The sequence below is a fragment of the Panicum virgatum genome, chromosome 7K, assembly GCF_016808335.1.
Source record: "Panicum virgatum strain AP13 chromosome 7K, P.virgatum_v5, whole genome shotgun sequence".
NCBI classification, from domain to species: Eukaryota; Viridiplantae; Streptophyta; class Magnoliopsida; order Poales; family Poaceae; genus Panicum; species Panicum virgatum.
Genome location: NC_053142.1, coordinates 51,711,090 through 51,770,450, shown reverse-complemented (window position 1 = coordinate 51,770,450; position 59,361 = coordinate 51,711,090). Strand labels below are relative to the sequence as shown.

General features: G+C 48.8%; 6 protein-coding genes across 12 annotated transcripts; 3 read left to right on the top strand and 3 right to left on the bottom strand.

Annotated features, from left to right (window-relative positions):
* Positions 1–6,424: 6,424 nt before the first annotated feature.
* Positions 6,425–7,560, top strand: LOC120642124 (dof zinc finger protein 1-like). The gene has a single exon (XM_039918534.1). The coding sequence runs from the start codon at positions 6,627–6,629 to the stop codon at positions 7,257–7,259; it is 633 nt and encodes a 210-aa protein (XP_039774468.1). The 5' UTR covers positions 6,425–6,626; the 3' UTR covers positions 7,260–7,560.
* A 390-nt stretch (positions 7,561–7,950) lies between these two features.
* LOC120642123 (WD repeat-containing protein 44-like) lies at positions 7,951–12,403 on the bottom strand. Its single transcript, XM_039918533.1, has 7 exons — positions 10,880–12,403; positions 9,954–10,044; positions 9,600–9,757; positions 9,464–9,515; positions 9,231–9,313; positions 8,961–9,054; positions 7,951–8,783 (listed from the first exon to the last, which is right to left on the bottom strand). The coding sequence occupies exons 1-7, from the start codon at positions 12,185–12,187 to the stop codon at positions 8,197–8,199; spliced, it is 2,373 nt and encodes a 790-aa protein (XP_039774467.1). The 5' UTR covers positions 12,188–12,403; the 3' UTR covers positions 7,951–8,196.
* Positions 12,404–22,328: 9,925 nt separating this feature from the next.
* Positions 22,329–24,406, bottom strand: LOC120642122. Its single transcript, XM_039918532.1, has 3 exons — positions 23,965–24,406; positions 23,561–23,766; positions 22,329–22,848 (listed from the first exon to the last, which is right to left on the bottom strand). The coding sequence occupies exons 1-3, from the start codon at positions 24,052–24,054 to the stop codon at positions 22,590–22,592; spliced, it is 555 nt and encodes a 184-aa protein (XP_039774466.1). The 5' UTR covers positions 24,055–24,406; the 3' UTR covers positions 22,329–22,589.
* Positions 24,407–30,920: 6,514 nt separating this feature from the next.
* On the top strand, positions 30,921–35,963 carry LOC120642120 (HBS1-like protein). Of its 7 annotated transcripts, none has more exons than XM_039918525.1 (12): positions 30,921–31,155; positions 31,739–31,812; positions 31,934–32,111; positions 32,211–32,405; positions 32,886–32,963; positions 33,374–33,699; positions 33,791–33,901; positions 33,980–34,470; positions 34,563–34,731; positions 34,974–35,213; positions 35,308–35,442; positions 35,541–35,963. In XM_039918525.1, the coding sequence occupies exons 2-12, from the start codon at positions 31,810–31,812 to the stop codon at positions 35,667–35,669; spliced, it is 2,055 nt and encodes a 684-aa protein (XP_039774459.1). In that variant the 5' UTR covers positions 30,921–31,155; positions 31,739–31,809; the 3' UTR covers positions 35,670–35,963. The 7 variants fall into 7 exon arrangements, with proteins under 7 accessions (XP_039774459.1, XP_039774464.1, XP_039774463.1 ...); XM_039918530.1 differs by having other exon boundaries at positions 30,930–31,150; positions 31,957–32,111; positions 35,541–35,950; XM_039918529.1 differs by having other exon boundaries at positions 30,930–31,150; positions 31,950–32,111; positions 35,541–35,950.
* Positions 35,964–40,478: 4,515 nt separating this feature from the next.
* On the top strand, positions 40,479–48,928 carry LOC120642118 (katanin p80 WD40 repeat-containing subunit B1 homolog KTN80.3-like). The gene is made up of 18 exons (XM_039918523.1): positions 40,479–41,013; positions 41,435–41,565; positions 41,886–42,003; positions 42,093–42,319; positions 42,459–42,561; positions 43,243–43,313; positions 43,588–43,662; positions 43,751–43,894; positions 44,000–44,228; positions 44,326–45,207; positions 45,873–45,929; positions 46,055–46,167; positions 46,673–46,795; positions 47,135–47,209; positions 47,287–47,399; positions 47,536–47,655; positions 47,732–47,800; positions 48,298–48,928. Exons 1-18 carry the CDS (start codon positions 40,980–40,982, stop codon positions 48,362–48,364), a joined length of 2,751 nt encoding a protein of 916 aa, XP_039774457.1. The 5' UTR covers positions 40,479–40,979; the 3' UTR covers positions 48,365–48,928.
* Positions 48,929–48,985: 57 nt separating this feature from the next.
* LOC120642119 lies at positions 48,986–49,922 on the bottom strand. The gene has a single exon (XM_039918524.1). It carries the CDS (start codon positions 49,739–49,741, stop codon positions 49,274–49,276), a length of 468 nt encoding a protein of 155 aa, XP_039774458.1. The 5' UTR covers positions 49,742–49,922; the 3' UTR covers positions 48,986–49,273.
* Positions 49,923–59,361: the final 9,439 nt, after the last annotated feature.

The following is a 59,361-nucleotide window of genomic DNA, read 5'->3' as shown; positions in this document are numbered from 1 at the left end:
GACCGGAAAGCCCACCTTCGGGACCGAAGGTGGGGGCCGATCACTCAGGAGCACAAGCCTGAAGACCACAACCAGCGAAGCATCGAGGGGATCATCTTCGGGAGGCCGAAGGTGACGATCGATCGCTCAGGAGCACAAGTCTAAGGACCACAACCTGCGAAGCATCGAGGGGATCATCTTCGGGAGGCCGAAGGTGACGATTAATCGCTCAGGAGCACAAGCCTGAAAACCACAACTTGCGAAGCATCGAGGGGATCACCTTCGGGAGGCCGAAGGTGACGATTGAATGCTCAGGAGTACAAGCCTGAAGGCCAGAATCAGCGAAGGCTCTTGAGACCCGAAGGATATTGAGTGTGGAATGCAACCCGGACGAAGGTCTTCAGAACCTTCGTCGGGAGTAGACGTGCGTGTGAAACATGAATATGTGAGAAGGTCGAATTTATGCACCTCTTATCGTGTAATTTTACCCTGAAACCATGAATAAGTGAGCTGTAAATGAGTTGGAGAAGGGCAATTCGGGGATATCTGGCCGAGGACCAAGGGTATAAATAGCACCCTCTCTCCACAGTGTAAAGAGTTGAATTTTCTGTTTATTTACTGGAGAATTAAGTGCTTACTTTCATTATCATTTTCATACTGTTCATGCTCACTGTTTGGGCATCTAAGAAGTAAAGATCCCAACAGCGGCGCCGACCGTGGGGCTCGAACCCACGACCATTCTCGGTGTAAGTAGATTAGCGGTTCATGGCTCGCACTAGGCAAACAACGAGGTTAATTGAAGGTTCGTTTGACCCCTTTTTTCTAATTTGCTTATCTTTACTTTTATATAGATATGACATTCATTAAGAGGGTGGTTTTCTCCGTGCAGACTCTGATCCTGTTGAACACCCCGAAGGGTCCGAGGCCTCGCATCCGCTAGCCCAACAAGAACAAGTCAGTGGCAGCCTTTCGGAGGTTTCAGCGAGTGTTTCTGGCCTAATGGCTCCTGAGAAGCGTAAGACTTTGCTCTTCGAGCCATCTGTCGTCTCTCAGAGTACGGTCGATTTCTATGTTTCAAAAGGATATTTTTTCGAAGGTGTGTGTCGCCCTCCTGGCCTAGAGGTTTTCCCGGTGCCTCGGGCCGGAGAGGTGGTGGTGTTTAAGGATTTTTTTACCGCCGGGTTACACATTCCGATGAATCCAGTAGTTTCGAAGTTGCTGGAGCCATTCAATGTGAAGCTTCACCATTTTACCCCCGAACGGAATAGCAGCAATTACTTCTCGCAATGTTAGCGTCGACGCTGACTTTCACCTTCTTCAGTTACTGAAGAGGACTGCGTGAACGTTGATTCTGTGAAGTTACAGTAACCGGTCGACTTGAAATCTAGGGCTGTGTTTAGTTCTGCGAAAAATTCCCAAAATTTTTTACTAACGCACATCACATCGAATCTTACGATACATGAATAGAGTATTAAATATAGTTAAAAAAATATAACTAATTGCACAGTTTGGTTGTAAATGACGAGACGAATCTTTGAGACCAATTACTCCATGGTTGGACAATAATTGCCAAATAAAATCGAAACGTGCTACACCAACTTTTTCGCAAACTTTTCGTGAACTAAACACACCTGGATGGAGCAGGCACCGTACCCGCGGTGGTTACGTACGTTGTCGCAGCTAGACGGCCACCCATAAGTGGTCAGAGATCGAGATGGAGGAATGCTCCACGCCCACGGCTCACGATCGAGTCAAAGCGAGCAAGCTCGATCGATCGATCGGTAGGGGAGGTTGACATGACAGCCGCCCGGCTCCCGGTTCCTGTCCCTTTTCCTTAGAACCGAAGACACTGCCATTTTTCGCTGGTTGAGTGCTCCAAGTCCTCCAGACCAGGAGCGCATTCAACCGATGGATGGATCATGGTCATGGGGGCCGCATCGCGATCACCGCACTCCCGTGCTTGCACGAATCGAGGCCGCCATCGGCACCAGGAAGACCGTTCTCTCCATCTACCTCGCCGGGGAACCATACGCGCGCGTCCCATGCTGTTGCCTTCCTAGTTCCTATGCGCGAACAGGAACCGCATGGTCACTGTTGCGAAGTACTTATACTCGGTTACTCCTATTAGCAACGTTTTAGAGCAGCACCAGTGTATAAATTATGAGGTACTTTGGGCAGTCATCCAGGTGCTATCTAGAACAAAACTCTCCGACATTTAGCTAAGGGTATCCACAATGTAGCAAAAAATCAAATGTAAGTAATAAATGCTAGCTTATTATCCACAATGTAGTAAGCATTGTGGAAGTTGAATGGAACTACTACCAGGCCACAAGCTTATTATCCAGCCTAAGCAATAAAATAGAATATGTCTTGTTGGAGCTATGTACCAGGCCATCTTCACGGGAGGTTGGAGAGTAAGTTTTTTTTAGAGTTAAATACACCAGCGGTCCTCGAACTTGTCTCCAGGTGCCACTTAGGTCCACGAACTCGCAAAATCGAAATCTAGCACCATGAACTTGTTAAGTTGTGCCACTTAGGTCCATACCCTTTCAAGGGGCATGAATATATGCAAAAATGTCCTTAAGTTTTATCATCTTCCCTTCCATGCGCCCTCCGCCGCTTCCTCCCCTGCGCCCTCCGCCGCGCTCTCCCCCTCCTAGCTCCCTCCGCCGCCCCTACCCCTCCCTGCTCCCTCTGCCGCCCCCTCCCACTCACTGCTCCGGTGGCTCCGCCACCGAGCGCGTGTGCCGGCCCCCGCCGACTCAGCTCCTTCGCTCGATGCCGCGATGCGCCAAGGACGGGGCGGATCCAGGCCGTCGGCGGCTTCTTGGAAGAGACGGGAATGGGGGGCGCCCGCGGGGGCCACGCTCTCGTTCCTCTCCACCGCGGGCTCCATCGCGCAGCTCCACCGGGCGGCCGGCGCCGAGCTCCCGGGAAACCTGCTTTTCGTGGAGGCCGGGCTGCAGGCGGCCCGCGCCGCGGCGGGCGGCGCCAAGGTGAGCTGCGTGGTCGGGGACGCGTTCGTGTGGCCCGCGGTGGAGGTCCCACCGCCCTCCTCGCTCCTCGCTCCTCCCTCCTCTGTGCCGGCGCACCCCTCCTCACGGTGGAGGCCATGGCATGGCGGAGGTGGCGGCGGCGCGCCGCCCCCTCCTTCCTCCCTCCTCCTCCTCCTCCCTCCTCCCTCCGCCGTACCGAGCTCGTCCCATCTCGATCCTCGCGCACGCTACTCCACAACCCGCACGCGGCCGCGGCCGCGAGCCCCGCAGGAGCTTCGGCCCGCCTCGCCGCCCCTCCCTCCTCCGATGTGGCTTCCTCCGAGCAAGCCCCTCCCTCCTCCGGCGCGGCTTCCTTCGAGCAGCGACGACAAGCGGCGGCGGAACCTGAGCCCACTCGCTCGCCGGCGCCCCTCCCTCCCTCCTCCCTCCTCCCTCCTACTCCTTGCCGGAGCTCGAGCGGATCTGGGCATCCCCCCGCCTCCTCGCCGGAGCACGCGCGGACCGCCATGCCCGCCGCGCCTGCCCGCTCGCCGCGCCCGCCGCGGCCACCTCACCCGCCATGCCCGCCGCGTTCGCTATGCGCGCCGTGGCCGCCACGCCCGCCATGCCCGCCGCGCTCCGCGGCGGCCGTGCCGGCCCGCTCGTCGTGCCCCGGCACCCGCAACGGCGGCGGCCTCGCCCGCCATGCACGCTGCGGCTGCCGCGCTCGCTGCGCGCGCCACGACCGCCCCGCGCGCGGAGGACAGGGGCTGCGGGACCGGCTCTGTGCCGGGGAGCTTGAGACCGGGGTCACGACCGGCGGCGGAGGCGGTGGCTGCGGCAGAGAGGCGTGGTCCCCTGGGCGCCGCAGGTGGCCGTGCTGCGCCACGCGTCCGTGGGCGCCTTCGTGACGCACGCCGGGTGGGCTTCGGTGCTGGAGGGCGTGGCCAGCGGCGAGCTCCAAGGCGGCGGCGCACTGACGGAGGAAGCAGGGGAGGCGTGGGGGGAGAGAAAGAGATAGAATGGGAGGGGGAGGGGGTGAATGTAGAAGATAGCAACTTTGGAGGAGTTTTTTGCATATATTCATGCCACGTGGCGCCATATCAAGGGGTATGGACCTAAGTGGCACAACTTAACAAGTTCAGGGTGCAAGATTTCGATTTTGCGAGTTCGTGGACCTAAGTGGCACCTGGAGACAAGTTCGAGGGCCGCTGGTGTATTTAACTCTTTTTTTTATCTCAGTGGGACCTATTTTATTTTATTTTGAACGATCAGGCAGGAGCACTATCGATGCATTTAAGAAAAAAGTAGTTGAGGTTTATAGTTTAAACAAGTAGATAGCTTATACAAAAAAGACCAAAGAAAACTCCTCTTACACCCATTAGAAACAAGATTAGTCCACCGTCGGCTGACCGTAGGCTACCCTTCTCGGTAGCACTTCCTCATTGATAATACTGAAAACATTATGAGGCTGCAAGCTTTTTGAGACGAAGACATGTCTGTTCCTTTCCTTCCATATGTTCCAAGTATGCATTGTGATTTGTGAAGTTTCACTTAGCTATTTACTCTTTGGCTGGACCCAGCTTTACTTACCACTTCAACAATATACATTGCCCATACCCTAAGTATGCTAACTTCTACCTCAAAAATAATATTCATTCATTGTTACCTAATTTTCCTCGTCCTACCATTTTCTTCCCGCGGGGTTACCATAAATTTTATTTGAAGCACCATGTGCAAAATCAAGCTGCACAAATAAAGCTTCACAACACCTTTATCTTCAACATATAGCAATAGAGAATCTTTCTCACCAGCTTTAGAGCATCCAAAAATTCCTATCCTGGAGCTGCTCCTAGAATGAATTTTTACTGCTAGTAAGTAGTAAGCGGTACAGTAACTTCAAATGTTTGACCACTATTTAGGAGTATTCAATATGGACAACTAATAAAACTCATTCCACAACCCCGGATATAATTGCGAAACGAATCTTTTAAGCCCAACTGGACCATGACAATATCATGCTACAATAAACAACCTCTAATGATGGATTAATTAGGCTTAATATATTCGTCTCGTGATTTTCCGTCCATCCGTGTAATTAGTTTACAATTAGATTATTTTTAGTTCTTCTAATTTTTTATTGAAAATATTATAGTGAATTTCGTTCAAATTTTTACTGAATCTAAACACACCAAATCGGCAGCCTGCCAGAGCGTGAACAGGGGCTGGGAGTTCCGACCCTGGTCTGGTAGGATCACGTGGAAGCGAGAAGAGAAGCCAAGCCACGTCGTGGACTCGACAGCAACCATCCCCAAACTGTGCGCCCGCTGCTCCTAGCAAAGCATTGGCCAGGCGGCGGCCGCAGCCCGACCCCGGCGGCCGCACGATCGCGGCGGACGTGTGGACGAAACCAAACGCCCGCCCGCCAGCCGCCGACGGCGACAGCGCTGCCCGATGGACCGTGCTTTCGCGGGCCGCGTAGGAAAGCCACCCACCAGGGCCCACCCCCGTGTCTTTTTCTCTCGCCAAACCACGCGCGCGGGGCCCAGGGGTGTCGCCGCCGACGCGACCCGATCTCTCCGGCCATTGACGCCGCCGGTCGACCGATTCCGTGCCGCCCTGGGCTTGGCCGCGCTCCCAGTGGCGGCGCAAGGCGCCAGAGCTCGGAATTATTGGCTCTGCCTCGGTGCTCGCATCTCTAGCTGCCGAGGATAATGCATGCTTGCGAGTTGCGACGCACACAACTCTCTCGCACGAGACTTGCCGGGATGGCCGAGTGTGTACGCGCGCGGTCGCGTGCGCCGACGACCGGGCCACTGCTCGTGGCTCGTGCCAAGCAAATAGTACGATACGAGCGCGGCGGCGTGGAAGGCAGGCCCGCCCGCACGGACGGTCGCGCGAGGTAGCTTCAGGACCAAGAACAGCATCTTGCTGCAGCGTCAGCCGAGGGGCCCACCGCCCACACTGCATGCGCCGAAACTGCTGCTGTTTCTTCTTGTGCTTTGTACTGTAGGACGGGGTGATCATTCCTGATCCTTGCACAAATTTAAGCGTAAAATCGACAAAGGCCTGTTTAGTTCAGTTTACATGTAAACGCAAAGTTTTTGGACTGTAGCATCACTGTTGCAAATCATGGATTAAGTAGGCTCATTAGATTCGTCTCGCGATTTACAGCCCATCCATGCAAAAAGTTTTATAAATAGACTTCATTTAGTACTTCAAATTAACAAGATTCCTTCGCAAAATTTTGCGTTTACGATTTTTTTGAACTAAACAGGGCCAAAATTCTGCCAAAATTTAGCATGCATCGAGCCGATCCAGCACTGTTTGCGGGAGGGGATGCTACATGGGAGTTTGGACGGGACGGGACGGGACGGGACCCCATCCCAACCCAACCAACCGTTCGCTTCGACCGTCCAGGTCGGACTGACCCTGACGGCTGCGCCTCGCCGGCCGCTGTGCAGTCATGCCACCTGCTACAAATAGCTTGGCCGGCGGCTACCTAGCTAGCCTATATTTCATTCCGCCTCCCCAGATCGATCGATCACCACCCGGAGAAGAGAGCGAGTGGGATCACACGCCCACAGGGCTACCTCTCCGCTCGCGCTGGTTGGCCGGCTGGTTTTAAGGCGACGGCCGCCCTCGGCATGCGCTGTCCTGCTCGCCCGGGAAATGGCGCCCGCAGCTGCAGCTTCCACCCTCTCGGCCACCGCCGCCGCCGCCGATGCTTCCAAGCGTCCGGCCGCTTCCGACGCTGAGCCGATCGGCTCCCCCGTGCTCCACCACCAGGACGGCGACGAGGCCGCGCGCAAGCACCACCCGAGGCGGCAGCAGCAGCAGCAGCTCGAGTGCCCGCGATGCCAGTCCACCAACACCAAGTTCTGCTACTACAACAACTACAGCACGGCGCAGCCGCGCCACTTCTGCCGCGCCTGCCGCCGCTACTGGACGCACGGCGGCACGCTGCGGGACGTGCCCGTCGGCGGCGCCTCCCGCCGCGCCGCCAAGCGCCGCAGGGTCGACGCCGACGCCGAGCCCTCGCCGCCGCAGACCACGGCGCGCGCGGAGGACGGGTACCGCCTGATGCCGGACCTCTCGGCCTTCCCGTTCCTCAGCGACGGCATCTTCCTGCCGCAGCTCGACCTCGGCGCTGCGCCGGCGGCCACGTTCTCGTCGTGGCACCACTCGGGCGTCCCGGACTTTTACGACGGGCTCGCGCCGTGGGACGACGGGACGGCTGGCGTCACGGGCGCGTGGGGTGACATCGCCGGCCTCGAGCTCAGCTGGCCGCCGCCGGGGAACTGATCACGGCAGCCGGGCGCCGTTGTGAGGCTCCGCTTTTAGCAGTGCTTCCGAGTTCCAAGCTAGTATGCAGTGCCGGCAGTATGTTTTGATGAGCTAATATCCAGCTAGGAATGCGAGCAGCTCAATTCTCCCATGGTTTCACCGTTTCTTCTCGTCATTACAACGAAAAAATGAAATCGTGGCCAGTGGTTAGATCAGCGGATCATGATCTGTAGCTGCCTAGGGGAGGATGTAAGGTCTCTGCTGTGATTATTGTGACAATAAAATTAAGTTTATGTCAAGCATACATGCACTAGCACATGCTGCTGATTTCAAATGGACATCGCAAGTACGGAACGGTACTGATAGCTCTAGCAGAACACCAAGGACAGGGAAGAATGGTCCCCCGTTCCAAAAAAGAATGTAAATCTCGTTTCTCGAGAAGTCAAACACTTCTAATTTTCATTAAATTTATACAAAAAAAAATTACTAACATTTGTCTCCGAGTTGATGTAGTATAGAAATATATTACATGATTAATCTAAAGACTTATGTTGTAATACATATATTAATACTATTTTAATACTATTTTGTATAAATTTGGTCAAAGTTAGAATTGTTTGACTCCTCGAAAAACGAGATTTACATTCTTTTTGGAACGGAGGGAGTAAAACTGAAAAATACAAATTCATGAATTTCGAAAATATTTTTGTAATAAATCACTGTATATATGGTAGAAAGCAAACATATGAACACATTGAGGTAATGTGTGCTAACCATACAATTATACAAAGCCTCTTATCAACACATAGTGTTACCCATATGATAGTGTGGTTCTTGGAGTACAATCTTGACACCAGACAGGGAATCGGAACAACATTTCAGTAACACTATCGACGACCTAACGATATCTATACAGTAAAGAACCAAACAACCCTGGGATAGTCTCACGCTAGCTTTACACTTGAACTGGGAAACCAAAATTCTGGAACACCCTGATCTCACCTCCACGACCGGCCGTGATAATCACCAAACCCCACGCGGACCGGCGCTGAACATCCATAGCTCCAATGCAGAGATCAGAGGAGCAGTGACCGGGGCTGCTCTTGGCAGACGGTAATTTTTCGTCAGGCCAGGATGTGGATGCTCCATCACCTGGATGCTTGCTGCCGCTTCTGCTTGCCGCACCTTCACAAACTGGGCTCTCATTGCCTCTGTTATCAGCTGAATCAGAATTGTGCTCAGTGTTCTCTACAGGGGCGTCTCGGCCAGAGTTCCCTGCTCCATCTGAATCACTGTGCCTGCTGCTGCGAGATCCAAATGAGCCTCGGGCTTCGGCACCTGGCCATGTGATAGCCACGGTCACACCATGGCAGTGGAAATGTTCATATGAGTTGGTTACATCGACTGTACTCCTGCTTCTGCTGGGGTGGGAACTGTTGTCATGTCTCCATACATAGACGTGAGAATCCTCACTGGCACAGATGACATATTTCCCGTTCGGAGCTACAGAAGCTGAGATTTGGCTACTTGTGTTTCGAAACCCTGATGAAAGGATTAAAGTTAAACTCCAAGTACATGCTAAATCCCTGAACTAGCACACTAGCTTATACAGCTCATAAGGCAAGTAAACCTCCTTTATATTTGCAAAAAAATAATACATGTAACTATACGAAAAATGAACAATATTTGATTTAAGATGATGGGAGAATGAGGCATTACCTTTAAACTTGTGAACCAATTCATCCCCATTAACAACCCGTATTCTTGAATCTGCAGAGGTAATCAGAACTTCCAAGGAGCTTCCAGGAGCAAACTGTTGCATGAAACACAGATATTCAACTAAGTAATAGACAAACAATACCATGCTGGAGGCTGGAGGCAACAGATTAATGTACGCCTACTAGAGTCCCCGCCCAAAAAAAAGAATGTGTCTTTCTTTATTATCAAAAAAGGAATTGGCCGGGAAATGCACGCTCTGTGCTACATTACCTGGAAGCCAGTGATCTTCTTCTGTCCAGACTTCTTTTTTCTAATTCTTAAATCTATGTGACTTTTATACTGAAGCTTCTTCTCTGCAATGATTAAACCAATGTGTGAATTCATCATTTGAGGAACTGGAGTTCTCAAGGTTATCGGTGCATAACAGATACAGAATCTTTAGTAAACATTGAAAAAGAATAAATGCACATGAGTCGGAATGTGTGGGAGTAAGACTGCCATACCAGATGTATCAAATATATGACAGCCTCCCTTGTGAGAGCCCACCAGAGCAACCTTCAAAGACCGCAGAGATTAAAATGTAAGCATGTCTCGTTTTGTGGTAAAAAGAAATATGTACCAGAAGGGAACTGCATCAACCTGTCCATCAGGGGAATAACAAGCAGCGGTAACCATCTCATGAAGATCATTCCAATCCTCAATCTTACGATCTCGGACGTTCCAGATGCGAACTTTCTCATCGAGTGATCCACTAATGAAGAAGTTATCATCTACAGGATTGAACTGGATGCAAGTTACTGCAAAAAGGTTGATTGCAAAGAAGCAAAATCAATTATAATGTTGGTCTGTTTTCCCAAAAAATGTATAATGCTGGTCATAAGGCCAAACAAATAGAACTGAGGAACATAAGGGAATGCCCCTTTACTTCGATGAAAAAATAAAAGACCATAACAAATGGACAGAAGTATCCTGTGAGGCTGTGACCAAACTCACCGTAGTCTGTATGTGAGAATGTTTTCAAACAGGTACTGGTAGTGATGTCCCAAAGTTTAACGGTTTTGTCCATGGATGACGAGATCAGGTACTGCAAGAGAACATTAAAATCATTAACTATTTTGTCATAGTAATGGCAATTAACAAGTCATTTATTATCTAACTGTTTTCTGATTGGACAATAACAAGAGCTGAAGTGCCAAAAAGAAGCAGGCTTAAAAGAGCAGAGCAATGACCTATTTATGACCATTCACAAGGTTTGTAAAAAAAAATGCAAATACGCTATTCCTTAATGCTGCATGGACAACACCCAAGTCGAAATTTGAAACCAGTCAGGAAGATGCAGTGCATGATCAGCTAAATTACAATATCTGAACTATACTAAATGCGTCCCACAAATCTTCCAGCTAAACTACCATGAGTACTGCAACAACAAATGGACGAAAACTGTTTTAAACATAGTCATTTAGCTGAAAATGTGAAGCATGTCATTATGTCTGTACTATGTTGTCTGAAAAATAATTAGTTATAATCTTTCTTTATTGCCTGAAGAAGTGATTTAAGGTTTTCCCAGATAAGTAATAGGCAAAGCAATGCAAAATAAATTCACCCGGTACTGTTGGAAAATTACTGTAGTGCTTCTGTAGGCAACATGCAGTCTAAGCCCATTTTCTCACGAGGCAAAATGCCAAACATGTCTTGTTTGCCACATTGCACATTTCATTTGGTTTTTAGCCATTTTGACAAGCATAGTCCTTATTAAAGCCATACTAGAAGCCTAGAACTCATCAGAAACAGTCATAAGTAATGTTTAAATAACACAGAGATGCACAATTATTGAATGACGTTTCACAGTTACTGCAAAAAAAACCCACAAAATGTGCTTGAGCAGTTGAAAGATTCAATCGAAGATCACAAATCCATACCTGAGATTTGGACCATGAGAGGTCAAGGACGTCAGCAGCATGCCCCAGGAGCGAGCAAACTGGCTTATCTCTGAAGCCAAAGACGCACTCCGGCACAACTAGATGATCAGAACCTACAGACTTTCGATTGCTCTGCTTCCTCGGCCTCCTCTTCTTCTCCACATAGCCTCCATCAGCACAGGTCAGTGACAATGCAGCGATCTCCGGTGAATCATTCCCAACAACTGCAAGAAACGGGCTGCAGCCACCGCCATTCTCCTTTGTCACCGAAGCTTCCCCAAGCAACTCACCCTCTCTCTCTCCCTCCGACACCTCCCACACATGGATGACACGGTCCTCTCCAGCAGTTGCAAGGTATCGTCCATCCAGGCTGAAGTTGATGCACCACACGGAGCCCGAGTGGGCAGCCAATTCCTGCGTCATGAACAGCCCGGTGAGCTCCTTGCACGCCTTGCCGTACTGGCGCACCCGGACCCTTCCCGCATTTCGCGAGCCGGCGCCGTCAAGGCTGTCGTCGGTGGCGGAGCTCAGGCGGCGCGCTTCCCTCTCCTTCTCCTTGTCCCCCTCTTCGGTGCTGCGGCGGCCGTACGCGACACTGCCAGCCAGCTGCCTGATGCCGCGCAGCCACCCTCCCCCAGGCTTCCTCCGGGGCTTGGACGCGGGGGCGGCATGATCGGAGGCGGACGAGGACGCGGCGGTCGTCGTCCGCTTCATGAGCTCGTGCACGATCGGGGAGCGGCCGACGCAGAGGTCGAACTCCTCGAGGGTGAGCTGGCGGCCGGTGCCCACCTCCCGGACCACCTCCTCGTGCACCTCCCCGACCTCGAACTCGGTGCCGTCGTCGAGGTTCCGGATCCGGCATTGCTCCCCGCCGCTGGAGCTGGGGTTCCGCGCCAGCGGCGGCTTCCCGAGGCCCCCGGATCTGGGCTCCTCGGCGGGCGGCTCCGGCCGCGGCGGAGGCGAGGCCGGGGGAGACGCTGGAGGGGACGGCGAACGAGGCGAGCGGCGCGGCGAGGGAGGCTGCGCTGGGTCGGAGGAGAGGCCGAGGCGCTGGAGCAGGAGGCGGCGGCGCTCCTCGACGGAGGTGGGCTCGGAGATCCAGACGTCGTAGGCGGAGGGGACGGGGGCGGGCGGGGGCGGAGGCTGCAGGTGGCGGTGGGAGCGCCTGCGGCGGCGGTGGTCGGCGTCGTCGTCGGAGGCGGAGGTGGAGGAGCAGGAGGAGGAGAGGATCCGATCCAGCGACTCGTAGAACTCCTCCTCCTGCTCCGCGTCCTCGCCCGGCGGATCCGGGCCCGCCGCCTCCGGCATTGCGGCTCCCCTCGGCCCCGTGAACCGACAAACCAACCACCTATTCTCGCGCGGCGCGGCGCGGCCGGGCGGGGCGGGGCGGGTCGGCGACGAGCGGGGGGCAAGGGAAGCGCCGGCCCGCCCAAATGGCGAGCGATTTAGAGTATATGGGAGGTTTTGGTTCCGTGTTGCTCACAGAGGCACAATCACAATCACAATCACAATCACAGGGGGGGCTTGTTTGTTACTGCTGCTGCTGCTGCTGCTGCGTGCGCGGGGCGTCGTCGTCTCTCACCTCCACCAGCACCACCACCACTCCAGCTCGCTGAGCTGAGCTGGTGGAATGGAAGGGGGAAGAAGGAAGACAAGCCGAGCCGACACCTCTACAGCTCTACATCATCAGCGACGGCGGCTGCTCCTGCTCGGCACGTCGATCGATCCGGGTGCGCCACCGGCACCGTGCCAGGTGCTGATCCCCAGTATCGCGCCGAGGAAAGTCCGACGATGACAGGTGGGGCCCGGGGGAAATATCCTGCTAAAATAGTGGTTCTCGTACGACCACTAGCGCTTGGAAAAAAGGCCAAAATGTGTTGGATCGGATCACGCTAATCGTGCGTCCCAGCAGCGCCTCCGATCCCGGCTATTCTGACATTTGCACGGGCAAACGGGAAATGCTGTCCCTCCCGTTTCGTGTCATGGGCAGTGGGCACAGCCAAACATGTTTGATCCTAGCTAGGTCAGTTCGTTGCTTGTAAGATTTTATTTTTTTTAATTTTTTTTATTCGCAGAAACCTGTACACATGTAGGATTAGTTTGATTTTGCCGTGTTAGTGTTACGTGCATCCATTTCCCAATGGTTTTGCAGTAACACTGAACCTTGAAGTCTTGAAAGTAACTTTATAGATGTCACAACTCACAGGGATGGAGTCTGGTGGCTCACGAATTGAAGGTGAAAAACGGATGACACAACGTGGAGAGACTGCTTAGCGCAAGCAACCTCTCAAAGAAATACTAGTGGTAATATATAATACATCAGCAGCTTGTGTCACAAAGATACTGAAGAAAGAGTGGCGTCCAGGGCAAGTACTGTAAAAAAAAAAGATGAGATGCAGAGAAGAGAGTCAACCAGGAGTGAATTTTGAATTTCCCCGCGTCGTGTTCGTTTCACTGTCTCGCAACTACGTCATGTACCGCTTCGTTCCTAGTTTGTCAATTAGTAGCAAGTCATCATATAATTACACAGTCTGTAACTTTTTCCTTTACTGATTTATACGCAGGAGTTTCTGTGTTAGATTATTACGGAGAAAGTTACTGGTAACGTGTGCTTAGAACGCGTATAGTGTTGATCACTTTGTTTATTGCTTTGTAGCCGGTTGTTCTGTTTGGTGGTCGACTGTGATGGAGTGAGAAAGGTGCTAGCATAAGTGCATAACGCTCACAATGTTTTTTTTGAATGAACAACACTCGACGAGTGCGTTTCTATTAATATAACAGAAAAATACAAGGTTACGTCCTTGGGAGGTCATAACCAGACAACACAAACAAAAATAAAAACCACAGGCAACACTGGCGGGTTGGATTGAGACATCAACACACGCCGAACTCAACACTCCTCGATGGCTCAGGCCGGTCTGATTGGGGCATCGACACAAGCCAAACCAACTCATCTCTGAAAGGCAAACTTTGCCATGTCGGGAAAAAAATTTTGCGTGGCAAACGTAGCAGAACCGGAGCCTGCGGCACCCCCCAAAACAACCACACTCATGTAGTAGCCGAGAACCTCCCGATGCCACCCTGCATCGAACTCCCAACGTCACTCAGCATCGATAGGGAATCGAAGGATGCAGACAGCACCGCACCGGGAAGACCACCGCCATGCGAGATCCTCCGCCGCCGCGCCGCTGCAACACCACCCACCTCCTGGCGGAGTGAAAAACCACCAAAACTGGACCTCTCGTAGGCTGCCTCGCAGTCGCCACCATGAGAAACACAACGCGCGAGGGCCTTGCCACTTCCGCCATTGGACCTCACTCTCGTCGCCTCAAAGAATCACGACGCGCGGGGACCTCGCCACACCCGCCACAGTACTCCAGGCCACGGTTCTGTTTCCTTAGTCGCCGTCGGGTGGTGAGCAATGTTGCTCCACAACCCCAGATCTCCATCAATGCCGAGCCACCGCCGTAGGCCGACCTCACCTACTTGCTCCGCTCCCGCACTTGACTTCCATTGCCGTGCTAGCAAGCCGAAGAAGTCGCTTGCGCCATCTTCTGACGATGTTCCGCACCGGGAAGGCCAACCAAACTGACCATCCCGCCGCAGTCCGCTGCAAGCCAAGTTGTCCCATGAAGCCAATGCCACAGGCGCCGACAATGTTGCTGCTTGAGCTGGCTGCTGTGCCCGACAGGTGGCGCTAAACTTGCAGTAGTAAATCTACACGCCGCGTTACTAAACTAAGACAGAGAGGGTTAAGTATGGACTAGGCAATGCAACGAGCAGCATCAAATGTGTGCCAATGATTGGCCTTGGTGGTGGTGAGGCTTTAATTAATTTGGACTTAACCTCCCAGCTACGAGAAGAAATCACCTCACGCGTTAATTAAGCTGTGGAATGCAAGGCCCATCAGCTTCCCTTCATGGTTGGGCTTTATTTGTGAGTCAGCTATCCCATTCCCATCCCAGGAAAACGAAGCCATGGATGAATTAGTAATATTTTAACTTGGGAGCTTTCGCTAGGCGCACGTCCATGGATCACTATTCCTCCGCATGTGATCACCCAGCTGGTTGCTGCATCCCGTGGCTGTGTCCAGCTAAAGAAAACTTTGGTTTTGTTTAGGAACCACATACACTTTCTTAATTACACCAGGACATAGAATTTTTACCTAAAATCACCTGCTAAATTTTAACAGCTAACCGTGTATCTTTTGTCGGTACCTAGAATTAGGTCAAAGTAAATTCAGCACAAGGGTTTCCTAGCTCTTTCATCAGATGAGGACGGAGCGATAGCTCAGTTGGTCCGCTCCCCAGGTGAGCGAGCGGCCGGGCGCGGATTCCTGGAATCGCAACTCGCGTGCCTCACCAGGGGTACTGTACATATAGTGTACAATATCTTAAATAATCTCCGTTGTCTTTCACGTGTGGAGCTACAAAGGGACTGCGACGCGCCCGAAGCCTACAGAGCCTTGGAGGTTTCTGGTGATCTCTGGAAGAACGCGGTCTTCGTATCTGTGTGCAGTTGTAGGTCTGATTGTACACGTGTGGTGTGAGTATGATGTGTGTAGGGTGGTGCGTGCGTGCGTGTATGAACAGATGCTACAGCTATACCTGTTGGATATGTTCTAAATTCATATTGGGCTGGCCGACTTCTGCCGTAGCGAAGCGGAGGCCCGAGCAAAGCCAACGGCAACGCAGTACATATACCCTCGATTAGGGTTTACTCCATTACTCTCTTGTAAGCCGCCATACGGCGTTGTAACCCAAACTCTTGATAATAATGAAAAGTGTTGCTGGCTGGTGCCCGTGGTTTTTTCCCTTCGCATTGGAGAGGTTTTTCACGTAAAATCTTGTGTCTCCGCTGTGATCGATCTTACTTGTTTCATCGTTTAGTCGCCGTTACTTGTAACAGTACCCAAATGAGAGGCGTCAAAAAAAACTCTTTCATCAGATTAACCCCTTCTTAGTAGTACATTGCTTACACACGGCCATGTTTTAATTTTCTGTACTATTTTGATGATGGGAAGGATAGATATGTACAACGGCGATCCTCATATCTTCATAAGCGTACCGCTCATATATATCTTCTTGTTCTGGACACTGCTGATAGATGCATGCAGGGCAGGAGTGTCGTTCTTGCACCGACCGCATCCAAAGTTGGTGGGCATGCATGTTGCTGCAGGCGAGGCGATGGAGGGATCGAAATGGCCGCTGCTGGCGTGCAATAATGGAGGAGTCTGAGGCACGTTGCGGCGCTTTTCGTCAGGTCAATGGCTGCTTGCTGGCCTGCTGCTTAGAGTATACTAGTCAGGTTGGCGCGCGTAGCGCGCCTGTAAAAAAACGTGGACATAAAATATTAATAGAAAGATATTATTTGTTACTATGTTCGAAGCAATATCGTATCGATGTATTGAGTTAGATCAAAAAATTACAGTAAGGCGGCATAGTAGTTTTGTGTCTGAGAGCGTGCTAATCTCAAGCATTGTAGTATAGAGGTACATGTAATTTTTCCTTAGAATTTTTTTTGTGTCAGGAGGTATAGTTTAATTACTTTAGTAGGGAAAAAAGTAAGATTATAAATGAATGAACAGTTTAATTATATTTTGTGGGTTTACGGAGGAAAATCAAAACCTAAGAAGTAGTACAACTACCACATGTAGATGTAGTATACAAAGTTTAGTTATTGTTTTTGTATGTAGGAAGTAGTTAAATATATTTTGTATTGTCAAATAATGGAAGGAATAAAGAGACTAACTTAATAGAATCGTTGGGCCCACGGGTTTACGGAGGCAAATCGAAACCCAAAAAGTAGTACAACTACCACATGTAGATGTAGTATACAAAGTTGAGTTATTATTTTTGTATGTAGGAAGTAGTTAAATATATTTTGTATTGTCAAATAATAGAAGGAAATTATTTTTTTTAAGATAAAGAGACTAACTTAATAGAATCGTGGGCCCCATGTGGATCCCACCTGAATAATACATGGGTCCCGCCTGAATAGTACGTGGGTCCCACGTGGGTCCCGCCTGAATAGTACGTGGGTCCCACATGGGTCCCGCCTGAATAGTACGTGGGTCCCGCCTGAATAGTACGTGGGTCCCACGTGGGTCCCGCCTGAATAGTACAAGGGGCCCACGTGATTAGTGTGTGGGACCCGCATGAACAGTATGCGGGCCCCACGTGGGGCCAGAACTCACGGGAGGCCAGCATTTCTTGGCCCGATAGTATAGTTACTCACCCCACGTGGGGCCAGAACTCACGGGAGGCCAGCATTTCTTGGCCCGATAGTATAGTTACTCAATTAATTAATTAGTCGTCCCAGCAGCAGCTAGCTCCTCCGACTGACAGCTTTGTTAGCGCGCAGGACGTACCCTAGCTAGCTCCCGTGCATCGACCATCCTGCGATCCTCTCTGCTAGCTGCTAATCGCTTTCCAAATTCTTAATTAATCCTCGCCCAGCTGCACACCAACCACGCACACGGCGGACGGCGCTAATTAATAGAAATTCCATCAGGGAGGGCACGTTCCAGGATCTCGTTTGGCTGGGCTGCACGTAGTTTTATTTTATTTATACCTGGATGGCCTGATTAGATTCCAGCCTAGATCATTCGCCGATCGATCCATCAGCGCGTTGGTTGATCATATGCATGCCTGTGTTAGAAGCAGGCAATGCAAATGGCACCCCAGCATCCGAAAAGGAAGCAAAGCTAAGCAACGAAGGAAGAATAATCCCAAGACGAAGAGCTAGGATGAGAGGCGCACGGCCGGGGCAGCCGATCTTAGCTGTTGGTATACACGTACGCATGTTCGCCTAATTGCATTGGCTTGGTCATCGATAGATCTTCGTTGCCACGCTGTGCATGCATGTTGTGCCATATAGAACGTAACGAACGAAAGAACGAACATGATCCCCTGAACTGAACGAAAGAATGTTCATCAAAAAAACCAAAAAGAAAGATGATGATGCCGTGGCACCGTGTTTTGCATTGGTTAGCGTCCAAGTGACGCAAAACTAAAGCTACAGAAAGACAGGTAGACAAATACACAAGCAGGGGCCGGGCCTTTTATTTGGTATGTAATAATAATAATATAATTAAGCCGCGTCCTGACATGCCTGCACGTACACTAACTATAGTATATGTGTGTGAGGCTGATGAGGACGACTTTATCAACACGGTTACATGTACTCCTATATAGCAAATGGCCAAGCAAGCATATAAGTATATATGTTCTGCTGACGGTTACAATATAACTACAGAAAAATACTGTTGATGGTTGCCAGCAGAATAGAGTGTAAACAGTATTTTTCTCTCATATCAAATCAGCATCAACCACCTGTTATCAGCCAATCAGCAGTATTTTTCTCCCGCAGTAAATCAGCCACAGCCAGCAGAACAGAGTGAGTTGTGTTGATATATACATGCATGCAGGCATGTTGGAAATGGCAAGTGCGTAGCTGGAAATGCATGCTGCCTGGACACGGAGCGGCGCCGGCCGGCCGCCGGTGCTTGTTGCCGCATGTTGCTAGGAGAATCTTTACTGATCCCAGCTAGGATTCTTGCTTCTAGCTACTAATTAATTAGCTGCTTCATCTATCCACTCAGATGATTAAAAAGAAGGATTTGCATCAGCGCCGAGAGATATTTATCTATCATTGCCATAATAAGCTAGTTTAAAATTAATCTTTTTATGGAAAAGGTAAAAAAGAGCGTCCACACACAAACCCACGAGATATAGAATCCGTTTGTCATAAGCTTCCTGGGCAGCTTCACACGAAGCTATGCTAAATGATCATTTTGTAACTAGCTTCAAGCTTGAAGTCATCCATGTACTTCCACTAGCAGGGTTATGAAGCCATAAAAACGTCGCTTCACCTAGCTTCATCAAAAAAAAACTCTTTCGCTAAACTTTTTTCACAAAGAAAAAGCTCTTTCGTTAAACTTTTTTTCAAAATAGCTTTAGCTTTAGCGGAGAAGCTGCTTCACCAATTGTTTTCGAGAGAATCTAAAGCTATGTCAAGGTACCATATATTGTTTGTGTTTACAGTGCGATGACCTAGTCAAGAAGGTAGGCATGTGGGTTTGGTTGCTCCCTAGCTAGGAGGAATCCATTCAGGCCCTACAAGGTAGGCCGGTCGGTAGAGCAGGCGTTGGCCTCGCCCAACCCAATGCAAGCCCTACTTCCACCATTTTTCTGGTCCGTCAGAGAGCAACAGAGAGAGAGAGAGGTCAGGTGAAGCAGCATGTCGCTTGTCTTATTTTCTGACCTACGTTTACCTAGCTACGTCGTCCCAATCACCGTCACGTCCAGGCTACCGGCCGCGGCCGGGAATCATGTGCGCGCTGCTGCAACAGAGCAGAATGGCAATGGGGCGAAGCAAGAATTGCACGCATGCCATTCCGATGGGGCAGGGCAGATGCCGCCTGTTTTGCTTTTTTTTTCCTTCGCGCGAAAACATTTCATAAATAGACTCCTGACGAAATGATTTCTGTTTCTGGACTCTGAGGTCGGCGCCACAGCCTCAACGTCTCGGCGCCGTGGGCCATGGTGCCGAGATGGGCACACCAATTCCACCTTTGTGCTGTCATGGTAGCTGACGTGGCCGACCTCGGCGCCATGGATCTGGGCGCCGACCTCGGCGCCAAGGACGCTGGCGCTGAGCTCGGCGCCGAGGTAGAATACTTATACAACCCCCACCTTTTTTCCTCGAACTTCCATCCACTTTCACCATCTTCTCGGTTATTTTCTCAACTCCCACTCGCCGAACCATCTCAATCGAGAAATTGGACCTTGAAAACTCCGATTGGAACCACAGATTTGCAAGAGCAAGGTATCCTCTATCCCCTCCTAAATTTTTACGCATGGATTTAGTATACAATAGGTGCATTATTGAAATCATTGTTAGTCATTTGGCACACCACACTATAGCACCAATAGCACCAATGTGTTCCTCAGGATCAACTTTCATTCCATGGAGCAAGCGTAAAACAACCATACCCGAAGGAATTGATGTGCCAATGTGCTTCTACGGTTCGTTGTGCAAGCTCATGCAATCAGAGATTTTAGGATATGACTTCGGCATGCAAGTTCATGCAACCGTATCTTGCACATTTCCCGGACAGTTTACTATTGTGGGGTCAGGAGGTGAATGCCAATGAATCCCGGGGGGAGAATGCATACGAGTGCTTGAATCACTTGACAACTTGCGCACAACCAAATCAATTAATGGAATTTCATTTTTCATGTCACCATTTACGTAATTCTCCCAATCATCCTGGCATGCTATTGGGAGCAGCCGTCTATGCTATGTTAAGTCCGATTTACCATAGTAAAGTACCCCTTCAACTTTGAGTTCACCCTCATTTGAATTGCAATAAATATGATCACAAGCCCTTGCAAGCATCTCATCAAACAACAGTCGTTGAACAAACAACAAAGGGAGCCTTTGCGTTCCAACAAATCTAATATTTCCAAAATCATCTTCCTCGATACTTCCTCTATGATAAACAGTGACTACATTGTTCATCTATTTGTGTGCACAACACGAGAGTAATTACATGTGCAATGTAGATAAATGAAATTGTTCAAGTTATGCAGACTTGCAAAATTAATTTCTAAATTTCTAATTTCTACAATGCTAGCTACTTCACTATACAAATGTACTAACTGAATTACATTGCTAGCTCCATCCCACCTAAAATTATCTCAAATTCATGGAAAAGTACTAATTGAATTCAATACAAAAGAACCAACTAAATTTCTACATTGCTAGCTAATTCGCTACCGAAATTGCTAAATCTCTAACTAAATTATGAAACCAAGAACAAACTAAATTTCTATATATAGTTTTGCTAATTAATTACTAACCAATTTTTCACTTCTAAGCTAAACTAGCATATTTGAATTGATGGAAAAATTTCTCACCTTCAATAGACGGCAGCCGGTTTGCAGAGCCCGGGGCAGGACGTGGCGCAGGACGCCGGGAACGCTGCGGCCGGCCCCCACGCCGCCGAGCAGAGGCGGTCCTCCACCGCCCTGCGGACGGGCACCACGCCGGTGAGTAGAGGCGGGCCTCTGCCGTGGCCGGCCCCCACGCGGCGGCGGGCCGCGCAGGAAGGCGTCCCGCGGGCGGGGGGGGGACGCTGCTAGCCAAGACGAGCTGGGGTGGGCGCCCCGCCCACCCAGGACCAGGCTGGGCTGCCGCGCCGCGCGCGAGCCTCGGCGGGGCAGGCACGGTGGACGGCGAGGGCGGGTGGCGGCTTTGGCAGCGCAGAAGGGGAGCGAGGCGAGAGAGAGAAGAGAGAGACAGAAGAAAGAAATGGCGGCCCCAGTATAGTGGACCTCGGCGCCAGGGATCATGGCGCCGAGGTCGGCGCCAAGATCTAGGGCGCCGATCTCGGCCACGTCGACCGCCAAGCTGGCGCAGACGTGGAATTGAGCGTGCACCTCAGCGCCATGGGCCACGGCGGCGAGACGTGAAACCTCGGCGTGCCAGGGGCTGTGGCGCCTACTCCTAGGGTCCAGAAACAAGAATGGTTTCGCCGGGATCTATTTATGAATTTTTTCTCGCGAAGGGCAAAAAAAAAGCAAAAAAGGCGGGGGGCAGATGAGCCACCTATCTTTTCGTTGTTCTGGCCACGTCGGTCCATGGCGATCGAGGACGAATCTGGCCGCTAGCTAGCTTGTCTGAACCAGATCGACATGTCACTAGGCCTAGCTTGCCCTTGACCACGCATCACGACCGAGATCAGATCCATCATCCCTGGAGTGTCGAGAGTCAAGAAGACCAGCCACGACGTGACGGGGCGACGCCGACCAAGGACCACCAAAGCTAGCACAATCAGCATCGAGACATCGAGGACGATACAGCGAGACAAGATTATCCCCGACCGATGGATTGTCCGTCCGTGCAATCGAGCAGAGCAGACACGGGAGGAATTAGGCATGCTATGCTCCCCCAATCAGGCCGCAACCGCCGCCGGCAGACACGCGCGCATGCTACGCTAGTACAGTAGCAGGGTAGTAGTGCACCGGCCTACTAGCACTCCACTAGAATACTCCTGCAGGCCTGCAGCTAGCAGAGACGACGGCGAGGCAGCACCGCCTGGCGCCATTGCTGCAGTAGTTAGGAGCAGCGGCCTTGCCGGACCGCACAGGAACAGCCGGAGATGCGGCCCGGCGGTGCAGGGACAGCCGAGGAGATCTTTACTCGGCGACGTCGACGACCGGTGCCGCCGACCACGCCTCGGTCCCCCGGCACCCGAACCGGATCCACGGAGTCGTGTCCTGCCAAGTGCAGCGAGCATAAACAAAGCTCCTCTGCTCGCCGGGAGCAGGACCAGCGCGGAGCAGCTCCAGCCTGATGGTTCACGGGCCCGTACGGACACGCATGATTTCCATTATTCCGTGCAGATCGTGATTAGCCAAAGGTTATCTTGACTGTCGGGTAGTTACCAGGCACAGCAACAGAGTTTAATTAGTCCTTCCTGAATGTGTATGCACTGCGCAGGAAAATGCATTTCAGCTGGCAATGCATCATCAGGTCGTATGAATGTTCCTGAATCCGATACACACGCACACCACGCAGGCAGCCCAAGGGGCAGGGCAACACGTCACACTACTACCACACGCTGCAGGTCAATCACACGCATCATGTACAGAAGCAGCAGCAGCTAGCAGTGTCAATCACCACTCGGTCACGCAGGCAGCAGTCACATGCGGGTCATGCCGATGCCGCCGACGATGGGCGGCGGCACGGCGGCGGCGGCGCGCGACCTGGCGTAGAAGAGGTAGTGCAGCTCGGTGAAGAGCGCGGTGAGGAAGGTGAAGGCGGCGCCGGCGGCGAAGACGCCCTTGCGGAGCATCGCGCACGAAGGCGGGCTGTCGCTCGGCCGCGGGATGTACTTGGTGTGGTACGCGTTCCGGACCGACCCCGCCAGCAGGCACAGCTCCGCGATCACGAACGTGATGCTGCACCAATATAATTAATCATCCACACACACAACTGTCAGAGAAATGTATTTGTAATAGTTTTCAAGTCTGCATAAAACTAAACTGCACTGGTACTGTATTATTGTTGACTCTTGTTGCTGTTGGCCAAACATAGTGTGTTTCCTAGCAGAGATGTTCTCCCAGAGTGGCTCGAGTTTGAATACCTATCTAAACTAACTCTTGCCGATTTGATCTCTCTCCTTTATTCAAAAAGAATTTGGTGGTAGCTAAGAAGAGTTGGGCAGGGACAGGGCAACCACAACCATATAAATCTGCCAGGTGATGAACTGTCCGGATACCGACTTGCAAATAAACCAGCAGCCAGATGAGCCCATCTGCCCATGGTATACAGCCAACCAAGACATACTACTACACATGTACTGGTACTAATCTACTATGTATATTCAGATTGCAAGCTCACATAAGTCAATGGGCCAAATTGTGCTGTTTGCTGTGCAACTAGCTGAGATTAGGTGCCAGCACCGGGGTGTACGACTTCAAAAACCCAAATCCCAGGGGGGCCGGGCGTAATCGCACAGGTAAGGTAACACCGTGACAAATGAGAGACGGACAAAACAAAACAATAATACTGCCGAGGTTTCCCTAGCTTAAGCTTGCTGATTCACCAATGCAAGGTTGTTGTGGTTAGGCAGGAAATTAATTAATTAATCAGCTAGCAATAATTAATTACCAGCAAACGACGAAGCAGATGCCGGACCATGCCCGCCAGCGCCCCGGCGAGAGCGCGCGGCCGCAGCAGAAGCAGCGGGTGGCGACCATGGCGACCGTCTGGCCGGCGAGCAGCAGCAGCAGGGCGCTGACGCCGTAGGCCGTGGACGCGTCGGAGCTGTACACGCAGTAGGCCCGCCCGTACGTGTCCACGTTCACGTAGGTCACCTGCAGCACAGCAACCTTTATTTGAGCGGCGGTTTCGAACGAATACTACTTGGTTCCCCTCCATGGCTGGCTGTCTAGCTCCATCATCGATAGCAATTAGCAATCGCACAGAGATAAGAGTCGATACGATCGAATCAGAAGAAAGAAGAGGATTTATTACTATTAGCAAGCAGCATAGACGATATCTATCTCACGTACGTAGCTCCGCCGGCGTTCGGCGCCGACGGCGAGGACGAAGGCGAGGACATCCAGGACGAACACCACGGCGATGATGATTATGGACGCCATGGGTCTGACGGAGCGAGCCGATGCCGATCACGGCCTGGGGATTTTGATTATTTTGTGCTTGATTGACGGAGGAGCGAGACTGATCGATGATGCCGCAGCTGCTAGTAGCACGGGGAGCTCTCGCTTTCCCCTCCGACTCTCGCTCCGTCGTTGGCACAAAAGACTAAAGAGAGATTAGCTAGCTAGGTCCAATGCAAGGGGGGGCGACGATGATAGCAGAAAGGCACAAAGCTGCCGGCCGGATAAGCTGAGCTTAGCGGGGAGGTGAGGTGTGGTGAGGCGATGCGATGCGGCACTAGCTCTGATGTTGACGTGTTAGCTTAGCGCCCGCTCGATCGTCTGATACCCACACCACCTGCCTCGATCGCCTCCGACTCCGATCTTTCTAGCTGGTTGACGGGCGGTCCCAGCGGCCCCAGATTCGTTCATGATCGATTGCTTGGGATGTTATTGCTGTGCAGCTGTTAGCTGCATGCTTTAGTAAATTTCCTTACTTCCGGGCGAAGAATTTGCTTGCCAAAGCAGAGCGACTAGCTAGTGGCAGATGCTTTAGCTAGTTTTCCGCTATGCGGGTGGCCAAGCCAACTGGGCGATCGAGATGGTGGTGAGCCTTTTCTTTCTTCTTTGGCACCAACGGTACGACGTGTCAACCAAAGATGGAGGCTCCTCCTCCTTGCACGAATCCATGAGGTACTAGTGTTTGCTTGCAACGCGTGCAATTTGTATTTGATGAGCAGCATGCTTGAAAGGGACACATGAACATCGGGACAGCTGACCAGACTGCACGTAGTATCTTTTTTTTTCAGCTTTTGTTACGACGACAGCTCGGGTTTTTCATCCGTGAGGGTGTAAACCGGACTTTTGTCCAAGTATCGCTGCGATTCGTGCTAAATTAGGTTTCAGTTTTGGATGCAACCCAACACGTTTGCCGCAGTTTGTTTGCTTATTATCGATGTTTTTCGGTTTATCTGGTGCCCGAGTTTTGGATGCAACCCAACATGGATGGATGCAGTGCATATCGGATTCAGGCGGCCTCTCAAGAACCTACTAGTGTTTGGGCCAATAACCCAACAGAACCGGCAAAATTGATTAGGCCCGCACAACCACGCTCCTCAAGCCCTTCCAAGAAGCCTAGTCGGACACTATTTTCTGACCTTTTGGTCCAGGCTGCGAGACAGCCCGGAAAATTGGGGTCGCGCGCGCTGCTGCGCGTGATGGCGCTTTTTTCATTTTTATATTTAACAAAAAACAAAATTTCAAAAATATATGTCGAATATGAAATTTTTCAAAAATGGGTGCCTGTCGCCCCCCTAATGGGCGACAGGGTGCCTGTCGCCTGTCGGACCTAAATGTAAAAAAAATTTACATTTAGGTCTTGGCGCCCAGGGCGCATTAAACAGTAAATTTGTAAAATTGATATAAAATTATAGAAAAATCAGAAAAATACAAACTCAACTGTTATGGATTCTATGAAACAATATCTACAACTTTTGTTACATAAAGTTTTTCATTTGATCAATGTATCTTGCTCTATTTTAAATACCAGTTTAACACACTTTTATTTAAATCTCAAAATCCATCCTTTGGATGCATGTCATTTTTGGCCAGAGTGTTATATATGGTGAGCATATGCTTTTACAAAATTGGTAGGCCCAGAAAACATTTCTAGTATGAGTTTTTAAATTAGATCTTGCAATATATCTAGTTTAAATGGGTTATTTATCCATGCTGCTATACTGAGTATTAAAAGCCATAACTTTTATAGTACCATTATTTTATTTCCTAAGAGATATAAAAAAAGTTTGGTAAATTTTAGATAAACACAACTAGACCAAATGAATTATTTTAGATTTTTTTAGGTACAAGAACTATTTTTCTTGATTTATATACATTGATCAAATGAAAACTTTATGTAACAAAAGTTGTAAATATTATTCCATAGAATCCAGAACAGTTGAGTATGTATTTTTTCGATTTTTCTATAATTTTATATCGATTTTACAAGTTCACTATTTAATGCGCCCTAGGCGCCAGGACCTAAATGTAATTTTTTTTACATTTAGGTCATGTCGCCCCCTAGATGGGCGACAGGAACCCATTTTTGAAAATTTCCCTATTCGACATATATTTTTGAAATTTTGTTTTTTAATATAAAAATAAAAAACCCGCGCGCGTGATGACGTCGCGAAAGTGCTTCCGGCAGCACGCATTCGATCCTGGGCCCATTTAGCAGATAGCAGGAGTATTAATGTAATTGGAAAAAGGTATCTGACGACCTGTCGCTCTCACGCGGAGGGCGTAACCTGCGGCGTTTTTTTATTTTTATATTTTTCAAAATCGTTTTTTATAGAAATATATTTTCGGTTTCACAATTTTAATTACATATACCTGCCGCCCATCTGCGGGGCGGCAGGCCCCCTGCTGCCCCCTGCCTGGCGGTAGGGGTACAAACCTGTAAATTGTGAAACCGAAAATATATTTCTGTAAAAAATGATTTTGAAAAATATAAAAGTGAAAAAAAAACGCGCGACCTGCGCGGTGCGGCCTGCTGCGGTCCCTCGTCGAATGAAATTGGGCTGCCGTGGTCCATCTCTTTTTCTCTTTAAAAAATATTTTATCTCACTTATATGAGCTCCGTTTTGAGAACCGATTGCACCACAGTGTTCTACTCGACGAGCCGAACAAAACTAGATCCCACTTACATATGTTTCAACGACATTTTGTAACAGTATCAAATTACTATATAATATAACATAAGTTGCACAATGTTGCATACATAGATTGTCACACTTATACTATACAAGTTGCCATAAAAAATATCATTTCATTTATACGAGTTTGTCATAAAAGCAGATTGTCCACCAACAACTCATGTGACAACTTATATGTAGGACATCCTTCTGTATTGTGTGGCAAATTATATGTTATATGTGTAGCAACTTATGTTTACGACCCCCTTCTGTGTTTGTGGTAACTTATGTGTTATATGTATGACAACTTATGTGTAAGACACCTCCTGTTTTCTGTCAACTTCTATATTACAAGTGTGGCAACTTAGTATAAGATTTTTTTGGCAACTCGTGTGCATGACACTTTTTCTGGTCTTTTGTGACAACTCCTGTGCATAACAAAGTATGATTTGATGGTAAATTTCTTTTTTCTTGACAACTTACACAAAAAAATACTATTTTTTGTTGCAACTCTTACTTTACAAGTGTAGCAAGTTATGTATAGAAATTTTGGCAACTTATGTAACAGTATATAGCAACTTGGAACAAGTGAAAAACGTCATCAAAATATATGCAAGTGGGATCTAGTTTTGTTCCCCTCATCACACAGAATGCAATGGTACAATCGGTTTCAAAAAACAGAGATCGTATGGTGAAGATAAATTATTTTTTTTTCTAAAAAAATACATGGACCCCACTTTTTTTGGACAACGCACCACCGCTGCTCTCCCGACAGCGACGGGTCGCGTGCTCCCACCCATGTGCCTCCTCTCAAGCCGCCACCACCTCTGTTCCTCACTGTCACGATCAGACCAGCAGGCAGATGAAACACGAGCTCTTTCCGTCCTCTGAAAATATTGAAGAACCAGCTAGCCTGGACCGGCCGCCCAGCTGCCGGGCGGCCTGAGGGGCCGGCCACCCCGCTGCCGGGCGGCCGGTCCTTCAGGGACCGGAACGCAATTTTTTTACGAAAATTTTTACAGATAAGCTCCTGTCACCCGGCAGCGGGGCGACCAGGTGCCGGCCGCCCGGTAGCTGGGCGGCCGGGGTATATTCTTATAAATTTCGAAAATAGAAATATATTTTTGTAAAAAATGAAAAAAAATAAAAATAAAAAAACCACAGAAAACTGCTCAGTGGTGGACGAACGATGAGAGCCCATGTGGCCATGCCTACTAAGGACTACATGAGGAGTTGCAAAAGGACTCATAGAATCAGGTTGGTACTCTTTGCAAATCGCCAATAGGTATTTGATTTGTTTGTATGAGCAGCTGGTAGGTAAGGCAGGGCACGTCAATTCAATAAAATTCTAAGAGCAGATACATTGCTACATGTCAGCGGTCTCGTAGGTCGTCTCATGCAATACTACATAGAATTTTTGGTGATATGAAGAGAGAGTAAGGTGAGAGAAAGAGGTGGTTGCCTCACGAAACAATCATATCATAGGCTAAAATTTAAGAGTATAAGACTACTTCCCACCATTGTATGAGTTTGCAACTCAAAATAATTACAAAAATTTAGAAATAAAAAACATGGTGTCAACCGAGAGCATATCCCTTACACTTTTTTCAAATAATTTCATATTATAACATTTTTATAAAATCACAAAAATAGTAGATGAACTAAAAATTCTGAACTAAGTATAGAATTAAAGATTCATAGTAAGCGCAAGCAAACAATGGAATTAATATTAGCAACTTGGTTTTTCATATAACTTAGAAATCAAATTAGCCAAAAAATACTACGTGTCAAATAGATATAAATAAATATCTAAGTTTCTAGTAACAAAAAAGGCCAACCAAACAAATATTATAAAAATCCTAAACAAATAACTCATATAAAATCTAATGCATAATTAACTAAATTTAGCAAATGATGACACATGTAGCAGTCCAAGGATTCATTTGAAAATATTGTACCAAAAGGGGCTTTTGAGTTTTTTGCTCACTACTCCCTCCTTCTATATAAGAAATGACCAAGGGGTCATGAGAAATCATTCACTCTAAACTCTCACTACTTCTCTCTAATTTCTGATTTCTGCTCTACATTTTATCACATCTTGCAGGAGTACAAAGTTGAACTACCACTTTACTTCTATATTTTTCTTTTTAGTATGTTCACAAAGAGGACATAGAATCATAGTAATGAATAGATAAATTTGAGAAGGAAAAAATAACCAATCTAACCATATTAGTTGTGTGGGTCAACATGCTATTTGTATATATTTACACTGAGTTTTTCATACTCGACGGTCAACTTATTACACCAGTGCCCTATAGAGTAGGCGTTTTGCGATTTCTATGTACTCGTGTTTTGTGTTAGATCTATGATTCGTCTACATCTGTTTTAATTTGTTTTAGAAAGTTTGGGTTTGTTCTCGTAAGGGTTTAACATCTTTTTGTATGTGATGCATTAAATATTTCTAGAGCAAGTTACAGAAAATGTCGTCTAGATTTGTGTGCCCCCTGTTCTGGCTTAACGCCCCAAAAAGGATGTCATGGAACTCGCCATGGTGGCCAAGAGTATCAAGGGCGTCCTTATAGCCACTCCCCAGGCTGCGGCTCGTTCTGGGCCAAGAATGGTGTGGTGGAACTCACCCCGGCAGCCAAGAGCATCAAGGGTGTGCTTGAAGCCGCCATAGTGGATCCATTGCCAGTACTGCCCCTCGCCGCCGCCGACCCAGTCCCTGTCGCCACTCCCGGAGGCATGGGCGCTGCGCCAGCGGTCGCGCCGGCCCATCCAGGCGGTAATTACCCTGTGCTGCCTGCAGGGGAGAACTAGATGGGTTTGTGCAGCTTCTGGCTGTTGGGAGAGACTTCTGCCAACACGCTACTATGCACGGTTATCCTAAATCGATTTGATGCTTTTTCAGTTTAGTAGTGTTCACCAAGAGGTTTACATGTAGTACCAGTTTGATGTGTGTTGGATCTGCACATGTGAACATTTTTAGTTTGGGTGATGATTTGGTTAGTTGATACCATGGTAGGAATAGCTAGTTATTAGTGTGTGTGCACATGAGAACTTTTTTAAGTTTTGTGATGATCTGTGGCTAGTATGTCGGAAGAGTTGATGTATGATAGTCATGCATGTCTGTTTATCTAAATCTCTTTTGGAATTCTTCTGTATTGATTAGAAGGGATAACAGCAACTCTGTTGGGATTCATATTGATCATTTCGTTGCGTTGGCGTCTCCCTCCGTAGGTGGCCCGAATGGAAGGAGCAAACACCGACTACATGAGCACTGCATGGCAGCAGCGGCATTTGCCAAGCCAAAGCCACAACTAGCTAGCTAGGCTAACCACTCGATGCACAACCCATCCCGCAATCTGCTTGTGCTGGATCTGAGCATGCAGTGCATCAACTCGCCAAGCGATCGGCAGGTGGCGTGGGTAGCGCTAGCTAGTGGGTTGGTCTGGTGGGATACCTTACAGCATGCAGCTCATGCTCAGGAGAAGCATGGTGGGCGGCGGCATGGACCAGGCCGAATGCCGGGTACCAACACCAGAGAACGTATATGGTGTTACCACCGGATTAGAGTGTTACCGTATTGCCAATTTTAATTACACTTAAATTTGTGTATCTAAAATTCTAACAAAAATATAAATGGATAGAGCACGCAAGCATCTATCATCATGCAAAGTTTGAAGTTGAACAAAAATTTGTACAAGAAGAAACAAAAAAGAGAAACTTATACTGAAATAGTTGCAGGTTCAAATGTTCATCTCAAACCCCTTAACCCACTACTATTCATAGGCTGATTTCTCTTTTTTCTCATTGTACAATCAGTTTCAAATCAAATTTTGCATGATGGTAGATGCTTACATACTCTATCCATTCATATTTTTATTAGAATTTTGGATGCGCAAATTTAAGTATAATTAAAGTTAATAACAGGGGAACACCTAACCCGCTCGTAATACCGGAGATGTTCTCACCAACACCAACATTGAAAGAAAGCGTGCCTCCATGGGCCAAACCGTACGAACGGGCTTTGCTGTATGTGCCTCCCAAGCAAAGAGTAGCGACGGGCCGAAGGACCAACTGTCGACAGAATAAGGTGGGCCGGCCCGATACGAATCGATTGGCTCTAGGAGCAAAAGCAGAGAGAGAGAGAGAGAGAGAGAGAGAGAGAGAGAGAGAGAGAGAGAGAGAGAGAGATCAGATCAACACCAGTCGCCGTTTCCTTCCCTTCCTACATGGCGCTGTTTCCTGCTTCTCTCCCCACGCTCCCCTTTGCTTGTGTCCAGACGCATCCCCCGCAGAGAACAACAAAGCCATCTCCTCGATTCGATTGAGTTCGCGTGAGCGCGCGCTTTAGAGCTTCCGTGTCTGTTGGGATCCGGGCCGATTGAAGTCGGACACACTCGGTAAGGTAAGCGCGTTGGTTTCTGATTTATCGATGCTTTCCTTCGGGCAACCGTGATTGTATGGATTCGGGAGCCGTCGCTGCATAGTTGGTTCGCCGTATAATGTAGCTGGGAATTTGGAATTTGTATACACACGGATTCACACTGTCAATTGCGCGATCGGGGTGGTTTCTGGAACTCCAGGGGCGCTGTGCCGAATTAGGTTTCAGCTCTGGATGCAACAGAACGCATTCGCCGCAGTTTGTTTGCTTAGGATGTTTTGGTTTATCTGGTTCGGGAGCTCTGATGCTGGTTAGGTGTTCCCCTCTGAATCACACTCTCATTTGATTCTGTCTCAGTGTCCAATAGCTTTCAATTTCCGGGGCCTATAGCAGCTATTCCTATGCTTGATCTGAAAGAGAATGATGCTAATGTTTTATTCGATCTAAGTCTCCAGTTTATATGCTCTTCTCACCCACTTTCTGTAATCTATGGTGCTGATTTGGCCCCTGGAGGGAATCATCCATGAGTCTACTGTTTACCTCTTTCCACCCATCAAAATTTTCTTATGTGTTTACCAAAAGCCTTACATGTTTGGTATGAACCCAGACTCGAAGATACATGTGGAAGGAGTGGCAGCCACAGATATAGTACTGCTGCAACAGGTCTGGGCATAAGAGATGGTAAGTTCACAGCTGTCACTTGCTAAATTAACATGATGGGCTCCAATTTTTTCAGAACCACAGGAACTATTTATTCAATGCCATTCCGAAGGTTGCTAATTACTCACTAACTACTCTTTAGTTTGTTCCCATGTTAGATAACAGGTCTGATCTTGAGAAGCCCTTTACAGATCCTGGGATGTGGCAATGCTCAATTTGCACTCATGAAAATGATACGGGTAATTTATCCTGTGAGCTATGCGGTGTACTTCGTGATCTGTCGCTGTATTTCAATAATACCAGTGAAGCTGAAGCTGGAGGTATATAATAATGTTTTACATTATGTTCTGCTACTGTGATGTAGTATAATTACTTCCTTCTAGCCTGTTAATTTAGTTACTTTCCCTCCTGAACTCTAGCTAAGCGCAGAAACAAATATTCTGGAGTATCTGTACTGGCAAGATCTCTTTTTACAACATCTAATACAAAGTCAAAGGCTATTATTTTCTCTGATGGCTCCCAAGAGAATACAAATGCAACAGAGAATAAGCAAGCTACCATGGATGCTCTGCATAAGACATACATGCCCAGCAAAAAGCGCCACAGTAACATAGGTACGCTACATTGCTACGGCTACACTCAGCAGTTCTACTTTGTGTAAGTTAGTTTTCTTAGTGAAATATGTAAACCAAATTCTTATTGCATATAAGAGTTGCGGATTGAGCTTATAAACTAGCAATAAATAAATTTGTGGATTGAGCTTAAAAACAACCCTTCCCCAGACCCCGCACAGTGCGGGAAGCCTACGGCACTGGGTACGCCCTTTTTTTGAGCTTATAAGAGTCCAGTATATCAGCATTGAAATGTGCTTTATCTAGGTCTATCTTGAGTTCCTGTCCCTTATAATTTGGACAAATCTATGTTGTATTGACTTGTTTGTTGTTCCTAAGGGGTCCAATACGTAGTAGTTCTATGGTGTGTGTTCATACAGTCTTTTTTTTTTCCTTACTGCCCACCACATATCTGTTTCATTTGCCAATTTGTTTTCAGAGTATATTACCTGGAACATGACTGCATTATGTTGATATTGACAGTGCCCTTCAAGTTTGATACGCCATCTCCTGATGACATGGTTACTACAGGCTTAAAATCATCAATAAATCTTAGAAAAGGTACTTGTTGCCCTGCTGTTCCCTCCATTTACAGGACTGACTACTGAAAATGCATGTACATTTAATCTAGTGCAGATCCCTTTCTTTTCATCTTTTATTTTGAAGTCATGTGGATTTCTCCTAGTTAATTTGGATTTGATTAGCTTATATGTAGCTGAAGAACGAGTATGGTCAGACAGAGGGCATATTGGTGTCAATATGATAGTGAACCATGAACTGGCCCGTGGCATAATATCTCTTGCCTCTTTGTTTTCTTGCTCCCTTGAGAAATTGCTATAAGCACTAACGTGTAATATGTTAGAGCTTCCAGGCTGTTTTTCTTTCTTTTTTGGTTAAAGTGAAGACTGTCTGAATCTTTTGTTATGTATATCGTTCTATTGTTGTATATTAATTTATACCAATTGATACAGAGGTTCAAATAAAAGATTCAGTTGATGCCACCGGAAAGAAGTTAATGGATAGTGGTATTCTTCAAACTGAAAAGGATACAAGTATGGATCCAAGTACATCAGCTGGGGTGGATAAACTTGGCGGAACTAGTAGCAGTGTTCTTTCCAGTAATCAACATGTAACTCCTATTTTGGACCATGAGCTACAGCATTTGAGTTTGGAGAGCAAGCCGAAGAGCAGTAAACCCAAGATTAAGAAACCAGCTTCTATTTCAGAGTACAAGCCAGAACCATGGATGCTCCAGAGTGACGATCAAGAAATACGTAGACAAATAAATCTTGCCGTTGTAAGCAACAATTGCATATTTTCTTTTCAATCGTTTACATACAGATATTTCATTTGTTCTGCTCTAAGCCTGTCAGAAAATGTTATGCTAGGTTGGTCATGTTGATTCTGGGAAATCAACTTTATGCGGTCGATTACTACATGCTCTGGGATTGATTTCAAAAAAGCAAATGCATAAATATGAGAAAGAAGCTAAAGAAAAGGTCAGTTCTGTTATTCGGGTTGCTAGCGCATCTCAGCCTGCAATAGCTGCTTATATTGTTAAAATGCTTCTTTATCAGGGGAAAGGATCATTTGCATATGCTTGGGCCATGGATGAGGGCCCTGATGAGAGGGAGCGTGGAATTACAATGACTGTGGCTGTGAAATACTTTGACACTGAAAAATACCATGTAGTTTTGCTCGACTCCCCTGGTCATAAAGATTTTGTTCCTAATATGATATCTGGTGCTACACAAGCTGATGCAGCTGTCCTAGTTGTTGATGCATCCATAGGCTCATTTGAAGCAGGCATGGGTGTTAATGGGATTGGTCAGACAAAGGAGCACTCACAACTTATTAGGAGCTTTGGTGTTGAGAACTTGATAGTTGCTGTTAATAAGATGGATATGGTGGAATATTCGAAAGACCGGTTTAATTTTGTTAAATCGCAACTTGGAATCTTTCTTCGATCATGTGGGTTCAAAGACTCTTCAATCACCTGGGTTCCTTTGAGTGCAATGGCGAACGAAAACTTAATGACCACTGCCTCAGATTCTCGTCTTTTGTCATGGTAAGACATTTCTACTGGTGGGCCTATTTACGCTTCACTTGTTTTCGTGGACTTTTTAGTTGATTATCATTTTATTTGATGCTCAATGTCAGGTACAATGGAAATTGTCTGCTAAAATCCATTGACTCATTGCCTCCTCCTCAACGTGATGTTTCAAGGCCACTACGCCTTCCAATCTGTGATGTTATTGCATCTATCACACTGGGACAGATGGCATTTTGTGGTAAAGTTGAGGCTGGGGGAATCCGAACTGGTTCTAAGGTACCATTCTGATGTTATTCGTGGCAAAGTATGAGCTTTGATTTGTAAATTGTAATGCTTGCTATCACTTGCTGTGCAAAAGATTTCCCTATGATTGTACATCACATTATAGTTATCCACTTCATTCCGTTCCTGTCATGTCTGATAATTACCTGTTAAACAGATATGGTATCTGCATTTCGCTTGCTTTATTTACAACCTGCTTAAGTTGTTATCTTTTATCTTCAATATTCTGTTGCCAGGTTCTTGTCATGCCATCCGGAGACTTGGCTACAGTTAAAACCATCGAGCGGGATTCCTCTAGTTGCAACTTGGCAAGAGCCGGGGACAACATTGCTGTTGGTCTGCAAGGGATGGACCCTAGTCACCTAGTGTCAGGTGGAGTTATATGCCATCCAGATTTCCCCGTGCACGTTGCTTCTCGCTTGGAGCTGAAAATTTTGGTTCTAGAAATCACCACACCAATACTGGTTGGCCTGCAGGTTAGTGGAGCAGCACCACGGAGTGGATAACAAACATCAAGTTTACCTTTAATAATGATCATCTGACATATGGTTTCGATCAAAATTATTCCAGTTTGAACTGCACATACATCATGCGAGGGTGTCTGCAAGCTTGGTTAAAATACTGTCGTTGTTGGACCAGAAGACCGGCAAGGCCTCAAAGAAAATGCCACGCTTGCTCACCACGAGGCAGGCTGCTGTAGTTGAAGTAAGCTTGCGTCGCATGTAGTCAAAACATTGTTGCTACAGTTGAAGTAAGAGATTTTATTACTGTTTTTTTTTGTAATTTTGATGTTTGTGTTTCAGGTAAAGCTGGACAAGGAAGTCTGCGTGGAAGAGTTCTCAGCTCTGAAGGCCCTTGGTCGAGTGTTCCTGCGGTCTCGCGGCAACACCGTTGCAGTGGGCATTGTGACCCGAATTCTGGACGAGGCTTAAGAGACCCCTCGACTGATATCCAGACATCTCACGTACACGGTGTGTGTATAATTATGTTGCCAGTTGCAGTCAATAGCTTAGTTCTGTATTCTGTAGCTTGGCAAAGTTAGGATGTGGTGGTCGTGTAGCAGCTTAGCTACACGCGGCTGTACTGGCCGTAACCGATGGCAGTAGCTTGAGATTTCAGAAGATTCATGAGTTGAGAGTCTTGAGTTGTCTAGGATGACCCCGGGGGGCAATGGCGGTCAGCCTGCCCGTTTTTGCAGTTGTTTACATGCCCAGTCAACTTGTGTAGCGCCGCACCCCAACGGCAATCTAGTTTTGTGTATCGAATCGAAGTTCCCGTGCTGCCGTGCCCTGGCCGTATGGATTGGCGGCCATGTGCGAGGTTTGGCGACAAGTTGGCACCCAATGCGGGCGCCTGGCTGCCTCCTCGTACGCGGGCGCGGCTGCTCCCGCTGCGCGCTGCCCACAAATCGTTGCCCGGCGCGCCTAGAATTTATGAACGTCACGCGCGGGGTCAACAAGTAGGTGCCGGTGAGGCGCCCTCGCAGCACCCCCCGGGCCGGGACCGAGAGGGGACCGTTGCCTTTCGGCGCCCCTGCCTGCCCTCCGAGCCCGGTGCGCCAATTCAATTTCAGGCAGCCGCCGGCTCTGCCCGTACGTGCAGTGCATCCATCCACCGATCATCCACAGTGTCCACACCGAAAGCAGGAAGGAAGCTGCTGCTAGCGCTGGTAGGTGGGCCTCGCCGGCCCGGCCGGTCAAAGGCGACGGGAACAGGAGGAGGATCCTCGTCGCGACCGCACCGGGCGGCCGGTGGCGCGTCGGCGTCACGGAATCCGATGCGCCGTGAGAGCAGAGCACCCCGTGCAGGTGCCCGGTGGACGCGTCGCCGTCGCTCCGGCCTCCTCCTCCTCCGGCTGCTTGCTTCTTTTCTGGCCGGTCGTTCGCTGGTTGCAATCCGCGGCGTCGCTACTAGTACTGCTCTGCTCCTCGTTTTCAAAGGACGCCGCACCGACACACGACACGCGCGTGCTCGTTCGTCTATGCTGTTGCTGGCAGCAGCAGCAGCCAGTATTGTAGGACTCTGCAGAGAGTACGGTCACATTGTGTCCTGAACTTTCTGATAGCATGCATGTGTGCAGTGGCCAGGTGCATGACTTGTGATTTCTGCCGGATTAGCCTTGGCCTGGCCAGCGGCAGCGATTTTGTGTTTGGGTGGGAGTGGGAGCTCCGTCACCGTCACATGGGAGATTGGGAGCGGAGCTGAGAGCGCGCACACAATCATCGGCATCGGCATCGGCATCGGCATCGGCATGTGGCGGCTGCTGCGTGCATTATGCAGCCAGCAACTCCCATCTGTTAAAGGATGGAATTGGATGATGGCACTTGGCACGCACGCATCATTGGTCCCGGATGGGCGGCCCCTGCAATGCATTCCCTCCCTCCCTCTCCGTTGAGACTTGAGACGACGACGCCTCATCCTCTGCTGGTATTCCATTTTACTTGCAACAACTGCCTGCTGCCGCTGGTACTTGTGTTAGCTACTACTTGATGCTCATATTCTCAGCTTTCTGATGTCCATTTGTGTGCTTATTACTACTTGATGCTCATGTTCTCAACTTTTTCATGTCCGTGTACTCCCAACGCCCGGTTGCCTTTCCCTTTCGATCTCGCTCCAGACTATGCATAGATCAGCTCGCTGATGCTGCAGCTCCGGCGGCAGGATACCTGCGCGTCCCCTGAGGTCGTTGTACTTGCCGGTCGCTTTTCTGCGTCAGGCCGTTAGGGTCAGGGCTGCTGCTGTTTTTCTTTCCCTGGAGCTGGAGCTGGAGGCGAAGCGATGCAGCCGGAGAGAGAGAGAGAGAGAGAGAGAGCAGATCGACGATGCAGCCGGCGTTACGTAGTCGTGTATGTTGGACGGAGACGCTTTGTCCCCAGTAGCGGGCCAGGGCCCGGCGACCCCGGGCCATGCCTACTTTGTTTCCATTAGATCCATATAATAGCAGCCTATACACTATAAATGTTAGATATAATTTATAGCTTACACTACTAAATCTAAATGGCCCAGGATCCTAAATTTTTTTGGGTCCGCCATTGTTTGTCCTGTACTGTTACGTCAGCAGCTAGCTCCGAGCAGACAGTCGGTGACAGCGTCTAGCCCACCAGACATCACCATCGAGCATTGAAGCTCACATAGTATGACACATCAAATTAAGTTAGAACCGGGCGCCTGCCTATACCAGCACGTTGCTCGAGTTGTTTTTTTTTTAAAAAAAGTGGAGTTGATTTTAAGCTTTCAAAAAAGAAAAGAAAAGTTGAGTTGATTTTTATTAGCAAGATGAAAAGCGAGGCCATGCTCATCTGTCGGCCTGATTGGTTTTAACGCAAAAGGAAATGCGCGAATGCTATTACTAGCAGTCGTCCGGGACGGCGCCATGCTGGCAGCAGCTGCTACCAGCAAGGTGAATGAATGGGTCATGGGTGGCAATAAGTAAACCATCAGATTCAGAAGCTGACAATTTGCGATCTCGGGTGTCGCAGGTGACAGGACATACCACAACTGTGTGCATCAAATCAATGCAGCCGAGGTAAACAAGTACGGGACTTCCGAGATTCCACCTGCAGCGTGCGTGTACCTCCTTGCGGCTAAGCAGTGTGGGCATGGCTCATGGCAGCATGTGTGGATTCTCATTTGTAAGACTGACCACAGCGGAGGGAGCAAGAACAAATTTACTCCTTCTTTGTTTTCCACGTCCTCTCTGTCTACAGTGCCAAACAGTACATCTACAGTGTCAAACAGTGTATTTGCTTCTTCATTTGCTCCCTCCACTGTGGACGGTAAGGGACAGAGAAGCACGACAGGGGGGCGCCCGCGACCACATCGAAACGGAAGGTCGTCGCTGCTTGGATTGGATTGGATGGGAGTTGGACCCGGCCGACCGCCGCGCCGCCTGGACATGGAGGTGGGAGTGGCAACCAACACAAGGATGTAGGCAGGCTGGCCTCAATTGCCTTGCCCGCCGGATGGATGGACCCATCTCAACGCACCATCGCTCTCTCTCCTCCTTGCTCCTATGCATACAATACTCCTGCAACAGTAGTAGTGGTCCGACCATGATCCGTGTACACGCATCGTGCGTCCTCTACGGTCTTCTCTTCCACACGGCTACCCAGTTCGCATCTCCTTCGTCGCTCGTTTCCCCCCTCATTTTTTTAATTAAAAGACAGCAAGGAATGCGCCTAGCTGCTAAGCCATGCATTATTATTTTTTTAGAGTAAGAGGCGGCAAGCCATGCATTATTCTGGCAGCATATTCTTCTACCGTAGTCTCTGCCACGTTTTGCTGGCTTGAAGGGTATTATGGAAATTGGCTACATTTAATATATTATATATATATATATATATATATATATATATATATATATATATATATATATATATATATATATATATATATATATAAACCTGAAACTAGTGTGTTATGATGAGAGGGGATCTGTTGGGTCTTTGTATCTTCTTTTCATCCACAGCTACTTTTCTTCTATCTTTTTTATTTTTACATTCTTCAGCGATGTTTTTTTGCCGCTCCTGCTCCACTACCTTCTCAACGGATTTCGATACGAATCAGCATCGTTTTCGACCTGAGCGAATAAAAAGGAGAGGAGACGGGCCAACAGACAGTTTTATCGGATCTTTCATCCGGAGCCCCACGAATGCGATCCCATTTTCCTCGACAAGCCAACTGAACCACTGCTAATCATGAGGTCACCAAGCTGGTGGCCATATTTAATAATTAGCTATCACAGCTTCGGCTAATCTGAAACATCTCTCTACTCCTTTTTTTTTAAAAAAAACTGTCTCTACACGGTCGGCGTACTTGGAAATTAATTACAACCATGATTAAGGCCCTGTTTAGATCACACCTATAAACCAAAAAAACGTCACATCGAATGTTTCGACACATGCATGGAGTACTAAATGAAGTCTATTTACAATTTTTTTTGCATGGATGGGCTGTAAATCGCGAGACGAATCTAATGAGCCTACTTAATCCATAATTTGCAACAGTGATGCTACAGTAACCATCCGCTAGTTATTAATTAATCATGAATTAATTAGCATCATTAGATTCGTCTCGCGATTTACAATCCATCAGTACAAAAAGTTTTATAAATAGATTTCATTTAATACTTTAAATTAATAAGATTTCAACGCAAAAAATTTTACGCGTAGAATTAAACAGGGCCTAACTTCGAGATGAGGTGCACGCAAGTATATATGTGCATTCTCCTCCACTTCACTCAACGGATCGGGAGAATCCTCTCTTTACGCATCAACCTACACTTGGAGAGCACAACAAAAACGATGACATGTGCTGGAGGCTTTGACAACAATTCAACAAACTAGCCATGGCACCCGTGAACATAAAGGAAGCATTTGTGAATCCCTGCACAGGACACTGCGTTCAACCGAGTGCAGGACATTTGTCCTTATCTGGTTAGACATTTGCCTAATTGTTGCTGATGGTGGTGTATAGTCTTAGCGCGCAACTAATAACCCGAGAAACAAGTTATCGTTGCGTGTTTACCACATTGATGCGTTAGGTGGTTCCATAGTTTGGAGTTTCCATAGTTTGCATACAAAGACACTAGCAACAATTTCAGGTTAGCGAAATGGCTAGGCTGCCCTCTCATGAGGAGAGCAGAGCAGAGCGAGCTGGAAAGGATCCACCTCCACCTCCATACCCCCACTGCCCAACGCCTCAGCTCCATTTTTAATCGGCGAGCCCTCCAACCCCGAGCTTTTGTTAATTCGAAAATTTTCGAACCAAACCACCTCTCTCTCTCTCTCTCTCTCTCGTCTTCCTCCTCCTGCGCCTGCCTCCCTTCCCCACCCCACCGCACAGCGCCCGGCCCGGCCCCAACCAGACAGCTCCGTTTCCCCTCCCCGTCCTCCCTCTCCCTCCACCTCGACCGCGCACCAAACCCAAAAGCGCACCCACATTCCCTCCACCCCCCGCTCTCGCGCCCCTCCCCTCCGCGTCACCCGGAGCGCCGGCTACGGCCGTGGTGGCGGCGCCCTCCCCACCCCCCGGGCAGTGGCGGCGGCGGCGGCGGAAGGGTCTGTCCCTGGAACAGGGAGGGCTCTGGCGGGAGTGTGTACGGCCGCTTCGTGCTAGGGGCAGGCGCTGCGCGAGATCCGGGCCGGAAGGCGCGGGGGGTCTCGGGGTGGCGCCGTGCCGTCGGCGTGATCTGAAATGAGATTGGGCCCGGCGGCGCGGTATTCGCAGCGGAGGTGCCGGCCATGACCACCAACACCAAGCGCGCCTACAAGCTCCGTATCCTTGTCAATTTCGCTAACTTTTTTGAATTTCAATTCGGGGTGGCGCATAGTTGCTTTCCGAGTGACCGATCCATCGCTGCTGCCGCTGTCGTTCAACCAGCTGGGCGATTTGATTTACCAAATTTCAGGGGGAGCTTCTGAGTCTCAGTTTTCTGCTTCTATTCCCCCCCTCCGCCCCCAGTTAAGATGGACATGGATTTGGTGGTTGTGAGATTGGGTGGGTCACACTTTTAGCTGCTGGCGACTCTCGAGAAGCCACTACTGATTTATTGTTGACTATTATTTGAGAAGTGCAATTGCGGGCATCCTGTGTTTGTGAAATGTCTCAAGTGGTACATTGACATAACATCTGTTTTTGGGGTGATTGGGTTGCTAAAGTTGCGACATTGGAATGCCTTGACTTGCATTTGGTGCAGAGGAGTTTGTGGCGCACTCGTCCAATGTTAACTGCCTCAAGATTGGGAGGAAGACCTCACGGGTTCTTCTCACAGGAGGAGAGGATCATAAGGTCAATCTTTGGGCTATTGGGAAGCCCAATTCAATATTGGTAAGACTGATTTGTCTAGTGCTGTTCCGGACTGAATGTGAATGTGGTTCTACAGCTCAGTAGGAAAGCAAAACCCTAACTCACTCAGCAAAACTCTTGCTGATCCTTGAAGTGGTTACAAGATAAAAATTTCACCATTCCAACTGCTGCTAGCTTATCTAACATAGTTCTCTTTGTGCTGGTATTCAATTAATACAAAGATAGCTAACAACCTACTGCACAATAATGTGTTTGAGCATTGTGGGTTTTGTTAACATAGTTGGGATGCAAATGCAATACTTTATTTTATCCACACTTTTAACTTTTTGGTGGCTGTGCAGAGTTTATCTGGGCATACAAGTGCTGTGGAGTCGGTTGGTTTTGATTCCACAGAAGTTTTTGTGGCTGCAGGAGCAGCTAGTGGAACAATAAAATTATGGGATTTGCAGGAGGCAAAGAGTATGTTTTAATATGTATATTTAACTTACTAATATAAATATTGATGAATCTTTCAGTAATTATTATCTCTTGGTTCATTTCTTGTGCAGTTGTCCGCACTCTTACCGGACATAGGTCAAACTGTATGTCAGTTGATTTCCATCCCTTTGGGGAATTCTTTGCCTCTGGGTCATTGGACACTAATCTGAAGATATGGGATATAAGAAGGAAGAATTGCATCCATACTTACAAAGGTCACACACGAGGGGTGAATGCTATTAGATTCACACCTGATGGCCGGTGGGTTGTATCTGGTGGTGAAGATAATACAGTGAAGGTAAGAATTTGCCAGTAAGCTTGCGCTATGTGTTTCAATTGCTAGTTCTTGTGCTGTCATTCCATTTTTCTTTTGTCTTAATCCTTCCAATGGCAAATCCTTATCTCTGTGGAACTTATAATAAGTTTTGCCTTGGCAGCTCTGGGATCTGACAGCTGGAAAGTTATTACATGAATTCAAGTGCCATGAGGGTCAGATTCAGTGCATAGATTTCCATCCCCATGAGTTCCTTCTGGCAACAGGTTAGGTTAAGGTTTTACAATGCTGACCTATCTCTTAATTGTTAATGTTCCTTTGGCCCTTTTTATTGTACTATGCACTATGTACTTGTTTATGGTTAACTCTTCGACTTCTGTCTTGGCCTTTGGTTGAGGAAAAGACTTGTTTGTTTATAGAGTTGCTAAATTAATTTACGCAGATACATGCTTTTTAAAAGCAAGGTTTGACATTTGTCCGTGAAGTGGAGAAATTGTGTAAGAATGACATCCTAACTGAAACAAGAACCCTGGCAAAGTGTAAATAACCGTTCCTTTGACGCTATAACCAGTAAAGTGTAATGCACCATATTATAGTTGTCTATGTGCTGTACCTGTACATGTGCTGATTGTAAATAACTGTTCCATTGTTTGCCAAAATTTCCAAATAGTCATGTCCTGGCGTAATTTAGCTTGTTGTATGTAAACCAGTAATTCATGTACTGTCTTAATTTTATTGTGGGATGTCATGCTTATTTCCATTTATAAGCTCCTCACTGTTCATCGCTGACATTTGTGAGATGCATCTCAAACTGTGTATTTATCGGCATTGATTAATAAATTCCATTTTTGCTCCTGCGGAGATGCATATGTTTCCGTGGGAACTCAAAAGAGTAATCTTTTTTAAACTAAATCTCTCTTACATATAAAACCTGTTGCTTCACTCAGGTTCAGCTGATAAAACTGTCAAGTTCTGGGATTTGGAGACCTTTGAGTTGATTGGATCTACTGGACCTGAGGTATATTATTATAAGCATTCATTGTTCTTTCCATTGTTTTTTGCCTTTGTAACATGAGATATTTTGGCATCATGTCCTTAATGAGTTACTTAGGTGTTGGTGACCTTTCTCTGTTCCACAAAAAAAATGATCAGAAAGAAACTAATATCACCTGTTGATGCTACTTTATACCACAAAGAACCATATACGAATATTTTACAGCAAAATCCAGTTAAGTTGTATACTTATTTAATTCATTTGAATTACTGTTTCATATCTCCGTCAAAACTATCAGACAACAGGTGTTCGATCCATGACATTCAATCCTGACGGAAGATCTCTGTTATGTGGGTTGCACGAAAGCTTAAAGGTAGTGCTATTACCTTTTCAAGTGATCATGCCATGACAGCTTCTTGCACCCCTTCACTTCCAGAAATAATCTTTTCTCAATTGAGCAGGTTTTCTCTTGGGAGCCAATAAGATGCCATGATACTGTGGATGTGGGATGGTCTAGACTTGCCGATTTGAATGTTCATGAGGGAAAACTTCTTGGTTGTTCTTTCAATCAAAGTTGTGTTGGAATATGGGTTGTTGATCTGACGGTATGTTTGCCCTAGCAGCAATTTTAACACTCATCTGTTACAGTCAATTGAAGTCTTCCTTTTTTGTTTTTTCTTGAGCGCACTAACAAAGCAATCAATTTGCAGCGTCTTGAGCCATATGCAACTGGTACATCAACAAAAGTAAATGGGCATTCTGAATTGAAGACTGTGTTAAGCGGCACTATGCCTCTACAAAATGACAGTGGTTCGAGGGCTAACATTGGGCGATCATCTGTTTTGCAAAATTCAGAGAATAACTTAAAAGCTTCTTCAGGAAGACTGTCGGTTTCTCAGAACACAGATTCTGCACTGAAAGAGACTAAATCAACAGCCTGTATGTTCCTGCTCATCTTGATATACACATTTTTACATTTAATGGTTAAGTATTTCATATGCCTTATCTGTATTTTACTGTTCTTACCATACTGAAGCAAGCGGATTGGTCCCAAGCACACCACAAAGGGCTGGAGTTGGCTCCAATAATAGATCTTTTGGAAATTCAGCTTTTGCATCTGGTGGTACCACCTTGAAGAGAAGTTCATTGAGGAGTCACAATGCCTCTAGTGTTAGCAATTTCAGTAAAGCTGATATAGTGCCTGTGATTGTTCCAAGAACTAGCTCAGGAGGCGAGCTGACCACTGATTCTAGAAGTGATGCTGCTGATGTGGCACCTGTTCTTTCTAAGGCAACCAGAAGGGCTGATCCTGCTACTGAGTCTAGAAAAGAAAGTACTGATGTGGAACCTATTATTCCTAGAGCAAGCCCAAGAATGGAAATATCCTCTGATTCAGCACCTGTTATTATTTCCAAGTCAGGCAGAAGGCTGGAGTCTGGCGCTGATTCAAAAAAGGAAAGCCCCGATGCAGCACCTGTTGTTCCTAGGTCAAATACAAAAATGGAAATGGCCTTTGAGTCTGCACCTATTCTTTCAAAGGCAAACAGAAAGGTAGATTCCGGTACCGATTCAAAGAAAGAAAGTGCTGATGCGACACCTGTCATCGCCCCCAGAACAAGTTCAAGAACAGAAATGTCCTCTGATTCTAGGAGAGAACCTTCTGCTGGAAGAGTATCGCCATTCAGAATCCAGTCAAGATATGCTGAGCTACGCAAGTTAACACATGCGAAAGTTGATAGCGGAATTAAAAATACTGAAACAGATGACTTCAATTGCCAAATATTTCTTCCCCGGAGAAATGGAGTTTTTCAAACAATAAGTTCTGAAGAAACTCGTGAAGATATGAAGCATGGTGCTGTTGACAGGATGCCATTTTCAAATTCAGCAGAACCGAGTTCAAGTGTGCGCAGTGAGAATTGTATGATATATACCCACTTATCTGTTTTATGTGCCACTACATTTTGATTCGGACGCTCTTTCACAATTGTTAGTGGTGCTTGATTTCCTTCACCCTGCGCTTAATGGACTAACAAGTTGAAATACCTCTATTGCTTGCTATGTATGTTGTGTTCCATGCACATGCACATTTTTGCATGTATATGTCCCCACATGTATGTAATTAGCTGATTGCGAATTTTGTTGTTGTGCATTCATTTGCACATACTAGTAAAATATGCATATAGCAGTGTTGTGCAGTAAGGTGCTCACCCTCATAAAAAGGTTTATATTCTTCGGAATTGTGGGTTTCAATCCAAAGGATTTAGTCATGTTTCCATTTTTTACATTGAATCAAATATTAATGAGCAAACGATTTCCTTCTTAAAGAATTGACATGCTTATTTCTTCAGGGTGCTGGGTAATTTGTAGAGCCATAGTTGTTCCGCATGTCTTGTAGTTTTCATCTGGATTTAATTAAGTAATATCCTGTTTTCTCAGTATTAATGGATGAAGCATGGGTTTTCAGAACTTACATTCTGAATTGTATGGAAAACACATCGTCTCTTCTCTTGGTTAACTATTAGCTATATGTGCTTTGACCAAAAAAACGTTTTGGGTAATCGTGCCATTTGATTCTGTTTTCAGATGTTTCTAGAATGCGGAAACCAAGAGATAACTGCTATGTTGAAGTTTCAAGAGCAGGTATAGTTATGCTATTTTTTTTAATGGAAGATGCTACTATCTTCTTTTTTTTTTTGCGGGTAAGATGCTACTATCTTTGTGCTTCCGATAATATGTTCTGTGGATCCTAATAATTTATCATGCAGGTAGAGCAAGATCAAGTGTCTCTAATTGGGAAGGGAGGGATCAATCCCCTAGTCATGAAGAACCAACAACAAGCAGTTCTTCGCTGGCTCCTACAGGCCGTTCATATTCATCTGTATGTCTGAGACGAACATTTATTCATTCCATACCTTTTATTTTCTATTTTTTCCCTGAAGCTTGTAAAATGTCGTTGCAATGTTCATCTTGCATCCATTTTCCCTCTTTTCTCCAGCAATTAGAACATACTGTGCTTTATTCACCTTTTCCCTTTTATTCATGTTTCTTGGTGGTTGCTACTGCCCCATTCATTCATTTGATAGATCATGGACCAAAGATAGTGTATGACTTAGCCATTGCATCAATCATACCTTGCCCCAGTCTCAGCCTAGACCTACTATATTTCCCATTTGAAACATGGTAAAATTTAACCAATTCCTGTGAAATCATTGCAGCCCTCATGCTTGCTTAGCTTGTGCTTACTCTATTGAAAAGTTTCAGATCTTAAACTTTGTTTGGCATCTCAGTTTATACCTTGAACTAGAAAGTATTGTATCTCTCCAGCATGTTTGGTCGTCTTTTTTTTCTTATGCTGAGATTTACGAGACATTTGTCTTCTGCAGAGAGGAAGCAGTCAAGCTTCTGAAACTCCAACCATTGCTAGTGATGAGGATGTTCTATCCCTTCTAATGGAGCAACATGAGCTATTTCTGAGCTCAACACGGCCTCGCCTGACAAAATTGCAGGTCAGTGCAGTGCTTGACCAGTTAGTCTTATTTGTTGTGTAATATGTCAGTGCTGGTGAAGAAAAGCAATTTTATGATTTAACTTTTAATCCTACCAATTAATTAGATAGTGTAACTTCCCCACGGTATTGATGAATTGTATTTCAGTGTTCAAGATTATATTAGGGCCTATTTGATAATTTATCCAGAAATGTGTTGGTATGTGACTTGCCAAGTGTGGTGCAATCACATACTATTATAAATCACTGTTTTGCTCAGTGGTGTAAAGAACCCATTTGAATTGATGCTAGGCTTTTAAAGTGTAACTTCTCAAATGCTTCTTTTTTTGTTGACATGCAGATTATTCATCAAATGTGGGTAAGAAACGACATCAGAGGTGTTCTCTCTGCGATGGAGAAGATGTGTGATCATGCTGTCAGTACTTTGGCTACTATTTCTTATGCCTGCAATAATCACCATGTTACTGATTATATGGTTTTTCTTAATTGCAGGTCTCTGCCGATATGGCAAGTGTTCTGATGGAGAAAAGTGAAACAATCACACTAGATTTATGTACCTCTATCCTGCCTGTTGTCACTGACCTTCTGGAGAGTAAAACTGACAGGTACTTTTGCTATGACTTTTGTGAGCGATTTTGATGTTTTTTCAGGGATTATATAAATCGATCATGGCTGGACCAAATTTTTACTGATCCATGTACATTGAGTGCCATCCGAGTGACTTGAATCAAATATATGCAGACATTTAGGTGTTTCATTGGAATTGTTGGTGAAGCTTGTCAGGACCTTTGGTCCAATGATACATTCGACAGTATCAGCAGGTCCTTTTTCTGTTGGTGTAGATCTTGAGGCAGAGCAAAGGTATTGTTTCAGATAGTTTCTTCTATTAAAGGCCATTACTAGAGTACATGATGTGATTTACTTGTTTTCACTGTAGGCGGGAGCGCTGCAACTTATGCTTCATTGAATTGGAGAAAGTAAAAAATAAGCTTCCTTTTCTTACAAGGTATTGGACAATCTAAATATTAATACCTTAAGGGAATTTATAATTTTGACCTGTAATGGCCATGAAGAGGTAGCTTTGGATAGGAGCGCTTGGAGACTAGCTATCAGCGTGCCTGAACCGTGACCTTTGTGTCTTTTGGGTTTCATCTCTAGCCTACCCCAACTCGCTTGGGACAAAAGGCTATGTTGTTGTTGTTGTAATGGCCATGCAACTAGATAGCAATGGCCTGCATTTACTTCTTGGGTCGTCAAGTCAAAGAGCACCATCGTTTCATTATTGACACAAAAATTGGGAAGAAGCTTCATTGCTATAATTAAACTGCTATAAACCTTTAGGAAAATGTTATAGCCTACTTGATTCAGTTGAGCAGATTGTCTTAAGTCTTAACTAAATGTGTAGCTTTCAGTCATATAGTCAGCGCATCAAGCTCTTTACAATTTGCATTCCATAATATCCACATCATCCATGTCCTGATCTTTTCTGTTAAACTTCAACAGAAGAAAAGGGGCAGTTGCAAATGCGGCACAGGAGCTCACTCTTGTCTTCCAGGAAGTTATGAGTTGACAATTAGATGGGAAATGCTTCCCCCTGATGGCACGTTGATATCAGCAGCTGCTGAGCGCTAGCTGTTCAATCTTGGGCTGCCATCAATCTCCAAGGCCACACCAGCAGCAGAAATATTTTTGTTTCTGCTGTTCGTGCCATTTGTACACATGCTAACAGCGGGACTGACATCCATATCATTTGGGGAGAGAAGCAGCCATGGACAATGACTTCAGCCACAATATTATGTGGACGTGGTTTCATGGCTGCTGAAGATGGTGTGCTTTTCGAGCACTTCTAGTACTTTGCCGTCTATACCGTGTGGTGTGGTCGATTTAGTTACAAGATGGACGAGTGAAGCAAGCAAGGCATGTATATCATTTTTGAATGTTTGATATCTATTCTCTGGATGACTCTTTGTTCTACTTGAAGCGTGGAAATGATTTCACATTGTTGTTCAATGTAAGCTTGCGATGAACTTGTGCTCTTCTTGGTCCGGCAACAATCACTCTGTTTCTAGTGTTAGGCAAACTACGTGTCTGTCTTGCATGGTATAAAAGGTGATATCTGATTGATTTTGGATTACCTTTCTCTGGTTGCAAGCATCTCGAATGTTTGGTTTCAGATGAATGCCAAGTTGTATGCAACAAACAGGTCGAACTTCCATTCAGATTAAAATTGCCACCAAGATTATCCACTAATCTCGACACCAAGAACCTTCACACAAACTGTAACCCAAACAGATGATAGACACCAGAGAGGTACGCATGCAGGCAGCAAGTGCCCCTCCTTATTCCCCACTCCATCTACTACTTCAGAATTGGCACTCCCAGACCTAATCAAGAGTTCGACCTTATCGAGAGTTCAAGACTAAGACACACAACGCCACGCTCAAACTGAAGACTAAGATCTCGGCCATGGCTTCTAGTCCTAGCAGGTGGGGACACAGGACTTGGTGCACTTGGCGGCGCACTTGCTGTGCGCCGAGAGCGTGCAGCCCTTGCCGCAGAGCAGCTTCTTCTTGTGGCACTCCTCCTTGGTGAGGCAGCTCTTGCCCTGCTTCTCGCCCTCCTTGCTGTTCCCTTCCTCCTTGCCGTGCTCGCCGCTTCCCGACGAGCTCTGGTCGTCGCCCTGCGTGGCCACGCCGCCGCCCGGCTGCTGCTCAAGCGGCTGCGCCAGCGTGTTCTTCTTCTCCGCCCAGATGGCCGCCAGCGTCGCGCCCTCCGCGGCCAGCAGGCGCGTGGCCTCCTCGAGGTGCGCGTCGCTCGGGATGCTCCGCTCGTCCTGCTGGTGCGCCTCGAACGGTGAGGCCGCCGGCGAGGCCGAGGAGGCGCTGGCCGCCGCCACGGCGAGCGCGAGGAGTAGTACTGACGCCGAGAGGCAGCGTGAGCGAGGCATCGCTGCAGCTAGAGCTAGCTCTCGATCAATACAAATCTTCTTTCTAGTGTGGTTTTGGCTGCGAGATTCGGTTCGTGCGTATTTATAGTGGCTACGTTTATGATCTGGGCAGCAACCAGGGCATGCCTCAACTAATTATGCCCGTTGGGTAAGAGGCGCCAACTGCGTGCTCATGAAGTCGTCGTGATCGAGGGAGCATGGATAGATGACGTGGTTCAGAATTACAGCCTTCCTAATTTTTAGTAGCATAGGGATAATGAAGGGAATATAAAGCAAATAATCGGGGTCACAAGCGCCCGCGCGCGGCCTGCTTGCTGGTGGTGGGTGGTTTGCCAACCCACTAGTAGGTTGAATAATCTCAAAAAAAAAACTAGTAGGTTGAAGGCCTCTTTTTATTTTTTTCCTCTTGAAGGTTTCAATGAAACATTTTTTCCTATTTTGTTTCAACGAAACAATTTGTTATAGTAGAATATTTGTTTCTAACTGAACAATTTTTTTTCTAATGGAACTCTTTTTTTTCAAATGGAACAATTTAGTTCCAGTCATCGAGAAGAGCTGTGGGCTGGCTGTCCAAGAAAAATCACGGCCCGATTCCCTAGGCCCTTCTACGATGGGTCTGCTGAAACGCTTTCCGCTCGTTCCAGCTCGCGGCGACTTACTGCCTCACCTGCTCCGAGGACTCCAGTGAGGGGATTACGATCCCACTCGGGAGTGCTTCATGGTCCAGCTCGCGGACGGGCAAGAGGACAACGCTCCGGGTGATGACGGGAACGGCGGGGTAGACGCGCAGGCAAACCAACCGGTGGTGCCGGCTGCGGCCCCTTCTTCTTCGTCAAGCTCGGCGGCGCGGCAGGCACAGCTGGCGTAGCTCAAGGAGCTTCAAGCCAAGCTCGACGAGCAGCGTCGGCAGACTCAGGAGCTGCGCACCGCACTCGAGCAACAGCGCAACGCGCGTGGCGCACATGCCCAGGCGGTGGCACGCGTTGCCCGAGAGTGGATCCTAGTCGACGACAACATCGACAAACCTCCGGAACTAAAAACGGCCGGCGAAAAACTCGTCGCTGCGGCCTACCTAGTCCAAGCAATGCCCGAGTCGTCGACGACTTTGGGTTGCAACCTGCGCCGCGAGGCACAAGCGCTCATCGAGCAAGCTGCTGTGCAGCAGGCCAAGAGCTCTGCGTCTCGCATGCGCTCGATAGTCCCGAAGCAGCCCGGTGGGACTGCACGGTAGGACCACGAGGTTTCGGTGCACACTCCACCAGGAGGGAAGGGAAAGGCAGCCGCAGCGCATGATGCGAAGGCACCCTCGGTGCACGACCGTATCGGAAAGGCTCCCGCAAGGGAACGACTCCACGACACGCGCGGACATGCCAACGACGGCGACGGCCGCTACATCATCAACGGCAGGAAGTACACCCCTCGACGGGGTGGACGCTTCGACCCCGAGCACGACAGGGGCGAGTCACCGGAGCCTCCGGGCACCCGTGTGTTCAGCCGGGATATTCGAACCGCTCCTTTTCCCCCACGCTTTCGACAGCCCACCACCGCCGTCAAGTACTCAGGCGAGACTGATCCCACAGTCTGGCTCAACGACTACCGCCTAGCATGCCAGCTGGGCAGTGCGACGGAAGACGCGGTCATCATCCGCAACCTTCCCCTTCACCTTGCTGACGTCACACGAACGTGGCTCAAGCACTTGCCCGCGGACTAGATCCACAACTGGGCCGACTTAGTCCAGATCTTCGTGGGCAACTTCCAGGGCACGTATGTGCGCCCTGGGAACTCCTGGGACCTCAAAGGGTGTCGGCAGAAGCCCAATGAGTCCCTACGTGACTACGTGTGGCGCTTCTCCAAGCAATGCACCAAGCTCCCCAGCGTCACCCACGTCGAGGTCATCAATGCCTTCCTCGAGGGCACGACGTGCAGGAACCTGGTGCACGAGCTTGCGCGAAGCCGTCCCGCCAACACCAACGAGTTGTTCGACGCTGCCACCAACTACGCCGTCGGCGACGAGGCTGTTGGTGCCATTTTCGACGACAAGTCGAACAAGCGCAAGGAAGATGCGCCCGCAGAGGGCGGCAACGCCAAGATTAAAGCCTTCGCCAAGAAATAAAAGCGGGGGAAAAAAGGGAAGAAGCAGGCCCCACCAAACCAACGTGGACCGGGGCAGGCGGAAGACTCCGACGAGGCCTTCGTCGCCGCCCCAAACCGCAAAGGACCTCGAGGCCCCCCTCGAGGTGGCGGCGGCCTATTCGACGACATGCTCAAGAAGCCGTGCCCTTACCACAAGGGCTTGGTCAACCACACCCTCGAGCAGTGCGAAATGCTCAGGAAGTACTACAACCGCGTCGCGCATCGCGACGAGTACAAGAAGAAGGATGCTGGCGACAAAGGTGGAGATGACGAGTTCCCCCCGGTGGAGAACGACTTCTTCATCTTTGGAGGGCCAACGACGAACATGACCTCTCGGCAGCGCAAGCGTGAGTGCCGGGAAGTCTTCTCCGTCACCAAGGCCACGACATCCTACCTCGACTGGTCGGAGGACACCATTTCCTTCGGCCGCGAGGACCACCCCGACTACGTCCCACACCCGGGACGGTACCCGCTCGTTGTCGACCCCATCATCGGCAACACCCGCTTCTCCAAGGTGCTCATGGACGGAGGCAGCAGCCTCAACATCATGTACGCCCACACCTTGGAGCTCATGGGGATCGGATTGAACAAGCTCCGCCCCAGCAAGTCGCCATTCCATGGCGTTGCGCCGGGGAGGCGAGTCCAACCCCTCGGCCAGATCGACCTACCCGTCTATTTCGGTACGGCAGCCAACATCCGCAAGGAAGTGCTCACCTTCAAGGTGGCGGGGTTTCGGGGAGCCTACCACGCCATCCTTGGCCATCCCTGCTACGCCAAGTTCATGGCCGTCCCCAACTACACCTACCTCAAGCTGAAGATGCCGGGTCCAAGGGGCGTCATCACCGTCGGCTCCTCGTTCTAGCACGCCTATGAGTGCGACGTCGAGTGTGTTGAGCACGCGGAGGCTCAAGCGGAGGACGAGGCCCTTGCAGCCACTCTCGATAAGATGGTGAGCGAGGCCTTGGACTCCACGCACTGGCACGCGGGCAGCTTCGAACCCGCCGAAGGTACCAAGAAGGTGCCCCTCGACCCGAATTGCTCCGACGACAAGGCGTTGCAGGTCAGCGCCATCCTCGACAGCAAATAGGAAGTGGTGCTCATCGACTTTCTCCTCGCCAACGCAGACATCTTCGCGTGGAGCCCCTCGGACATGCCTGGCATTCCGAGGGAGGTCACCGAGCGCTCCCTTGATATCTGACCCAACTCCAAGCCGGTGAAGCAGCGCCTGCGACGCTTCGACGAGCTCAAGTGCCGGGCGATCGGCGAGGAGCTGCAGAAACTTCTGGCGGCCGGGTTCATCAAGGAAGCATTCGATCCCGAGTGGCTAGCTAATCTTGTGTTAGTGAAGAAAAAGAATGGGAGTTGGAGGATGTGCGTAGACTACACTAGTTTAAATATGGCATGTCCGAAGGTTCCCTTTCCTTTGCCGCGCATTGATCAAATCGTATATTCAACTGCGGGATGTGAACTTTTGTCCTTTCTTGATGCTTATTCCAGTTACCACCAAATCAAGATGAAAGAGTCCGACCAGCTCGCGACCTCTTTTATCACACCTTTCGGCATGTACTGCTACGTCACGATGCCCTTTGGCCTCCGAAACGCCGGAGCTATATATCAGCGGTGTATGCTCCACGTATTCGGGGACCATCTTGGGCGGATCATAGAAGCATAAGTCGACGACATCGTCATAAAATCCAGGAAGCCGGACGACCTGGTAGCCGATCTCAGGATCGCATTCGATTGCCTAAGGGCCAAAGGGGTAAAACTCAACCCCGAGAAGTGTGTGTTCGGAGTCCCTCGAGGCATGCTCTTGGGTTTCATTGTCTCCCAACGGGGCATCGAACCCAACCCTGAGAAAGTCTTGGCCATCACTCGGATGGGACCGATCCGAGACCTAAAGGGGGTACAAAGGGTCATGGGATGCCTAGCGTCCCTCAGCCGATTCATCTCGCATCTCGGCGAGAAATGCTTGCCCCTATATCGACTCCCGAGAAAAACCGAGCGCTTCACGTGGACCCCCGAAGCTCAAGAAGCCCTCGACTAGCTGAAGGCATCACTCACTCATGCACATATTCTCACACCACCCGTAGATGGCGAGCCCCTCTATCTGTACGTAGCTGCGACGACCCAAGTGGTCAGTGCGGTGGTCGTTGTCGAAAGACAAGAGTAGGGCCATGCTCTGCCTATCCAACGGCCGGTGTACTACATCAGCGAGGTGTTGTTTGGAACCAAGACACGCTATCCGTAGATTCAGAAGCTGCTATACGCAGTGGTTTTGGTTCGGCGCAAGCTGCGCCACTACTTCGAGGCCCATCCCATCACCATGGTCTCGTCTTTCCCTCTGGGAGAGATAGTCCGCAACAGGGAAGCCGAGGGTAGAATTGCCAAATGGTCCGTGGAGCTGATGGGAGAAACTCTCACCTACGCCCCCCGCAAAGCGATCAAGTCCCAAGTCTTGGCTGACTTCGTGGCTGAGTGGACGGACACTCAGCTACCCCCACCACAAATCCAGGCTGAATGCTGGACCGTGTACTTTGACGGGTCGGTGATGAAAACCGGCGCCGGCGCTGGCCTCGTCTTCATCTCACCCCTCGGAGATCACATATGATACTTAATACTTTTGCACTTCCCTGCGTCTAACAATATGGCGGAGTACGAGGCCCTCCTCAGTGGCCTCCGCATCGCCATCGAGCTCGGTGTCAAGCGCCTCGATGGCGACTCTCAACTCGTCATTGACCAAGTGATGAAGGAGTCTAGCTGCCACGATCCGAAGATGGAGGCATACTGCAATGCAGTACGCCGCCTCGAAGACAAGTTCGACGGCCTAGAACTCAATCATGTCCCGCGTAAGTACAACGAAGATGCCGATGAACTAGCCAAGATCGCGTCAGGGTGGACCACCGTCCCCCGAACATCTTCGCTCGCGACATCACCAAGCCCTCCATCAAATTCAAGGATCCGGCGGAACCGGGCCTCTCGAACGCCGGGCCCTCCGGCGGGAACCCCCCGGCGGACGAGGCCGAGCCCATGGACGCTGACTTCGAGACATCCTCCATGGACGAGGCCGAAGCAATGGAGATCGACGAGGCCCTAACTTCGCAAGATTGGCTCACCCAGTACCTCGACTGGATGATTCGAGGGATCCTACCCTCGGACCGTGCTCAGGCGCGGCGCCTCGCTAGGCGGGCCAAGTCCTCTATACTAATCGACGACGAGCTATACAAGCGCAGTCCCTCGGGCGTCTTGCAGCGATGCATCCCCATCCCCGAGGGCAAGGAGCTGATCCGTGACATCCACGCTGGCACCTGCGGTCATCACACCGCGTCGTGCACCCTCGTGGGTAACGCGTTTCGACAAGGCTTTTACTAGCCCACCGCGATCGCCGACGCCACCGACGTCGTGTGGACCTGCGAGGGTTGCCAGTTCTACGCTCGAAAGACGCACCTCCCGGCCCACGCTCTGCAGACCATCCCCATCACGAGGGCGTTTGCCGTGTGGGGGCTGGACCTCGTCGGCCCGCTGCAGAAGGCACCCGGGGGCTTCACCCACTTGTTGGTAGCAATCGACAAATTCTTCAAGTGGATCGAGGCTCGACCCATCGGCAAGATTAGATCCGAGCAAGCCGTTCTGTTCTTTACTGACATTGTCTTCAGGTTTGGGGTCCCGAACTCGATCATCACCGACAACGGCACCCAGTTCACAGTCAAGAAATTCTTGGCATTCTTTGACAGCTACCACATATGCGTGGACTGGTCGGCTGTGGTGCTCCCACAGACGAACGGGCAAGTGGAGCGTGCCAATGGCATGATCCTCCAAGGGCTGAAGCCAAGGATCTTCAACAAGCTGAACAAATTTGGCCGGAGGTGGCTCACAGAGCTACCCTTGATTATTTGGAGCTTGAGGATGACCCCAAGCAGAGCCACGGGCTTTACCCCGTTCTTCCTCGTTTATGGCGCCGAGGCCATGCTCCCCACGGACCTGGAGTATGGGTCACCGAGGCTCAAGGCCTACCAAGAGCAGCAGAGCCAGCAAGCCCGTGAGGACTCGCTGGATCAAGTGGACAAGGCTCGAGACGTGGCGCTCCTATACTCTGCGCGCTATCAGCAGTCCCTGCGAAGATAATAAGCGCAGAGAGTTCGGCGCCGAGACCTCAACAAAGGGGACTTGGTGCTGAGGCTTCGACAAGACAACAGGGGCCGCCACAAGCTCTCACCACAGTGGGAAGGCCCATACATCATCGCCGAGGTGATCAAGCCCGACACGTACAAGATGGCGAATAAAAACGGTGAAGTCCTCACCAATGCTTGGAACATACAGCAGCTACGTCGCTTATATCCTTAGAGTTCCGAGCTATTTGTACATCGTTTGTACTCGCATTTACGATTTCCCGAAACAATAAAGGATGAGCGGGAACGAGCCGGTAAGCATCAGTGGGAGGAGGGAGAGCTTCCTAGATGCAGAGTTGTGGCAGCGGAGGGCTGGAGAGGGGATCCCCACGGCGAGCTGGCAGCTATGGCGCCGGCAGCGCTCTGGGCGACGGAAAGAAGGGAGTTCGGCCCTGGAATATGCGAAGCGAAGAGGAGAAATCGAAGTTGGCATCGTGAACGGGTGAGGACGGCTTGAGCGACGGCGAGGGCAGCGGCACGGCGACGCGTGGACGCAGACACCGAGAAGCTGCGGCGGCGCGAGCAGAGCAGGAGGAGATGGTAGTAATGGCAGTTTCGTAAATAAAGCAAAGTTCAAAACTCCAGTTTGTAAACTCCATTTTTATCCCTATTCCAAAGGTTAAATGAAAAACTTTTGAATATCAAACTTGCTTAAAATTTCGAGATCTACAACTTTCGTTTTAGGCGCTTTTTCATTTGAGGCTTCGTTTGAAAAATAAAATTTAAAACTTGAGTGTATTTGAAAATATCATATACACTTCGGAAATCAACTTTTCCTCCCATTTTTGTGTGGCAAATCGAAAAACTTTGAACACGAAAGTTGTTCGTCATTCGAAAACCTATAACATTGGTTTTGGGCAAAAATTTATTTGAGCAACAGTTTAAAATTCATTTTTAATACCTGTTCGTTACGATTTGAAAGATGATTTAAATGTTTAAAAGCTGTAATTTGAAGAACTCGTCATTTCATGTGTAAAACTTCATTTTCTCCCCTTTACATCAACTAAACTTTGGTTTATCATGATGTTAATGAGATGCCTAATCAATTTCATATGCACACTTGCCTTGGTTCAAAAGTTATTTAAGTGTTCTCCCCTGTGTTCAAACACACACACAGACACACATACATATAGGCATTCATGCATACACATGCATTAATTCAAGGTTTCCTATGTAATGATGCATGATTTAGTTCTAATTACCCTAAATTGGCTATTAAAAACCTGAGCCATCACAGCTCCGAGGCCCAGACTACCTACAGGTTATCATCCCCCCTGTGCGGGTCTTCAGCGGCATCGAATTCGGCTATGGGGGGGATGTCGGCTTCTAGCTTCGCGGCCAGAACGGTGGCGAACTCCTCGGCGGCGGCGTCGGTGTCAGTGTCATCCACGATGGTCGACGTAGCATCCGCATCGGCGTCGGTTGGGACGACACCCTCTGGAGGTCCATGATGTAGTGCGTCGAGGCCACGGCGAGGGCTCGCAGGACACCAAGGCGGAAGGTGCTCTTGTCGTGCTCGACGATCCGACCACCTAGCGCTCGCAGGCGGCTGATCACCGAGCTACCAGACACGGCGCCCTCCCCCTCGAGCTCCTGGCACACGCTCACAGCAGTCCGCTCCAGGTCTGTATATTCAGCCTGTGCCGCCATGAGCGCGGTGCTGACTGCCTCCTTCGCCACAGTCTCGTCCGCCACTCTCTGCCTCAGCTCTGGTCAAAAGAACCAAGATAAGCTGCGATGAATTAGGATCTGACAAAGGCGAAATCTCGAGCACTCACCCGTGATATTCTTTTGCGCTTCCTCCTGCTGGACTCGGGCGGCCTCTTCGAGCGAGGATAGGGAGTCCTCCTTCTACTTGAGGGCGACTTCCGCGTTCCGGATGGCCACCTCCTTTTCCTCGAGGGCTTTGCCCTTTTCCTCAAGGGTCCCGGAAAGCGTGGCGACGGTCGCCTTCTCGCGTTGGAGCTCGGCCTCCTTGCCTTGGAGCTCGGCCTCCTTGTGCTCGAGCTCGACCTCCTTTTGCTCGAGCGCTGCCCTCACACGCTGCAGCTCGGCAGTCCGCGCCTCGGCTTCCTGAGCCTTCTGCTCTACCGCGGCCGTCTGGACGTCGCGCTCGCCGGCGGTTCGCGCCAACTCTTCCTCTAGCGCCTGCTGACGCGCCCCCAGATCTGTCATCTTGGTGTTGGCGTCGATGTTCTTCAGCACCAAGTCAGCATTGTGCTGCCCAAGCCAGCGCATCTGGGAGTACAGCCAGTTCAGCTCGTCGCTCTTTTTGCGTGAGATGTCCCTCAGCCGCTGCAAGTGGAAGAGCATGAATGAAATGAACAAAATCAAGGCCAAATACTAACGATTCCGGGGAGAGAGCCACCTACCTGGCTGATCTTGAAATCCGTCGTTCTATGAACCTCCAAGGCGCGGTCGAGGTGGCCCAGAATCTGGGAGCTGGCCTCGATCTGCGTCTTCCAGATGGCTTCGTCCTCCTGCTCGCAGCGGAGAAACTCCAGAGGGACCCCGGACTGGACGATCGCCCCGGGACGGGGCCCCTCGGACGTCCCTGCATTGAGTACCTCCTCGGAGGCCGACGTGAACTCGGCAACCCGGTCGGCGGTGCCAGCAGCAGCAACAGGTTCAATGTCCCTCGGGTCCCCGTACTCCTCGCTGCTCTCCGGCAGTTGCACCACCGGTGCCACGTTCTCCGGCGCCGCTTGCGCCGTCACCGCCGCAATAACCCCGTCGTCCCGGGCCCCCGCAGGCTCCGGGATGAAGGTTTCCTCCTTTGCCGGCGCCCCTGGTGCCGACTCCTCTGCGACACCCTCGACCCCAGCCCTCGGGGGCTCGAGGACGAGGGTCTCCACCCCTATTTGGCTGGCGGGGCGTTCCTGCGCCCCCCCACCAGTTTCCCCTTCTCCTACTACCGGCCGGGCGGCACTATCCGCGTCGTCCCGACCGGCCCCGATCTCGACGTCCGGCTGGGTGGCGTCATTTGCGCCGCCCCGGCCGACATTGTTGCAGAACCACCTGAATTATCTCGGCTCAAGTGGGCAGGCCATCACCATAAAGGCAACACCAGCTCAAACACACTTCAAACAGAACAATTCTTGGTCTGTCGTGTAACGTCCCGATACAACCACCGGTTCTCGGATCGAACAAGCATACCCCGCACGAAGGCGAGTCCAGAGATATTACAACCACAATTTTACAACACAAGCAAGTAGTAATTACAAACCAGTTCAAACCATTATTACAAAACCAAACTTAGTAAAACAGTTATACAAGCCATAAGTGTAAAGATTCAGAGTTTAAACAGCGGAAGATAACACA

What these genes read in the sequence shown, in the direction of transcription:
- LOC120642124 (XM_039918534.1), top strand. Translation starts at nt 6,627, where the DNA reads ATGGCGCCCGCAGCTGCAGCTTCCACCCTCTCGGCCACCGCCGCCGCC.
- LOC120642123 (XM_039918533.1), bottom strand. Translation starts at nt 12,187, where the DNA reads ATGCCGGAGGCGGCGGGCCCGGATCCGCCGGGCGAGGACGCGGAGCAG. An exon ending in TCTCATGGTCCAAATCTCAG is followed by an intron (nt 10,045 to 10,879) that starts GTATGGATTTGT and finishes GTTCTCTTGCAG; the next exon opens with TACCTGATCTCGTCATCCAT. An exon ending in TCATATATTTGATACATCTG is followed by an intron (nt 9,314 to 9,463) that starts GTATGGCAGTCT and finishes TAATCATTGCAG; the next exon opens with AGAAGAAGCTTCAGTATAAA.
- LOC120642122 (XM_039918532.1), bottom strand. Translation starts at nt 24,054, where the DNA reads ATGGCGTCCATAATCATCATCGCCGTGGTGTTCGTCCTGGATGTCCTC. An exon ending in CCGAACGCCGGCGGAGCTAC is followed by an intron (nt 23,767 to 23,964) that starts GTACGTGAGATA and finishes GCTGTGCTGCAG; the next exon opens with GTGACCTACGTGAACGTGGA. An exon ending in ATCTGCTTCGTCGTTTGCTG is followed by an intron (nt 22,849 to 23,560) that starts GTAATTAATTAT and finishes ATATTGGTGCAG; the next exon opens with CATCACGTTCGTGATCGCGG.
- LOC120642120 (XM_039918525.1), top strand. An exon ending in ATCAATAAATCTTAGAAAAG is followed by an intron (nt 32,964 to 33,373) that starts GTACTTGTTGCC and finishes CAATTGATACAG; the next exon opens with AGGTTCAAATAAAAGATTCA. An exon ending in GATTCTCGTCTTTTGTCATG is followed by an intron (nt 34,471 to 34,562) that starts GTAAGACATTTC and finishes GCTCAATGTCAG; the next exon opens with GTACAATGGAAATTGTCTGC.
- LOC120642118 (XM_039918523.1), top strand. Translation starts at nt 40,980, where the DNA reads ATGACCACCAACACCAAGCGCGCCTACAAGCTCC. An exon ending in GGTTGCACGAAAGCTTAAAG is followed by an intron (nt 43,663 to 43,750) that starts GTAGTGCTATTA and finishes TCAATTGAGCAG; the next exon opens with GTTTTCTCTTGGGAGCCAAT. An exon ending in TGTTGAAGTTTCAAGAGCAG is followed by an intron (nt 45,930 to 46,054) that starts GTATAGTTATGC and finishes TTTATCATGCAG; the next exon opens with GTAGAGCAAGATCAAGTGTC.
- LOC120642119 (XM_039918524.1), bottom strand. Translation starts at nt 49,741, where the DNA reads ATGCCTCGCTCACGCTGCCTCTCGGCGTCAGTACTACTCCTCGCGCTC.